The sequence below is a fragment of the Schistocerca cancellata genome, chromosome 2, assembly GCF_023864275.1.
Source record: "Schistocerca cancellata isolate TAMUIC-IGC-003103 chromosome 2, iqSchCanc2.1, whole genome shotgun sequence".
In the NCBI taxonomy this organism is placed as follows: domain Eukaryota; kingdom Metazoa; phylum Arthropoda; class Insecta; order Orthoptera; family Acrididae; genus Schistocerca; species Schistocerca cancellata.
The window spans coordinates 954,840,786-954,912,874 of record NC_064627.1 but is presented as its reverse complement, the minus strand read 5'-3'; the positions used below and the strand labels follow the sequence as shown (position 1 = coordinate 954,912,874).

Below are 72,089 nucleotides of genomic sequence, written 5' to 3'. Positions count from 1 at the left end.
CTTCGTTTGATCTGATTGTGATGATTGTTTTTTTCCAATAACTTTTTTAGTTATTACTGTTGGGGCCTTCAGCCGACAAGTAATTTGAATTTCTTGTGGATAAGGGCTGCAGCTGTGAATGTAATTTGTCTTAAGACTTTTAAATTAGATATTTTCTCTTAATAGTGAAATTTTGATGATTGTTCTTTTTTTCTAAAAAATATTTTAGTATCTCGTGGTATAGTTTGACTGTTCTTGAGAATTGCTATCCAGGCCTTCAGCTGTCAAATTGTTTTGAGTTATTACTATTGGGGCCTCCAGCAAGCAAATAATTTCAATTTCTGGTCAATCGGGCCTTCAGCCATGAGTGCAACTTGCTTAAGAATTTTTTATTAGACATTGTGTCTTAACAGTCAAATTTGATAATTGTTCCTAATTGTCAACCTTCTTTGCAATTGGTTCGAAATAAAATGTCCATGATTTTAGAAAAAATACTGACCAGCCATAGGTAACTTAGTATGGCCTCGTCGACACCGAATCCTGCCTTTCCCTAAGTCCCATGTTTCAGTAACGGGCTGGGAAACACAAGACTTCCCCTGACACATCAGCCAAAATAGAGATGCACGCCCAAAGGTGTCACCTACCAACACCAGGCAGATGATTTCAAGTCGTGTATTAGCCTTGCTCACCATCGACTCTAGCAGTTTCAAAGTCCCATGTTTCCAAACAAACTATGATAAGAGTGTACTTGTGTCTATGAACTGTCTACTCATGTTGCTCCTGCATCCACCTTCGGCAGAGAACCCGTTCTCATACCCACCCATCTCTGAATCGCCCATTATAACCGCAGACGTGACTGAAAGTCGTGGTAGAGTCGAGCAACCATTGTATGCTCAAAAATGAAAATGGCTTTAAAATAGCTGGTACGTCACGAAAAAATAGTTACATGATGTTTATGGACCCTTTTTTTATTCATTTCACATGTCGGGCTCTGCTTATCTTCGGTAGATCTGGTCACAAACGTATCTTGTAAAATTACTGACGTGTATTCAGTAAACGGAGCACTATACTAAAGCATCATGTAGCTACAATACATTCAAGACGTGATACATGCCCTTTAATACAAAGTGAACATACAACTTTGACGTTAATTCACAACTTCGTCAGAGTTGTATGTTTACTCTCTATTGCAGGATATGTATTACGTCTTAAATGTCTTCTTGCTGTAAGGTGGTTTAGTATAGCGGCTCCATTAAAACACGTGTGTAATTTTGCAAGATTGTAAAAAAATATATTTGTAACCAGGCCATCTGAGGATGAGCAGAGCCGGAAATGCGTAATGAACAAAAAAATGTGGTGAAACATTCTGTGACTATGATTTCGCGTCCAACCAGCTATTTTAAACCCATTTTATCTCCATTATATCAGCAACAAATGACGTAGGAGCATCCGTGAAGACTCAAATATGGACTAAAGAGAAGAATAAGTAGTAATATGGGCAGTTAGAGGCCGTTACAAGAAATTAGACCAGAAATGCAAAATGACTGAAGGGGTCGATTTCCTAGTAACCTTGACGAAGCACGTATGCTACTATAATGTAAAATGCTGTAAAATGAATCAAGATATTTTTCTTGGGGCACGTAATAACAGGTAAAGAAAAGAGACTTGCAGATGAAAATGAACGGAACAGTAAAGTGATAATGCAGTTCACTTTGCGAAACCTACAGTAAACGATTACTGTACGCTAGTATATGTCAATGTTGTGTAGTTCAGTGATTCCCAACCTGCGGGGTAAGTAGCCCCTGAGAGATAAAATGAAATTTTCTGAGTGTTTAAAACTAAACGATTCGATTCTTTTTCAGTTACGAAACTAAATTATTTTCAAAGATCATTAGTATTACCACAGTTTTCTAAGACTCTAATACTGATTATATAACTGAATTAGTAGCGTTAATGCAATGGAGTTTACACGTTCGTCACACTACGCACGTTTGTTGTGCTTTGTCCTGTACATCTCTGATGATAAAAGTGAGACCTAACACGTAATGAAGTCTTTCAGACATGCATTAGTAGGGGTCTTCGTACCAAGCTGTGCTTCCTTCTAGAGTTACAAAATTTAATGGCTGCGAGAGGTGGTTTTTCTGTCTACAGTTCTACTCGTTAGAGACCTAAAGTTGTATTCTCTACTTTATCTACGCTAATAAAGAACTGTAAAGCAATCGTGTCTGTATGTTTGTTTGAACACACTAAACACGAAAACTACCAGATGGATTTTCATGCGGTTCTCACAGATAACTTGGACGTAGCTTGGGGAAACATACTGTCTTTATTTTATTAAAATCAGGCACGAAGATAAAGATATTATAACTTAAAATGTTATTTAAAATTGTCTACTCAGCTTAGTGGTTCAGATGTTTAAACTTAAATGATATTGCTTTGTTTCTTTCTGTAGGTTTTACTTATATTTTACATCTTTTTTTTACCTCAGTGACAGAAGCATTTTCGGAAGCTTATGTCAGTGACAGAATTAAGCCTTCCAGTCTTATCCTTATGAATACAAACTAACACTGAATTAACTTATTTGATGTATACAAATTTACGATTTCGCTTTATGTATAAAAACTGTGATTTGCTCTTTTCCATGGTTTTATTTATATTCTTCCCTAGAGAATATGGATTTATTACATTTGTTTTGCGATTTAGGTGCCTACTCATTGCATTTTGATTTCATTTTATTTATAAATAAAAATGCCTACAGAACAACTGAGTCTTTCTGTATAAACCGGAACAGCTAAATGAATGACGACTATGCCGTCTCAAGAACGAATAAAGATCGTGAGGCGAGACTTGCTGCGGCTCGAGTACATCAGGTCTCAACTCCATTCTTTGGAAACTCCTTCTGAAGGCGCAACGTGGATTAACTCTCATAAAGGGTGTCATGCATTGTCTCGCTCCTCATAAGCCTTCACTCACGGTGGTCTAAAGCTATTTCTCTCCACTGTAACATCATAACAATGGAAATGTTGACAGGAAGTACATCAAATTTAACTTGTTCCTAACAGTTTATCGTTTCGCTTTGAACGTATAAAATTCCCTCTGAGATTGTGCTGTGGCGTGATCATAAACGAAGCAAGCTGCCAGACTCTGCATATTGAGGGCGTAAACCTTAGCGTCAGACACTTTTTGCACAGCGAGCTCCACATGGTTCTCTCCTCTGTCGGTGAAACAAATAAGATCTTTGTTCATACCCCCCTTCAAACGTTGTATACAAAGATGCTTTCTAAGTCGACAATAAATTCCAAGCCCACGAAACCTCGGGCACAGCTGTATATAAATTTTCTGGTAACGCCGGATTTCTCAGATAGTCACAAATAAAACTTAGCGCCTCAGTATTAATAACACTAAGAACAATTCTCTAAAACCGATATTTTTGAGACGCTGGCTCTCATATAACTTGATTCTCACAGAGATGAAAACAGGATCCATAATTTGTTTACACAGCGAACTGACCATTTCATCTTTAGATGACTATTCACTCTTATATTACATTTTTATTGTTTACTTTAATTGTTGGAAACAAACAGCCACCAACTAATGTAAACAACAAAAATCTTACTAGAAACACAAACCCGTCCGAAAGTGAGCCTGTCGGTTCGACACTAGTTATGACGTTATTGTGTAAACAAATATCATAGTTAACAGTGGCTCTCTACTATTTTCTCCATTGTAAGAATCAAACCGTTCTTACAGGCACTTAGAGTAAGTCAATTTCGTGGTATGGCACTTAGAACCTAATGAAAAAATATATTTTTTTATTTGTGTCACTACTATATATGAAGATGCGGTGAAGAGCATTCGCGATGATTTTGATACAGATCACTGACGCACAAAAGGAGACACATTGTATTTTCGTTCTCTTGACAAATGTCGGCTTGGCTTCTACAACGTTTTCTACTTTCCCTCCTTGTTTTATCTCTTAACGTCCATGTTGGCAAGGCAGTTTACGTCCTCATTCCACTTGAAAATTTTCATGTACATACTCTGCACTAGTTCACCATTTTGTAACACCTCTAAACTTATATGACGAGGGAGATGACACACGGAAGCAGAAACGTGACTCAAGTTAATACGAATGCATTTCACATTTGCATCTGGAAAATCGTTGTAGGTGGTTGCTCTCTGTCTCTAACGACATCCTCATCAAAGTACATTACATATTTTGGAGCTGTCGGAAGAACACATGTAAGACGTCTACTCGCTTATCTTTGAGTGATTTCGTAGATGACGTGGTGATAAAGGAGTACAGAATTCTCTGTCTTACTCTCTGCATATTTAAAGATTTCTGACTGTTAACGGCATTAAGACCTCCACTTTAAACTACAGATCCACAACGTCCAGTCCATAACTTAAATAGACAAATACCTCCATGACGCCCCACATCCTTTTCAACTCTCTCTCCCTCGACCAGTAAAACAACCCTCTTGACCTCATTTCAACGCCTTAAGAAGTCATTAAATTAGGAAGTGCTGTCTTAAAATAAAACCTTCTAAAACCCAGGTAATGTTCTTCAATATGTATCATGTGAAAAGATTCCGAGTATTATTTGCCTATAATTTTTACGAAGAAACATTATTATTGTTTCTTCTTATATAACACTTCACAGAACCAGTATTAACAATAAAAAGATGAAATGTTCGGAAAGTTTGTTAAAAAGTTACAAATTAGAGGTGCAGATAATATCAAACTTGTTCACCAAGACGTGAAACAGTGAAGTAGAAGGTGTGTCATATACAGGAAATGTTAGGATATATAATACCATCATTCAAAAGAACAGACCCCACTATCAATTAGAAATAGCATATCTCCGCCTCAAGGAATTATCTGACATTACTATAAAATATATAGAAATAAATGTAAATACACGAGTGACAAAACTTTTACTTAATCTTAAAACCATTGAGAGTGGTGGAAAATGTGCCCTTTTACAACCAGTATAAGTATACAAATCTGAGAAACGAGCTCTGGAACAAAATAAGGACTATTTAGTTGCGTGCTGGCAGCGGAAACAGTAAATGAATGATCTCCGCTTTGAATCTTATAGTAGTGAGACACTTAAGCATGTCTAAACGTACGTCGTGAGTATATTTAAGCGTTAACGTATTAACATTTGCTACAATTGTGTAAATATGAGATGCATAAGTGTCTAGTAGGGGTCAGTGAAGTGAAGTGGAAGGAAGACAAGGATTTCTCGTAAGATGAGTATCGGGTAATATCAACAGCAGTAGAAAATGGTGTAACAGGTGTAGGATTCGTTATGAATAGGAAGGTAGGGCAGAGGGTGTGTTACTGTGAACAGTTCAGTGACCGGGTTGTTCTAATCAGAATCGACAGCAGACCAACACCGACAACGATGGTTCAAGTATACATGTCGACGTCGCAAGCTGAAGATGAACAGATAGAGAAAGTGTATGAGGATATTGTAAGGGTAATGCAGTATGTAAAGGGGGACGAAAATTTAATAGTCATGGGCGACTGGAATGCAGTTGTAGGGGAAGGAGTAGAAGAAAAGGTTACAGGAGAATATTGGCTTGGGACAAGGAATGAAAGAGGAGAAAGATTAATTGAGTTCTGTAACAAGTTTCAGCTAGTAATAGCGAACACCCTGTTCAAGAATCACAAGTGGAGGAGGTATACTTGGAAAAGGCCGGGAGATACGGGAAGATTTAAATTAGATTACTTCATGGTCAGCCAGAGATTCCGAAATCAGATACTGGATTGTAAGGCGTACCCAGGAGCAGATATAGACTCAGATGACAATACAGTAGTGATGAAGAGTAGGCTGAAGTTCAAGACATTAGTAAGGAAGAATCAATACGCAAAGAAGTGAGATACGTAAGTACTAAGGAATGACGAGATACGTTTGAAGTTCTCTATCGCTATAGATACAGCAATAAGGAATAGCGCAGTAGGCAGTACAGTTGAAGAGGAATGGACATCTCTAAAAAGGGCCATCACAGAAGTTGGGAAGGAAAACATAGGTACAAAGAAGGTAGCTGCGAAGAAACCATGGGTAACAGAAGAAATACTTCAGTTGATTGGTGAAAGGAGCAAGTACAAACATGTTCCGGGAAAATCAGGAATACAGAAATACAAGTCGCTGAGGAATGAAATAAATAGGAAGTGCAGACGAAATGGCTGCTGGAAAAGTGTGAAGACATCGAAAAAGATACGATTTTCGGAAGGACAGACTCAGCATACAGGAAAGTCAAAACAACCTTTGGTGACATTAAAAGCAACGGTGGTAACATTAAGAGCGCAACGGAGATTCCACTGTTAAATGCAGAGGAGACAGCAGATATGTGGAAATAATACATTGAAAGCCTCTATGAGGGTGAAGATTTATCTGATGTGATAGAAGAAGAAACAGGAGTCGATTTAGAAGAGATAGGGGATCCAGTTTTAGAATGGGAATTTAAAAGAGCTTTCGAGGACTTACGGTCAAATAAGGCAGAAGGGATAGATAACATTCCATCAGAATTTCTAAAATCATTGGGGGAAGTTGCCACAAGACGACTATTCACGTTGGTGTGTAGAATATATGAGTCTGTCGATATACCATCTGACTTTCGGAAATGCATCATCCACACAATTTCGAAGACGGCAAGAGCTGACAAATGCGAGAATTATCGCACAATCAGCTTAACAGCTCATGCATCGAAGCAGCTTACAAGAATAATATACAGAAGAATGGAAAAGAAAATTGAGAATGCGCTAGGTGACGATCAGTTTGGCTTTAGGAAAGGTAAAGGGACGGGAGAGGCAATTCTGACGTTACGGCTAATAATGGAAGCAAGGCTAAAGAAAAATCAAGACACTTTTATAGGATTTGTCGACCTGGAAAAAGCGTTCGACAATATAAAATGTTGCAAGCTGTTCGAGATTCTGAAAAAAGTTGGGGTAAGCTATAGGGAGAGATGGGTCATATACAATAAGTACAACAACAAAGAGGGAATAATAAGAGTGGACGATCAAGAACGAAGTGCTCGTATTAAGAAGGGCGTAAGACAAGGCTGTAGCCTTTCGCCCCTACTCTTTAATCTGTACATCGAGGAAGCAATGATGGAAATTAAAGGAAGGTTCAGGAGTGGAATTAAAATACAAGGTGAAAGGATGTCAATGATACGATTCGCTGATGACATTGCTATCCTGAGTGAAAGTGAAGAAGAATTAAATGATCTGCTGAACGGAATGAACAGTCTAATGAGTACACAGTATGGTTTGAGACTAAATCGGAGAAAGACGAAGGTAATGAGAAGTAGTAGAAATGGGAACAGCGAAAACTTAACATCAGGATTGATGGTCACGAAGTCAATGAAGTTAAGGAATTCTGCTACCTAGGCAGTAAAATAACCAATGACGGACGGAGCAAGGAGGACATCAAAAGTAGACTCGCTATGGCAAAAAAGGCATTTCGGGCCAAGAGAAGTCTACTAATATCAAATACCGACCTTAATTTGAGGAAGAAATTTCTGAGGATATACGTCTGGAGTACAGCATTGTATGGTAGTGAATCATGGACTGTGGGAAAACCGGAACAGAAGAGAATCGAAGCATTTGAGATGTGGTGCTATAGTCGAATGTTGAAAATTAGGTCGACTGATAAGGTAAGGAATGAGGAGGTTCTACGCAGAATCGGAGAGGAAAGGAATATTGGAAAACACTGATAAGGAGAAGGGACAGGATAATAGGACATCTGCTAAGACATGAGGGAATGACTTCCATGGTACTAGAGGGAGTTGTAGAGGGCAAAAACTGTAGAGGAAGACAGAGATTGGAATACGTCAAGCAAATAATTGAGGACGTAGGTTGCAAGTGCTACTCCGAGATGAAGAGGTTAGCACAGGAAAGGAATTCGTGGCGGGCCGCATCAAACCAGTCAGTAGACTGATGACCAAAATAAAAAAAATTGTCTAGTGAGACGTCATAATTACTGGTCTATTAAGGTGATTTGTGGTGATAAGAAAGTGAACCTTTTACGAAAACGTTGCAAATGCTGAGTGCCCTTTTATTAAGTAATGTCTTAATTCAACGGTTCCGGAGCTGAAACTAACAACAAAGTGTATTCACAATGAGATAATATTATGTATCTATGAGTGCTTATATGACAATAAGAACTTCAATATTATATCACTGCTTTCTGGCAGAGAGAGGATAGAAATTGCTTCCCAGATGAATAAGAAATGTTATAATGTGAGAAAAAAGATATAGAACAATAAAAGGAGGCACTGCACTTACCTTTGAATGAAAAGTGAAACATCCAAATGAGGAGGAAACCTTGAGTTTCAGTGACTGTATCCATTCATTGGTAGGAAACTCGCCACTTAATTAATTAATTTATTTTTTCATTTTTTTAAAGGTGTGACCAGTGACTGTTAGTGAGCTCTTTCATTTCCTCAGATCGTATTTTACTGTGTTTCGTGATCCGAAATTTTTATTTTATTACTATCGTTGAGATCTTGGAATAACCGCTTTCTATATATCGATTCAGATACTTTCATAAACTTTATGGTAAGCCACTGCATCAGTAGACAGTCTTTAGCGAGACAGTTAGCCAACAACAGTACTATTCGTAGGCAGTTTCCAACCCTTGAAGTTTCCTTGTTCGAAGGAAATCAGCCATTACATTACTTGATTATTTACTTTGTCGTACATTACTCTGTAGTGTTAAAGCGTGTTCGGTTCAGGGGCTATGTCTGAGATGCATGCTGTTCTGATGAAGTCAATTTTATATTTTTAGTATCCATCTTATTTAACAGTCTTTATTACATGGAATATGTCTGTTAGGATCAGTACAGTTTATTTTCTTGAGTGACACACAGTTTACTGTTTGAGGCTAAATGCGTTTATTTATTGGCATCGATCTGATCACTGCTATCCTTCCCCATACTTGTAGGCAGTGCAATAGGTTCAGGGAGGTTGCGAATATTCTATTCCTTAGGATTTGTCAATGTATTATTTGTAATTTCATTTCATTCCACACAACCTTAAATTCTTCTGTGTTAGCTGTTCATGAAGTGCAAGGTTTCTTTCACACAGATGTTTCTCGATTCTGTTTGTCATGACAGTACCTTGACTAGTAGAAGCCGACCTCGGGGAAGATCAGTTTGGATTCCGTAGAAATACTGGAACACGTGAGGCAATACTGACCTTACGACTTATCTTAGAAGAAAGATTAAGGAAAGGCAAACCAACGTTTCTAGCATTTGTAGACTAAGAGAAAGCTTTTGACAAAGTTGACTGGAATACTCTCTTTCAAATTCTAAAGGTGGCAGGGGTAAAATACAGGGAGCGAAAGACTATTTACAATTTGTACAGAAACCAGATGGCAGTTATAAGAGTCGAGGGACTTGAAAGGGAAGCAGTGGTTGGGAAGGGAGTAAGACAGGGTTGTAGCCTCTCCCCGATGTTATTCAATCTGTATATTGAGCAAGCAGTAAAGGAAACAAAAGAAAAATTCGGAGTAGGTATTAAAATCCACGGAGAAGAAATAAAAACTTTGAGGTTTGCCGATGACATTGTCATTCCGTCAGAGACAGCAAAGGACTTGGAAGAGCAGTTGAATGGAATGGATGGTGTCTTGAAGGGAGGATATAAGATGAACATCAACAAAAGCAAAACGAGGATAATGGAATGTAGTGGAATTAAGTCAGGTGATGTTGAGGGTATTAGATTAGGAAATGAGACACTTAAAGTAGTAAAGGAGTTTTGCTATTTGGGGAGCAAAATAACCGATGATGGTCGAAGTAGAGAGGATATAAAATGTAGACTGGCAATGGCAAGGAAAGCGTTTCTGAAGAAGAGAAATTTGTTAGCATCGAGTATAGATTTAAGTGTCAGGAAGTCATTTCTCAAAGTATTTGTATGGAGTGTAGCCTTGTATGGAAGTGAAACATGGACGGTAAATAGTTTGGACAAGAAGAGAATGGAAGCTTTCGAAATGTGGTGCTGCAGAAGAATGCTGAAGATTAGATGGGTAGAACACGTAACTAATGAGGAAGTATTGAATAGGATTGGGGAGAAGAGAAGTTTGTGGCACAACTTGACCAAAAGAAGGGATCGGTTGGTAGGACATGTTCTGAGGCATCAAGGGATCACCAATTTAGTGTTGGAGGGCAGCGTGGAGGGTAAAAATCGGAGGGGGAGACCAAGAGATGAATACACTAAGCAGATTCAGAATGATGTATGTTGCAGTAGGTACTAGGAGATGAAGAAGCTTGCACAGGATAGAGTAGCATGGAGAGCTGCATCAAACCAGTCTCAGGACTGAAGACCACAACAACAACAACATACCTTGACTGTGTAGCGAGATAATTGGGTTAAGTTATCACCACGATGTGATAAGTAAGTATAGAAATCAAGTTTAGCGAACTGATTTTTCAGAAAAATACTCGTATTTTCCCATACATAATTTATTTAAATGTTTTACAGTACCGACCTGCCGTATTGTCCTGCAGAGATGTTCAAGTCTGCCATGCTTATTCAGTTTCAACAACCAATATTCAAATGCAGGGTAAGCACTGACTATTATTATTCTGTTATTAATATTTCTCTTTCCTGTCTCAGATGTTATGTCTGGTTAAAAATGGAAAGTGACGTGGAACTTGAACAAGCGTGACTTCCTTTTAACTGTACGGTATATGTTACATTCCATTTAGGAATTTTCGGGTAATTGAACATGTATCAATAATTAGAGATTTCTGTAGTTGTATATATACGTTTGGATGTAGCTGTATTGCGTTGATGTACTGGTAGATATTGTGTAATATGACACCTGTAGTTGATAGTATAATTGGTACAATGTCAACTTTATCCTGATGCGACATGTCCTTGACTTCCTCAGCCAGTTGGATGTATTTTTCAATTTTTCCTCCTGTTTTCTTCTGTATATTTGTTGTATTGGGTATGGATATTTCGATCAGTTGTGTCACTTTCTTCTTTTTATTGGTGAGTATGATGTCAGGTTTGTTATGTGGTGTTGTTTTATCTGTTATAATGGTTCTGTTCCAGTATTATTTGTATTCATCATTCTCCAGTACATTTTGTGGTGCATACTTGTATGTGGAAACGTGCTGTTTTATTAGTTTATGTTGTATGGCAAGTTGTTGATGTATTAATTTTGCTGCATTGTCATGTCTTCTGGTGTATTCTGTATTTTCTGGTATTGTACATCCGCTTGTGATGTGATCTACTGTTTCTATTTGTTGTTTGCAAAGTCTGCATTTATCTGTTGTGGTATTGGGATCTTTAACAATATGCTTGCTGTAATATCTGGTGTTTATTGTTTGGTCCTGTATTGCAATCATGAATCCTTCCGTCTCACTGTATATATTGCCTTTTCTTAACCATGTGTTGGATGCGTCTTGATCGATGTGTGGCTGTGTTAGATGATTCGGGTGCTTGCCATGTAGTGTTTCCTTCTTCCAATTTACTTTCTTCGTATCTGTTGATGTTATGTGATCTAAAGGGTTGTAGAAGCGGTTATGAAATTGCAGTAGTGTAGCCGATGTATTTATATGAGTGATTGCTTTGTGTATGTTGCTAGTTTCTGCTCGTTCTATAAAGAATTATCTTAAACCGTCTACTTGTTCATAATGTAGGTTTTTTATGTCGATAAATCCCCTTCCTCCTTCCTTTCTGCTTAATGTGAATCTTTCTGTTGCTGAATGTATGTGATGTATTCTATATTTGTGGCATTATGATCGTGTAAGTGTATTGAGTGCTTCTAGGTCTGTGTTACTCCATTTCGCTACTCCAAATGAGTAGGTCAATATTGGCATAGCGCAAGTATTTATAGCTTTTGTCTTGTTTCTTCCTTTCAATTCTGTTTTCAGTATTTTTGTTAGTCTTTGTCTATATTTTTCTTTTAGTTTTTCTTTAATATTTGTATTGTATATTCCTATGTTTTGTCAGTTTCCTAGATATTTATAGGCATCTGTTTTTTCCATCGCTTCTACGCAGTCGCTGTGGTTATCCAATATGTAATCTTCTTGTTTAGTGTGTTTTCCCTTGACTATGCTATTTTTCTTACATTTGTCTGTTCCAAAAGCCATATTTATATCATTGCTGAATACTTCTGTTATCTTTAGTAATTGGTTGAGTTGTTGGCTTGTTGCTGCCAGTAGTTTTAGATCATCCATGTATAGTAAATGTGTGATTTTGTGTTGGTATGTTCCAGTAATATTATATCCATAATTTGTATTATTTAGCATGTTGGATAGTGGGTTCAGAGCAAGGCAGAACCAGAAAGGACTTAATGAGTCTCCTTGGTATGTTCCACGCTTGATCTGTATTGGCTGTGATGTGATATTATTTGAATTTGTTTGGATATTAAGTGTGGTTTTCCAATTTTTCATTACTATGTTTAGGAACTGTAACAATTTAGGATCTACTTTGTATATTTCCAATATTTGTAGCAACCATGAGTGGGGTACACTATCAAAAGCTTTTTGGTAATCAATGTATGCATAGTGTAGTGACCTTTGTTTAGTTTTAGCTTGATATGTCACCTCTGCATCTATTATCAGCTGCTCTTTACATCCTTGTGCTCCTTTGCAAACAGCCTTTTTGTTCTTCATTTATAATTTTGTTCTGTGTTGTATGTGTCATTAATTTCTGAGTAATGACTGAAGTTAATATTTTTTAAATTGTTGGTATGCATGTTATGGGGTGATATTTTGCTGGATTTGCTGTGTCTGCTTGATCTTTAGGTTTTAGGTAAGTCATTCTTGTGTAAGTGTATCAGGGAATGTGTATGGGTCTGCAATGTAACTGTTAAAAATAATTTAGTTAGATGTGAATGTATTGAGGTGAACTTCTTTAGTCAGAAATTTGCTATTTTATCTTTTCCAGGGGCTTTCCAATTGTGCGTACAAAAAATTGCTTGGGTGACTTCATGTTGCAAAATTATCACTTGAGGCATTTGTGGTATCATCTTGTATGTGTCTGTTTCTGCTTGTATCCACCGTGCATGTCTGTTATGTTGTACCAGGTTTGACCATATGTTGCTCCAGGTGTGTTCCATGTCTGTTATGTTTGGTGGATTGTCTATTTTAATGTGTGTGTTATCTATTGTCTGGTAAAATTGCTTTTGGTTTGTGTTGAAGGTTTGGTTTTGTTTCCTTCTGTTTTCACCTTTTTTGTATCGTCTAAGTCGTTTGGCTAATGCTTGTAATTTCTGCTTCTTTCCACATAATTGCTCTATCGCTTCTTGTTGTGAGATTTTACCTAACCTTTTTCGTTTTTTGTCTGATATTTCATTTCTTATAAACTGTGTTAGCTGTCCGATGTTTTTTCTCAGTTTTTCTATTCTGATCTGTAGCCTGTGTTGCCATGCTGGTTTTGTGGGTTTCTTCTGTGTGTTGGTTGGTTCTGATCTCTGCCTAGTATGTATATTTAGTGTAGTGAGTGCTCTGATATAAACCAGTAGTTGTAGCTCTTCCATAGTTGTGTTATCATTTATTTTGTTGTGTATGATTGTGTTGATTTTTTTTATGGTTGTTTCGACATGTGGGTTATTTGGCGGTCTCTGCAAGAATGGTCTAATGTCTGTATTTGTGTCTTTGTATTCTATATATGTCAGCTGAAATTTTTCTTCTATATCTAACATGTGCGTCACTTCGTGTTCTATTTGTGCTTGTTCTGGTGGCTGTCTTAAGATTTCATTTTCCTCTGATTGTTTAATTTATGCGTGTTGTTCTTTGTTTGTTTGTTCTGGGATGTTTGAGTCCATTACTGTATTTTCTTCTACTTCTGTTTGCCCATTATTTTGTTCAAGTATTTGTTGTACTTGTTGTTTGATGTTTTCTAATTCTGACTGGGGTATCCTGTTATTTTTGATTATTACACGCATATGATCAGCTAATCGTTGTTCTGTTAAAAATTTTTTGGCTCTGAGCACAATGGGACTTAACGTCTATGGTCATCAGTCCCCTAGAACTTAGAACTACTTAAACCTAACTAACCTAAGGACTTCACACAACACACAGTCATCACGAGGCAGAGAAAATCCCTGACCCCGCCGGGAATCGAACCCGGGAACCCAGGCGTGGGAAGCGAGAACGCTACCGCACTACCACGAGCTGCGGACTAAAATTTTTAATTCTGGGTGTCTGGTTATAAATGATGTGTATACTTGCGATCTGTATCCAGTTGTGTGGGTTCCTACGTTAGTTGCTTGGTAATAACAGAACATGAGGTGTCGGTTAACTTCATCTGACCATCTCATCCTCTGTCTTTGTTTTCCTTCTAGGGTGGTTGCAGGAAGCATATCCTGTAAAACACCTCTATTTGGATTTAAATCATTTTCCAGTTGGCTGACAGTGGCGTTACCATTGTGGGCGGGCGTAGGGTTCAAGCGTCGTCCCCGACCATGACGGCGCTTTAGTTCTGTCCCGAACCAACTAATCACACTAAAAGGGGGGTTAGCCCTATTAGTTGTTTGATCTTTTCGTCGCCTTTTACGACTGGCAGAACATACCTGAGGCCTATTCTTGTCCCGGGCCTCCACGGGGTTTATTATTATTGTTATTATTATTATTATTAAGTACAATCTCTTTGCATGATACCTAGATTACAGGAATGCGCAAGGTATAGCTACGCGCGATGCTTCTTTGTTGGCCGCTGATAGGGGACATGTGGCAGCCCTGGTTCACTGAACTGCTATCATTACACAGCTGATAAAATTTCGGACTTGTGTTAAATGATCTTTCAGCTGATGAACTACTTTCCCCATTCTGAATTTATTTGTACCCAACCGGAAAACCTGCCCCATTGCACAGATGGACGCTAAAAACAAAAGGCTAATATATATTCACGCAAAATGTTGCTTACACAAAACTGTTCATTCATGCATTACATATGGTTTTAAGATATGCAGGCACTTTTTTCCATTTCACTGGACAGGTTTTATAAAAGTTTGTGCTGTGTTATTACCTTATAGAGGGTTTCCGAATGAGATAATGTTAGAAACGATTTTTGTGCACTGCATATTTCATTCTGCAAATCACTAAAATCCGATTTTAGTTTCAGAAAAATTGGGCGATTTATTCAAGAGAAAAAGGTACAAAATCATAGAAGGTCAATAATGCGTTGGTCCATCTCTGGCCCTTGGTGTTGAGTGATAGAATTGTTTGTTGCCTCCTGAGGGATGTCGAGCCAATTGAGTTCAAATGCCTCGTTAGATCATCAACATCCCGTGCTGACTGAAGGGCTCTGCCCATAACGCTGCAAACGTTTTAAATTGGAGTGAGATCGGAGGACCCGACCGACCAAAGTAGTGTTAGGCAATCACGAAGACAATTGGTAGAAACCCTAGCAGTGGCCGGCCGGTGCGGCCGAGCGGTTCTAGGCGCTCCAGTCTGGCACCGCGCGACCGCTACTGTCGCAGGTTCGAATCCTGCCTCGGGCATGGGTGTGTTTCATGTCCTTAGATTAGTTAGGTTTAAGTAGTTCTACGTTCTAGGGGACTGATGACCTCAGATGTTAAGTCCCATAGTGCTCAGAGCCATTTGAACCATTTTTGGAACCTAGCATTGTTTGGGAGGGAGGAGGTATTATCTTGCTGAACTTTAAGTCAAGGATGACTTGCCATGAAAGGCAACAATATGGGGCGTATAATATCATCACACACCGCTGTGCTGTAAGGGTTCCGCAGAAGACAACCCAAGGGACCCTAATAATGAAGTGAAATGGCACCTCAGAGCGTCCCTCCCGGTTGCCTGGGCGTATGGCGAGTGAGAGTCAGGCTGGTATCTCAACATGCCCGAGGGCGTCTCAATACACTTCTTCGCAGGTAATCTGGGTTCAATTCTAAATGGAATTTATCATGGAAGACAGTTCAATGACAGTAAGGTTCCATGCGACACTACGCGACACTACTGCAAACGGGCTTGTTGGAGACACAGGTCAACGGCAGTCGGCACATGGGGCACCGTGAGCTCTTGCCGCTTTGGTTCAAATGGCTCTGAGCACTATGGGACTTAACATCTGTGGTCATCAGTCCCCTAGAACTTAGAACTACTTAAACCTAACTAACCTAACGACATAACACACATCCATGCCAGAGGCAGGATTCGAACCTGCGACCGTAGCGGTCACGCGGTTCCAGACTGAAGCGCCTAGAACCGCACAGCCACACCAGCCGGCCTCTTGCCCCTTTCTGTGAGCCACCTATTGATGGTCTTAGAGCACCAGTTTCACGTCGGATAGGCGATAGTGATGAATCCAGGGCACTGAGTGCCTCTCTGTCGATTGTTCGGTGCTCACATTCTGTCGTCCCTCTGGGTCGACCGCTTCCTTTTTTGACGCTGTGTTCCGCATCCTTCTTGACACTGTGTTTGGCCGTGGTTCACCAACTCCTGATAACATCATCCAACCGTGTCATCGCTTCCATTCAGTTGTCGTGCACCTCGCCCGATTACTCCAACCGACTTGTTTGAGCCCATCTAAACGTACTCTGTTAACTGTTGACATCTGCGTATATTGTTCAAGGGCCTGTCTTCGAGGCACGATTACTGTCTAGTTGAGTACGAGGAATAAAATTCGAAAAGGCTTTATGCCTGAATCGATGTATCACATGTTTACTGTCCTCGCCACCTACTTGGTAATACTGCACGGCAGCGGCACAGATTCATTCATTGGGCCCAATTTTCTGTCGACATCTCAGTGAACATGAATTTGTGAAAAATTTTACTTAACTACTTCGCGGTGTTTCGTTTCGTTTTGTGTATCAGGGCTCGCTAAGCACAATCTTTCAAAGTTGCCTAAACTTTTTATAACATATAAATATCAATAGTTTTCAAGTGGGGACTTGAAAGCCACACCATTTTTTGTGTACCTATATAGAAACATGTATGCCTGTATATTTTTTTCTGAATACCAGGAGAAGATGTACAGGATCAGGATGTGTATTGCTAGTGCACTGTATGTAACAGGTGCAAAAGTAAAAGTCTCGAAATAATTCATCAAAACCGAATAATGTGAATAGAAGACTTTGGGTGAGTGGTACGACACATCCATAAATGTGCCTTTCTTTTTATTTAATTTACTTATTTATTTATTTATTTTTGAGTCATCATTGTTCTGACTGGTTTGATACTGCCCGCCACGATTTCCTCTCCTGTGACAACTACTTGATCTCGGAGTAGCACTTGCAACAAACGTCCTCAATAATTAGCTGGATGTATTCCCAAATCTGTCTTCCTCTGCAGTTTTAGCCGTCTACAGCTGCCTCTAGTACCATGGAAGACATTCTCTGATATCTTAACAGACGTCTTACTCTCCTGTCCCTACCTCACGTCAGTATATTCCACTTATTCCTTCCCTCTCCGATTCTTCACGGAACCATCATTCCTTACCTTACCTGTCTACCTAATTTTCAACATTCGTCTGTAGCGCCAGGTATCAAATGCTTCGTTTCTCCTCTGTTCCTGTTTTCCCACAGTCCATGTTTCACTACCGTACAATGATGTGCTCCAAACGTTAATTCTCAGATATTGCTTCGTCAAATTAAGGCGTATGTTTGATACTAGCAGACTCCTCTTGGCCAGGAAATCCCTTTTTCCCAGTACTAGTCTGCTTTAGACGTCCTCCTTGCTCCGTAAGTCGCTGCTTATTGAACTGCCTTGGTGGTAGAATATCTTAACTTCATATACTTCAATCCTGATGTTAAGTTTCACACTGTTCGCATTTCTGTTACATGTGATTACTTTTGTCTTTCTTCGATTTACTGTCAGTCCATAACCTACACTCATTAGGCTGTTCATTCCGTTCAATAGATCGTGTAATCCGTCTTCACTTTCACTCAGGATAGCAATGTCGTCAGCGAATCGTTTCATGGATATCCTTTCACCTTGAATTTTAGTTTCACTCCTGAACCTTTCTTTTATTTCCACCAGTGCTTCTCAGATGGATAGATTGATCGGTTTGGACGAAAGACTACATCGCTGTCTTACATCCTTTCTAATCCGAGCACTTCTTTCTTCGCCGGCTGGTGTGGCCGAGCGGTTCTAGGCGCTACAGTCTGGCACCGCGCGACCGCTACGGTCACAGGTTCGAATCCTGCCTCGGGCATGGATGTGTGTGATGTCCTTAGGTTAGTTAGGTTTAAGTAGTTCTAAGTTCTAGGGGACTGATGACCTCAGAAGTTAAGTCACATAATGATCAGAGCCATTTGAACGATTTTGAACTTCTTTCTTCGTTGTCTCCTGGCTGCTATACATTTTGTATATTACCCGTCTCTTCCCGTAGGTCGCCACCATTTTTCTCAGAATATCTTGCATCATATTACACTGTCAAACACTTTTTCCAGATGGACAACTTCTATAAACGTATCCTGATTTTTCATTTTTCTTGTTTCCATTGTCAGCTCTCTGGAGTCTTTACTTTTCCTAAAGCCTAACTGATTTTCATCTACCACGTCCTCCATTTTCTTTTCCATTCTTTTAAATATCATTCTTATAAGCAATTTGGATGCATGAGCTGTTAAGCTGACTGTGCTATCAGTCTTGAACTTAGCTCTTGCAGTCTTAGGAATTGTGTGGATGACATTTTATCGAAAGTCAGATGGCATGTCGCCAGTCTCATACATTATATACACCAACGTGAATAGCCGTTTTGTTTCCACTTCCCTTAATAATTTTAGAAATTCTGATGGAATGTAATCAATCCCTTCTGCCTTATTTGATTTGAAGTCCAAAGCTCTCTTAAATTCTGATCCTAATACTGCATACCCTATCAATCCTAAATCGAATCCTGTTTCTTCCTCTATCACAAACGACGAATGATCCCCCTCTTAGAGGCCTTCGGTGTACTCTTTACACCTATCCGCTCCGTTTTCTGGAATTAGCAACGAAATTCCCGTTACATTCTTGAGGTTAGGATCCTTGCTTTTAACTTCACTAAAGATTATTTTGACTTTCCTATACGTTGGGTAAGTCCTTCCGACAAACATACACATTTTTATGCAACCATTTCGTCTTAGTTCCTCTTCACTTCCTATCTATTTCATTCTCCAGCGACTTGTATTTATCTATTCCTGAACTTCCCTGACCATTTTTGAACTTCGTCTTTCATCGATCAACTGAGGTATTTTTTCTTTTACCCTTGGTTTCTTCGCTGTTACCTTCTTTGTACCTGTGTTTTTCTTTCCAATTTCTGTGATTCCCCGTTTTAGAGATGTCCATTCCTCTTCAACTTTACTGCCTACTGAATTATTCTTTATTGCTGTATCTGAAGCCTTAGGGAACTTCAAGCGTATCTCGTCATTACTTAGTGCGTCCGTACCCACTTCTTTGCCACGACTACAGACTGCACTCAGAACGGCGGAGCCTTCGCTGGTGAAATGGCGTGTTAGAGTAAACGTCGACAAGTGCGAGGCCGTTCTGTTCACTAGACGACCGAAGCAACTGCGCAAACATCAGCACTGCAACCCAATAACACTACACACACGCCCAATACGTTTCCGCGAGAGAGTCAAATACCTCGGTGTCTGGCTGGACAGGAAACTACTCTGGGGGGACCACATTCAACACGTGACCAACAAAGCTAACGCGAGGCTCAAACAACTCTACCCTATGCTTAACAGGCGTAGCACACTGAACAGGAGGGTGTCTAGGTCCATGTACATGACACTTATCAGACCCCTGATGACGTACGCAGCCCCTGTCTGGGGATACGCTGCGCCCACTCGCCTGCGCCGTCTGCAGCTCATACAGAACAAAGTACTCAAAATCATAAGCAACGCTCCGCGCTACACACGCATCGCGGACCTTCACCGGGAATACCGGCTAGATACTATCTTGCAGGTATTCCAAAAACTCTCCACGCGACTGTACAATAACACGAGACACTCGCGCAACCCGTTTATCCTTTCTCTGGGTAACTACGACCACAACCATAGATGGACGCATAACAGACCAAAGACATTACTGGTTAGGAACTAAACATCTATGGTCCATAGAACGCTAACATGACAGTACTGGCGAGCCCCTGCAACACAGTTACTACTGGAAACCCAGATGTGCGACCAGCCGGAAAACAGGCAACCGCAGGGAAGCCGTACTGTACACAGCACGCAAACCAGCCACACACACCCCCTACACCGTCCGTGAGCCGATCTATGACCGATCGCCCACTAATCTACAACGACCTTGAACTGTTGCAGGGACGCAGCAACCGCAGCAAGCGCCTAACAAGCTCCAGCAACGACAAAGGTAACGATGCACGATACCTCGAACTAACATAACCGCACCTTGCATGCTCTGTCGCAGCTAGCAAGCCGCTACTGCCCTTACTACCCGTCCTACTGTCGCAGAGGTTTTTTTCCCTTGGCTCTTGCCTTGGTACTTTTTTTCCTCTGCCCTTACAACCGCTACCCTTCAATCGTTTTCGACCACTTCTATCTCCTGATGGACCATGTTAATGAGTAATCTTACTAAGACGCATGGATAACATCACAGCCCGCATCCTGTGATACCTGATTCAAAAACTAACATGTTTACGGAGGTGACAGTAGAACTTTTGGTTTGGTCACCACGTTGGTGTGGGCGTGGAGGGGCCCCATCCTTGTACCCACTTCTTTGCTCAATGTTTCTTCCTGACTTATGTCTTAAACTTCAGCCTGCTCTTCATCTATAGTACATTGTTAGCTGAATTTGTGTCTGCTACCGGGTGTTCATTACAGTCCAGTATCTGATTTCGAAATCTCTGTCTGACCATGGCGTAACATAACTGAAATCTTCCCATATCAGACCGCGTTTCCCAAGTATATCACCTCTTCTTGCAATTCCTGAACACAGTACTCGCTATTACTAGCTCACTTAATCTTTCTCCTCTCTCATTTCTTGACCCAAGACCTTATTCTACTGTAACCTTTTCTTCTACTCCTTCCCCTACAACTGCATTCTAGTCCTCCATGACCATTAGATTTTGGTCTTCCTTTACGTACTGCATTACCCTTTCAATATAATCATATATCCGTTGGTTATAACTAAACTTTCCGTATTTAACACGTTATAACACATAAACAAATTTTCGTACGAGTAGCAAACTGGGTAGCATCAATGTCCAGGGTATGAACGCCACGGTCCAGTTCCAACTATGGCCACCGTGTGCCGTGATCAGCCATCGGGATTCATAGTCTCAAACACCCGACAGTGCACTTTCTGATGTGTCAACATGAGCTTTGACAAAACGAGCAGGACATTATTGGTGAAGTTCTCTTATCAGAACAACAGTAATGCTGCAGTTGCACTTCGAGAATATCGCCGGCTGGAAGTATTACGGAAGCGTCTTCCTTTTCTGCCTGCTGTTCAGAGCATTGAAGAAGTTGGAATCAACTGGAGAACTGGTCGTCGGTCTGGGTGGAGGCCGTCGACCGGTTGCACCACAGATGGTTGATAAATTGCTGTTGCTACGGCAGACAACGCTGTGCGCAATTCCTGATCATCAAGCATTGCACGTGCTGTGTCACGACAGTTGAACATCGCGTGGTCCACTGTACGGAAGGTGCTTCGAACCGTTCTCAAATAGTATCCGTACAAATCCATATCGTATAGCAATTTACACCACAGAAGGTACAACAATGTGGTGACTTCACTTTCCACTTTCTCGCCAGGATTGAGATTGATGAGGGCTGGCTCTGGACTTTCCTATGGACAGACGAAGCTCATTTTTCTCTGACGGATGAGTTGAACACATCCAATTGCGAAGTGTGGGGATCATCACCTCGAGTCACTGGGCATGAAATTCCTCTGTATGGTGAACGTATCACCATATGGTGTGGCTTTACGGCTACATTCATCTTTGCTCCCTTCTTTTTTAAACAGGTTTGCACTAAAGGACCAAAGACGTGCAATGGGACTGGCTAGGGCTACTGCGATGTCCTTCCGCAGCATGTCATACTCGCCCTACGTGGCTCCACCACACATGCTCTTGAAGTTCACCTGCTTTTCTGAAACACATTTGGAAACAATCGAGATATCATCCGGCACTATCACCTGATCTCACTCACTGGGATTTCGGGTTGTGGCGCTACTTAAAGGACAGGGTTTAGCATGGGAAAATTCACACATGTGCTGATTTAAGGCGCAGAATATCAAGAGAGGCAGCCAGCATACCTACGGACAGGCTTCGTTCTGCTGTGCAGAATGCCGTCCTGCGCTTTCAGACACTTCGGCCTCATATTGGGCTCCATTTGTAACAGTAATGGTACCGGTATGTAATGGTATGATGTATTGTATCAGCACATTACAAATGTTTTAATTGAATTGATTCTGCATTATTTGTCCTACTCGTGTCCTTGACATTAATGCTACCTAGTTTGGTACTTGCACGGTAACTAATATCCGTCTTATAACGTGTGAAATAGGAAAAGTTTAGTTATAACCACCCGTTACTTTCCCTGTCTCTTCATATTCAGCTTCCGAAGTCGGCATATATACCTCAACTATCGTTGTCGATGTTGGTTTGCTGTCGATAAGAACAGCCCCATGACGGACCTGTTCACAGTAACATACTTTCTGTTCTACCTTCCTATTCACAACGAATCCTACTCGCGTTATACCATTTTCTGCTGCTATTGATATTACCCAATACCATCTGACCAGAAACCTTTGTCTTCTATTCATTTCACTTCCCTGACCCCCACTATATCTAGATTGAGCATTTGCATTTCCTTTTTTCAGATTTCCTAGCTTGCCTACCCCTTTCAAGCTTCTGATAATCCACGCCCGACTCGTAGAACGTTATCCTTTCATTGATTGTTCAATCTCTTTCTCATGGTCACCTCCCCTTCGGCAGTTCCCTCCCGTAGATCCTAATGAGGGACTCTTCCGGAAACTTTTGGCTTTGGAGAGATCATCGTGGCACTAGTTCAGTTACAGCCCACATGTCCTATGGGTACACGTTACGTAGCTTTAATGCAGTGGTTTCCATTGCCTTCTACATTCTCCTGTCGTTGATCATTGCTGATTCCTCCGCCTTTAGCGGCAGTTTCCCACCCAAGGACAAGAGAGTGCCCTGAAATTCTCTCCGCTCCTTCCCGCTCTTTGAGAAGACCGTTGGCAGCATGAGGGTAACTTCTTATTGGTTATTAATCAAAATTTAGGTGGATGCAGCTTTAGAGCCCTGGACAGAGACGTTTTGATAATTAATCAACGACGCTACCACTAGACTACTTTTCCCACGAATCTTATATGTATTCACAATGGAATAAACAGAACAACAATTTACCTAATTTCAGAATGGCCTCTCTGATATTAATTAAGGTAAACTAAATAGAAAACTGAGTTTTTATGTGGTCATAGATTCTGATTTTGGTTAAAATACAAGAGTTATTCTTACAATTCTACATTGGAAACTACATATTACCTCCAAGCTGTTTTAGATACGAGCAATAAAATGTTAGCACTAGTGCAGAGGAACTGTTAGAGATATTATTGCTCAGTGATCTTAGGATATCTTCAGATGAACTGACATTTGGGCACTCAGCGCCGAGTCTCTGAAACATCTCGATGATCATGATTTCGGTAGCATATTCTTAAGTCCATCCACGCACTAGTCCCTATTTCCATTTGCGTTTATTGCTGCTTTGTCGTATAGTGGACTTTTCCAACATCCGTTTGTGATGTCCACGAAAAACGATATATATATATATATATATATATATATATATTACATTTTTAAACTCTTTTCTTCCTTTTTCTTTTGGCTTTGTCTGTATCGTCAGAAGGACGGCATGGTTATTAATCGATTTGGTTAAGGAGTGGTCCTATACCCTTCCTGTCACCATCCCGTTACGTCTTGGGACAGAATATGTGTTACTCGTGTGAAAATGGCCGACAATTTTCCAAATGTATACGATTCTGGGAACTGAGGCGGAACTTTGGTATCAGCCGATTATTCACTTAGTGGAATGTGGGCGACCGCCCCAAATCCCATATTCAGTTCGCCTAGCACTCCAACCCTATTCGTTAATCCGTCGGAGGGACTCGATCGGGGGCTTACCCATCTCTCCGTTTGGGTAGTGGCGCATTAATGTGCGTAGCTACCCGGGTGGGTTATATTACATTTTGAAACCGAAAACTGCATTTGCACTGTGGGTGGCTAAATGACAGGAAGACCTGCGGGTCTTGGGAAAAGGCTTTCACTATATTAATTATTGTGCCTTTCCACATTCTAATTAATGCTGTCGAAGAATGCCACAGTTATCTCTGACGGAAAGTAAATTTTTGTTATTGGTTTTACGTGAAGATTACTATGTCTTTAGAGCGATAGCTATCAGTAACAGTAGTAGTAAGGGTAGTGGTGGTTTTATTCAACTGTAGATGGCATGTCATGGCTTGACAGTCGGACTCCCAAAGAAATATCTTAATTTATACATCCAGGCATTTATATATTTACAAGAAGATGGGTCAGGTAGTCGCCGATGTCGCCGATGTCCATCCCAGCGTTCGCCTGAAGTAATATGGGAAGAATAGCTGGATGAGGACTGGAACCTTCACCCTCCCAAATACAAGGCTAGTTGGGTGCATACACACAACAAAGAAAGTTTTGCATCACCTCAGTTCCCAGAACTTCTGAAGATAGACGTTGACTGTGGATATTGTATAACAGACATAGTCACTTTGACTGTTCGGAGATGTCACTAAACCCACCCAAAGACGTAAACAACCATCCATGAGCAGCGGCTATTAGACGGAGGCTGCCCGACAGCCGATCAGTTCCAGTCTTTCCACCAGGAAGGAGGTACACGGCTCGTGTTGTCTGTAGTTCAACCATGCCTAGACGGTCAATACCTCGCTTCGATCGCATCCGCATTGTTACTTTGTGCCAGAAAGGGCTCTCAACAAGGGAAGTCTCCAGTTGTCTCGGAGTGAACCAAAGCGATGTTGTTCGGACATGGAGGAGATAAAGAGAGACAGGAACATGTAACATCATAGATCTAACACTCTACTGGTTTATTTTGCTTTTGTTTTATTTAATGTTACATCGTTGAGCTTCTGTAAATGTTGTTTGATTGAATCGATAACATAAAATTGTCTACTCCTTTTTTGTAAAAAAACTTTCATATCATGGTTTGATTCTATGCAATGTATTGTATCTATCATTTAAATTCTTTGTCCCATTTGGAGGGGACAAAACTAATTGTATATAATTGTAATTTCTATGTGAATAATGTTTTGTAGAAATGTCAATAAGTGCAAATGTTCTGTTTTATTTAATGTGTTTGGTTGCTGTTATGTAAACTGCAGATCCTCACTTAGGGTTCTTAGTTATCTTGCGTGTAACAGGTAGTGTGGTTCCCCTCGGCAACGGAAATTAGTAGCGCGTGCAAGTTGTGGTTGGCCTAGGTAGAAAAGGTGGAACAAGAGTCAGTCGGGGACGAGCTACCAAACTGTGCACTGCCCATGTAAAAGTTGTATATTGTGCTGGTTCCGGGAGAGGCTTTTCCTGCCACTCTCCAATGCCTCGGATGGGTAGATGAATACCTGGAACTATTCTGGAATTAGTATCTACCATCGCCACCAAGAAATGACAGAGACCAGCAATTCTACCTGCAATTCCCCCTACCAACATGCAATCGCCGCCGCATTGCGCAATCACTGTAATGGAGCACTATAGTAATGTACAGTGAAGGATCAGCTCACTGGATGTTTTGTTGTTCACAAATATAAGGTAACTTATAACTGAATTCATGTACCTACCTTGAATTTTTCCCTATCACAACACCTCTCAGGTTCTTCTCCATTTGAACCACGATTACCGAGTGTCCTAGTTTGTGGGAAAAATGAAAGCGTCAAAGCCAAATAGTTAATTAAATGATGTTGTTTGATCTTTGGTAAGAAGGGAGTATTCAGATTTACTGGGGATTTAGTGAAATTGTGGGAGGTGGTAAATGTAGTTCTGTGAAAGCCTTCCAGTGATGGAAACAGTTCAATCTAAAGTTTTGTGGAGTTTCAAAGACACCTATTTAATCATTTACTTGAAAGTAGAAGACCGTGGTAATAAAGACAATTTTCTGTTTCTTTTAAAGATTACAAGTTCTTAAAACTGAGGCTTATAAAGTTTTGCTTAGTTAATGATCATAGTGCTACCTTTAGTAAATTTTAAAAGGTGAGTCTGATTCTTGCAAATTTGTCAACATTGTGTCTCACTGTAGTAAAAGTGGAAAACTGCAATAGTGGAAAGTTATATACTCATGCTTGCTAAGTACTTGTTTCCTTTGGGTAATAAAAGTGCATATTAATAGTGTTATAGGATCCACAGGTTATCCTCTATGCTCATGATCAATAACAATTAAATAGAAAGACCACTATTTATGAAAACAATAATTTCTTTGTTCAAAAGACAGGGAGAAGTAACCTGTTAGTGAATTCCAATTAACTTTCATTCTAAATAAAATAGTATTTAGCTAAGAGAGACTTAACCTGTGATCAGTTCATAATTTTGCAGTGAACTACATTTACGATTTTATGTCAGCTAGGAAAATGTGTGAAAAGTAATAGTGTGTATTGTTATCTGTTATATCTATGTAAATATTTTGTTCTGCTCTAGCTGTTCGTTCTAACCTTAACGCTAACATATACAGGTGTCAAGAGTTCATTGCACTCGCGTGTGGCATAGTATAGGTTGTGTTTGTCCGTTAAAGTTACTCATACTTATTTTCTTGAACAAGAATGTCAATCATTCTCTTGCCTAACTAGGCTGTCGACCGTTTTCCTTATTCTTTGAACAGTGTAGATAGATAAATTATTGTTTGTTTCTGTTTAAAATTTTCCGCAATTCTGACTTTCACTTCCGATAAGCCACCTCCGTTAGGTACAACACGGTCAACGTAACAAAATTCCTCTCAGAGGGTAAAACGGTTCTGTTGCGTTATACCATAACTGCTTTAAGAAGATAGTCTTATTTCACAACCTGCCTCCAACTTTAAGGTTATTGTACAGCAGTAGCAGACGGAAGTGTTATAAACTGTCGATGACATGCTTCGCTCAGGCCGCCCAAGGGCTACTACTGCAGTGGATGACCGCTCCCTGCGGATTGTGGCTCGTAGGAACCCTGACAACAACGCCACTATATTGAATAATGCTTGGAGCTACGGGACGTTGTGTTACGACTCAAATTGTGCTCAATAGGCTTCATGATGCGCAACTTCACTCTCGACGTCCATGGCGAGGCCCATCTTTGCAACCACGACACCGTGCAGCGCGGTACAGATGGGCCCAACAGCATGCCGAATGGACTGCTATGGATTGGCATCACGTTCTCTTCGCCGATGAGTGTCGCATATGCCTTCAACCAGGGACATGTTTGGAGGCAATCCGGTCAGGCCGAACGCCTTAGACACACTGTCCAGCGAGTGCAGCAAGGTGGAGGCTCCCTGCTGTTTTGGGGTGGCTTTATGTGGGAGCGACGTACAACGCTGGTGGTCATGGAAGGAGCCTTAGCGGCTGTACGATACGTGAATGCCATCCTCCGGCCGATAGTGCAACGATATCGGCAGCATATTTGCAAAGGCATTCGTCTTCATGGACGACAATTCGCACCCACATCGCGCACATCTTGTGAATAACTTCCTTCAGGATAACGACATCGCTCGATTAGAGGGGCCAACATGTTCTCAAGACATGAACCCTGTCGAACATGCCTTCGATAGGTTGAAAAGGGCTGGTGATGGAAGACGTGACCCACCAACCACTCTGAGGGATCTATGCCGAATCGCCGTTGACGAGTGAGACAATCTGCCTTAATGAACTTGTGGATAGTATACCACGACGAATGCAGGCATGCATCAATGCAAGAGGCCGTGCTACTGGGTATTAGAGGCACCGGTGTGTACAGCAATCAGCACCACCACCTCTGAAGGTCTCGCTGTATGGTGGTACAAGATGCCATGTGTGGTTTTCATGAACAATAAAAAGGGCGGAAATGATGTTTATGTTGATCTCTATTCCGATTTTCTACACAGGTTACGGAACTCACGGGACCGAGGTGATGCAAAACTTTTCTTGATGTGTGTATAATGCTACCTCATTCGGTTTATCGACTGTGTTCAACACGGTTTTGCAAAGAAGTTATTTCAAACCGTAAAACGTTACTGCTACTCTGTTGATTCATTTCGCACTCTTAGTCACTGCACACACTACATACAATTCATTTCATTATGTAACTATCGCCTTATGTTAGGACCACAGCGACTATCTTTGGTTTCCGTATTGTGCAGATTTTGCTTGAAAGAATGAGTCAGCGTCCATAGCATCCGTCTATAGTGGGTGAGATGCTGGGCTCAGAAGAGAATAAGATGTTAGCACGTATTGTACATTGCATTGGTTTGTGGGAAAGATATTTTAGAGGTATTATTTCTTTGTTTTCGCTTTTTTCATAATCCTTACTCCGTGTTACCTAGATAATCCTATGCGACATAGAATGTGTGGATTATGAATTAATTGCTAACTGCCTTTTCAAATATTTTCGTTTCGGTTCTCTCTTTAATCTATATGTGCAATTTATGGTACATTTACTTCTTTGTATGTAATGCTGTTTTGATTCTTATGTTTGTTCTTCCTTGGTGAATATAAGTTCAGTCAGCATCTTGTTCCTCATTCATGGATGGGGCTGTTTGAGCAGTATTTGTAAATGATATTTCTGATGTGCACACTTTATTGTTAAATGTACTCACAAGTGTAGTGAAAATCGCCAGTGTTTTTAAAGAATCTTTAATATGAGCTTACTGCTATTTTTGGTTTTTACTATTGTGGCACTGTCCTGTAATTTGAAAACAGTTTTCATGTTTTATTCTTTTCTCTTCAGGAAAGAATGTGATAGCAAACAACATAAAGTATGTCTGAATAGTACATAAGTAAAAGACTAGATGTTACTTTCTGATGACAGGATTCTATAGGCCTAACATGCTGATGACATTCTACATGCAAGTATCTTTGTGTCTTCACACCACCTCAACTAAGAATCAATACTGTTTCCTACAAATTATGCGTTTGTTACGCAGTCTACGAAGGTACCATCTACATTTCATTTAATTGTGTCATTTTTCCTCGTTAATCTAAAATTCATGGCGCATGTTTTTCTTTACGTTCCCTGACATTTCATTGCATATTGACACTGTAAATATTCTATCAAAAGCATACATTTCGTTAGATAGTCAGCTATTAAGAAGTAATATTTACTGTTGGTGAATCAAAAGAGGTCTATCACTGTTACCAGAGCATTTTATTAAAATTCCAAAATACATTTATCTTTTATCTCTACAGTAAAAAATAACGAACAGAACGTATGAAATACATAGCTATAATCTGAACTGCTATTTAAACATTACTGAAATGTATTTTCATTCCGTAAATGGCCACACATTATCAAAGTTTAGTTTTCAAGATAAATGTTACAAAAATATATTCATAAATATTTGATGGACTCTGAATGTAGAGAGTAGATGTTATTTATTTGCCTGTAATCCATAAAAGCCTACCACTTCATGAATTATTGTGGCTCAGTCTTTCTCTCATTTTCTTAAACATAAAAGAGGCTATTGGACGGAGTTTTAAGCTTTAAAGAGCTAACACTGGTCGTCTGCAACAGAATCAGTTCATCGACGATATCGATATTTCATACACTAGCGTTCACACTAAATACCTTTTCGTGTTGTTGCTCATCATGTAAAATTTCGGAATCTCTACTAGTTATGCATCGAACAATACATATCTGAATCAGTAAAGTAAACAGTTTATCTGCAGAACCAGCAGGTATCACATTTACGTGATAAAGGTCTGACGATCTCTCACAACAACTTCTTAATAGTATGGCGTCGTTTGTAAGTGTATATATTTGTAAGCATGATGCAGAAAAATATGTTCATGTGTGGGTTATGTACAAAACTAGAAATTTGCAAGTCTCTTGTTACAACACCAATCAAAGTTTTGTATATATTTAGAATGTGAAACAACGAGTAACAACGATTGCCTCTCATAAACAGAAATGATGTGCCTGCTGTCCATCGCAGGCGAAAATTTGATAAATCCTGATAATGGTTCGGATTACATGCCTACATTCCACCTTGTTGATCACTGAACTTCTGCAAAGCAATTTCCCACGCGACACCCAACCTGTCGTCAAGCTGTCTCATAACCTCGTCCAAAACGGCAGTATCTGGCTCTAAGTTATCGTTGTCCGAAGCATTTGGGACACATTTATCATTGTCAGCAACTACGGGATGATCGAATGTTCGTTCTGATATGCAGTCTTTATTAATGCAAGCACTATTTGGCTGGGAAAAACAACTCGGCGAAACACTGGTGCTATCCGAAGAAGAACCAGTCGGATATCCCGTGAATTGTGACCAATGCCCAGTATTACTTTCAGATGTGGCACTGGGACCGAAATGCCCGTATTTTGTACCATCTTCCATCTCTGACCCTATACGAGCAAAACTGGTATCGACATTCGGAGTGTTGCTAGCAAAATGTAACTCATTATTACCACTTGCCTGGCTAACATTTTTATCTGAATAGGTGGGACAACTCCATCCAGTCGTACCCCCAAATTCTGAAAGCGGATGGTATGAATCTTCCATTATTACATCTTTATTCTGAGGCATCGAAGCTATTGATGATCTCGTATCATACCTCTCGATCAGTCCGCCACTTCTTAATGTTTCATTTAATGAATTCGTAGGTGGTTGTGACATATAATTATAAATAGTTTCTGGTGATTTGTGGAACAACCGTTCCTGAATTGCATAAGCACATCTGTTGATATCATGTTCACCATGATTTCTTTTTTCTCTTGTTTCTACGAGATCGTTCCATTGTCTTTTAAACGTGGAGCTCGCCATCGAATAAGAGCTGAAATCATTCACTGGTGGCCGAGGGATCGAAGATAGCTGTGATGTCGTAGCACTTGAGGTAACTCCAGGCACTACGGGGTTTCTAACTGTTTCAGGATAACGAGTTGTGTCTTCATACATTTTGTAGCCGTCAACAGCGGCCTGTGGTTGCCTTCCCCTGTAAGCGCAAGGTTCTTGTAACGGTGAAGCGTATTCGGTGCTTGACTTCTCGTTGTACTCCTCTTTCAGACTAAAGCACTTGTTACGGATGCTTTTAGTAGTTGTGTGTGTAGACGCAACTGGCTTACCGATGATGTTCCGCATCTGCAAATGTGCAGCGTTGTTGCGCTGAAAGTCTGAGGAGCTGCTTTTAGAAAGAGGATCTAGCATGGTATAACTCTCGCATTCATCACATTTCAATGGTTCTCTTATAGAAGGTAACGACACCGTACTTGGCACATTGTAGCAACAATCACCTTCACAAATTTCACAACTGTCGACTGGGACCGTTTCCCTGAGATTTTGTAATCCAACCGTCTGGCTCGGATTTGTCACCATACTATTGAACATCCTGCCTAATGTAGTACTGGAGCTACCCTTTATAATGGGCGCTCTCTCGCTTTTCCTCTCACTACCTAGAACATAATTCAAGCTAACAATGCAGTTCGGGATTGGGCTGAAGTCATTACAGCTGAGACTGAAATGGCTTTGAATCCATACCGACTCTCCATATTTGGTGAGCATGCGATAGTAGTGAGACAATGACTGGCCTTTCTGTAGAACTGTCTGATGGGAGCGACGGAAGTCTATGGCATCACATGGATGAACATGCTGATACAGGGTACAAGAACAAAATTCCCATGCTGAGTATCCCAGAAGGCGCAGCAGTTCGTTGTCTGCAAAGTTAGGTTGTAAGTTCAAACCAGTACGTATGACAAACGCAGCCAAATTCAGATGGTATTTCAGTACGAAGGACGGTTTCAATGGGCGTCCTACAAACCAAAGAGAAGGGCTGAGGCCAGATTTACTGCCAAGCTCAGATCCACGGATTGATTTATGAGTTCCTACAAAGCCAACACAGTGAATTACTATGTAACCATCATTTTTCGAAACATGACGTTGGTTCTGAAATTTATGTTTCATTCTAAGAAAAAGCTCTAAGCGAATGTTGGAAGTGGATGGGTTGGACTCGTTATCTATAAATCCTAGTGCAATCGCATTTTCAACCTCGGTACGGTCGGTAGGATGAACGAAATCCAATATTCTCTTTCCAGCCATTTCTTCTGCAGTGAAACCAAGATACTCCAATACATTTTGGGAAATGTACTGGACTTTTCCACTTCTGCCCAGGTGCAGGACAAAGCCATCTAATACAGCGAGATATGTGTCCAGTGGGATGTCTTTATCTGGGTCCCTGCAAACAAAGATGGAAGTTTAATATGTTACATTATTTTGGATACGAAATACTCGTAGAACAAAATATGTAAACATCAACAGCAGAAATATAATAACTAACACCGTCGCAGCTTAATAATTATCTTCCACGAATTTTCAATGTGTATACAAGCTCATACCATAGTCTGATGCGTGTCCATATGCAGAGTTGGTTATTAGAACTGCGACGCAAGAAAGGATAGTAATCTTAGAAATATTTGTTATTGTGCCTGAACAATATACCAGGAAAAGCACATGGTTAAATTTCAAGATCATAAGGGGGCTATACAGGATGCGATATCTAATAGAAAGGGTTACTGCGTCAGGCAGCAACTACGGCTGTGACCCAGCAGGGTATAGAATCGAGATCAGCGAAAATAATAGATATGGAGAGGCCATACTAGGCTGCTTCAGCTGTATACCTGAGTTCATCAATGGCTGTGGCTGGTGAGTAGCAGCATGCTAGTTTCAGATGTTTTTAATGGGTTACGTACAGGTACATATATGGAGAACGTGCTAGCCAGGGCAACAATCGAACACCTTGGTCGACCATGAACACGGCCAAAATGCAATTTCTGTCTTTTTTTTTTTTTTTTTTTTTTTTTGAGTAACGTGCTGGACGATAGGCCAAAGCCACTAGGCTGAACAGATCAGCAATGTAACAGCTTCTGTCCTAATTCTTGGGTACGTAAAACACAGATGTCCATACTTTGGGCCGACTGGTGACGCAATTACAACAGGTGTTGTGGTCATACGGCGATCAAGAATACGGCCTGGTAACGTTTGTTCTCCTCGAAGCCTCCAGCCACCGGTAAGTCCATAGAGATGGTGGGACTTGTCTGTAAAGATGACAGTACAATACTGCAGTGTATGTGTTGTTCGAAAGTACGATGCAATGTTCCTTCGGACATGCATGCATGTTCGAAGAAACAGGCACAGTGGCGACTATAGCTGTTATGAAATACATGAGATGTATTCGTAATTGCAAATGAGCACAAACATCAGGTGGATAAGGGACAACCAGGCCTGATAATTTGTACCGAATCGTGACTCACAGTCACTGCACTATCGTATTTATCCGCCGACACCAACCAATCAACTTCCAATTAAAATGCCTTCCTTGGACGGGAATACACATAATGGGTGTGCGAATGCAGGTTGTAGGCACATGGTTGACGACATTTGGAATTTTGGAACTGGCCTGAGACGTGTTCGGATAGTCTATCGATAAAGGGACTACTCGCAATAGGTGGGAAGTATTGGTTCAAGTACCGGTCCGGCACAAATTTTTACTGTCGTCGCTCAATTATACAGTTGCTTGCTGTCCACATTCACAACCGCGAAGAAATATCATGTAAGGATGATTGATTGGCATGCCTCTGGCTGCTGCCTTCATGAAAAGCTGTAACAATTGCCATCTAAATGACACACCGTAGTGCAGTATACATTGTTGCACATTCCTTATGGATGCTTATCTTGCTGCAAACAAGTCCTTTTTCTGGCTCATAGGACACGACGTGGCTATACTATCCAGCACGACAGAGAGAATTTTGTCTATCATCTCAAGCGCTAGTCGCTTGGTCTGCTGAGATGCTGCATCGTAAGAAATAAATTACCCTGTCCGTATGTCAGTCGTGGTATCCCAAACAGCACACGTAGTAATACAGTAAGGTGCCAGAGGTCATGGGATACCTCCTAATATCGTGTCGGACCTCCTTTTCCCGGTGTTGTGCAGCAGCTCGATGTGGTATGGACTCAACAAGTCGCTGGAAGTCCCCTGCGGAAATACTGAGCTGTGATACCTCTACAGCCATCTATAACTGAGAAAGTGTTGTCGGCACAGAATTTTGTGCACTAACTAACCTCTCGATTATGTCCCATAAAGGTTCGATGGGACTCATCGGATGACCTGAGTGGCCAAAGAGTTCGCTTGAATTGTCTAGAACATTATTCAAACCATTCGCGACAAACTATGGCCTGCTGGCATAGCACATTGTCATCCATAAAAATTTCATCATTGTTTGGGAACATGAAGTTCATGAGTGCCTGCAAAGTAGCCTTACATAACCACTTCCCGTCAGTGCTCGGTTCAGACGGACCTGAGGACTCAGTCCATTCCATGTAAACACAGTCCACTCCACTGTGGAGCCACCACTTGCTTGTAGTGTCTTGTTGACATCTTGGGTCCATGGCTTTGTGAAGTCTGCCCAGTCGAACCGTACCATCAGCTCTTACCGCCGCGCGGGATTAGCGGAGCGGTCTCAGGCGCTGCAGTCATGGACTGTGCTGCGGGTCCCGGCGGGGGTTCGAGTCCTCCCTCGGGCATGTGTGTGTGTGTGTGTTTGTCCTCAGGATAATTAGGTTAAGTAGTGTGTAAGCTTAGGGACTGGTGACCTTAGAAGTTAAGCCCCATAAGATTTCACATACATTTGAACATTTTTGATCGCCTCTTATCAAGTTAAATAGGAACCAGGCTGACCAAGCCATGGTTTTTCAGTCATCTAGAGTCCAACCGATATGGTCACTACCTCTGGAGAGGCGCTACAGGCGATGTCGTGCTGTTACGGCCGGCCGCGGTGGTCTAGCGGTTCTGGCGCTGCAGTCCGGAACCGCGGGACTGCTACGGTCGCAGGTTCGAATCCTGCCTCGGGCATTGGTGTGTGTGATGTCCTTAGGTTAGTTAGGTTTAAGTAGTTCTAAGTTCTAGGGGACTTATGACCTAAGATGTTGAGTCCCATAGTGCTCAGAGCCATTTTTTGCTGTTACGATTGTATGCTGCCACAGCCATTTAACGCCAGATTTAGCACCACTGGCATAACGGACACGTTCGTCGTACGTCCCACATCGATTTCTGCAGTTACTTCACACAGTGTTGATTGTCCGTTAGCAGTGACAAGTGTAGGCAAGCGCCACTGCTCTCGGTCGTTAAGTTATGGCCGTTGTCCACTGTGATGTCGAAGGTGAAAGGCAATGCCTGAAATTTGGTATTCTTGGCACACTTATGACACTGTGGATCTTAGAATATTCAGTTCCTTAACTATTTCCGAAAATGAATGTTCCACTCGCATTTAATTACCATACTACGTTCATAGTCTGTTAAATCCTTTCGTGCGATCATAATCACGTCGGAAACCTTTTGACAAGGCTCACCTGAGTACAGATGACACCTCCGCCATTACATTGCCCTATTATGCCTGTTGTACGCGATATTAACGTCATTTGTATATGTGCACCTTGCTACCCCATGACTTTCATCACCTCAGTGTATTCTGGAACAGTAAAGCACAGTCTACGGCAACAGTCCTGCCTCAGTTAAATTCTGGTACATACTGGTAGATATTTCACCTTATGATAGGATGTATAGCATTGTCCCACAAACAACCAAAATTCAAACTAAGTTTCTGAATTAGATACCCACTGGGTAGTTTTAGTTCTGTACGTAATGTATCATCTTTGTGCTGCTGCGCTGAAATATTGATCATTTGAATATCCAGGCTTGTAACGTTTGCCAGTCTGACGTATATCGCTTGCCACTTTCATGTTTATTCAATTTAATATCCAACAGTGTAGCTGAATGCGAAGACTCTGTACAGAGAAGTGCATAGAAGATGGTGAGTGGTTGGGCGAGGTGCAGAAACAAGGGGAGTAGTGTGACGTGACTCTTAGGTTAATAACGAGCATCAAAATGGATACCGGTATTAGGTTGTCGCAGTGAGATTGAATATTTTAATCTCCAAATCCTCAAAAAATAAACGAAAAACATATCTACTCAGAAAAGCAGATAAAAATTCACTTGACGCATTCCGGAGAAACAATCTTCATTCCTTCCAAATTACCAATGTACGTTTAGACCAGATGTGGCTGGAATTGAAAGAAATATTATCGGCAGCAATTGAGAGATTTATGCCAAACAGATTAACAAACGATGGAGCTGATCCTCCTTGGTACAGAAAACAGGCCAGAACACTATTGCAGAAAAAAAAAAAAAAAAAACATGTCACATTTAAACGGACCCAAAATCTCTAAGGTTGGCGATTTCTTACTGAAGCTCAAAATTTAGCAAGTACTTCAATGCCAGATGCTTATAATAGTCGCCACAACGAAACATTCTCTCTAAACCTGACAGAAAATTCAGAGAGATTCTTGTCGTATGTGAAGTATGCTAGCGGCAAGACTCAATCAAACTCTTCTCTACGCGATAGCAATGGAGATACTACCGAAGACAGTGCTGCCAAAGCAGAGTTACTAACCACAGCCTTCCGAAATTCCTTCGCCAAAGAAGACGAAGTAAATATTCCGGATTCGAAGCAAGAACAGCTGTTAACATGAGTAACATAGAAGTAGATATCCTCGGAGTAGCGAAGCAACTTAAATCGCTTAAGAAAAGCAGGTTTTCCGGTCCAGACAGTATACAAGTTATGTTCCTTTCAGAGCATGCTGTTACAATGGCTCCACACTTAACAATCATATACAACCGATCGATCAACAAAAGATCCCTATCCAAAGACTGGACACTTGCACAGTTCACATCAATATTCAAGAAAGGTAGTGGGTGTAATCCACTACATTACTGGCCGATATCATTAACGTCTATATGCAATAGCATTTTGGAACATATATTGTGTTCAAAAATTATGAACTACTTCGAAGAAAACGGTCTATAGACACACAGTCAAAACGGATTTAGACAACATCGTTCTTGTAAAACAAAACTAGCTCTTTACTTACTCGAACTGTTGAGTGCTATTGACAAGGTATTTGAAATTGATTCCGTATTTCTAGATTTTCAGAAGGCTTTTGACACTACCACACAACCGGCTTGCAGTGAAATTGCGTGCTTATGGAATATCGTCTCAGCTATGGGACTAGATTCGTGATTCCTTGTCAGAGAGGCCACAGTTCGTAGTAATTGACCGAAAGTCATTGAGCAAAACAGATGTGATTTCTGGCGTTCCCCAAGTAGTGTTATAGGCTCTTTGCTGTTCCTTACATATATAAACGATTTAGGAAACTATCTGAGCAGCAGTCTTAGGTTGTTAGCAGATGACGCTGTCGTTTATCGACTGGTAAAGTCATCACAAAATCAAAACTAATTGTAAAAAAATATATATCTGTATGGTGCGAAATTTGGTAACTGACTCTAAATAAGGATAAGTGTGAGGTCATCTACAAGAGTGCTACAAGAAATCCATTTAACTTCTGTTACACGATAAATTAGTCAAATCTAAAGGCAGTAAATTCAAATAAATCCCTAAGAATTACAATTACGAACAATCATGGGCATCAGGCCGGTAGCCATCTAACTGGACTTGACAATCCGACTAAATCGGCACCTAGATCGGCCGGCGCACTGGTTCTTGTCACTAATCCGCCGGGCGAATACGGTCCGGGTCCAGCCCGCCTTTCCGTATCTCGTGCTGACGTGCTTATATGCGGGTGGGTCATGTCGTTGACGTGTCCTTTCCAGTATCATTTGAGCAGCACGTGGACGCCACGTGGTGTATAGGTTGCAGACAGCAGGCATGAGAACTAAATGCTAGACCTCAGACGTTCCCCATGCCCTGCCAACGCTAGAAATGCCAGTTTCTGCTCAATGTTGTGTTTACTGATGGAACACATTTAACACTGCATTCGTTTCTAGAAATAAAAGAAAGAAGGTTGTATTATAACGCCCCATCGACGGCGAGGTTATTAGATCGCGAAGAAGTTGACTCTTTTTCCTTTCTATAGGTATTACTGTCCATGCATTTGCCGCAAACGATGGAAGGAAGCCACATAGTAACAGCACCATCTGGCTCTCGATGACTGCTGTTATACCGAAAATCCATTGTACACGAAAGGAAACTATTTATTAAAAATGCGTCTGGCTCTTTTTCTAAGTTCAGGATACATTCTTGAGACAGCGTCATCGCCTTATTATGGACGAGGAATGGCTTTTCGAGAACTTATGTGTTGGTTTTTAGGTCGCCTCCGTAGTCGATTCAGGTACTGCCCAGCTGACGGTGGAATTCGAGATAGAGGTAGTCGGTTTATATACAGGGTCATTCAGCTGTCCCTCCTACGCGGTTTTATGGAGCCTGGTCTTCAGCAAACCAAGAGCGAGAATATCATATTCTTTCGCTGCACTACGCTAAAACATTTAGCGTTACAAAAAAAAAAAAAAAAAAAAAAAAAAAAAAAAAAAAAAAAAAAAAAAAAATTGAAAAGGGCCTTTTTTTGCAGGAAACTCAGTATAGTTAAATTTTGCACTTGGATATATCCAAAAGTGACATTCAAAGGCTCATCCACCCCACACTGATCCCTTCACAGTCAGGATTTCTAATATCTTTTTCGTGGCACTCTCTTAAACCTCTGTACAAAAAATTTCCGGTACATGAAATATTATCGATATTCGGCGTTTTTGGTTTCGGTTGGCTGGGATATTATGCCATCAGCATAGATGGCCGTTTGTTTAACATTATTAATTGAAGCGTGCTTGTGAGATTAATGAAAGGAAAGCGACTTCCGTAAACGTCACTCTAGAACTAATTATGTTGACAATTCATCACAAACTTAACCCTTACAAGCACAGTAGTTTCATAGTCAGAAGGCCTGACGCGTACAATAATGTAATTGTTTATTTTATGCTGTTGAAATTTCGGAATATTTAGACAAAATTTACACAAAAACGTCAGTTTGACGATTGATTAGTACTGCACTAAACCGGTGGCGTAATAAAGCCAGTCAGTGAAGACCGAGCAAGGTCAAATGTGGAAATAGTTCTTGTAGTGACAAACTTCGGATTGCATAAAAAGACAGCGATAGGGGCAGTTGAATATTCGCTATAGAATATTCCATTGCATGTCTTTGGCCAACCAAAGGAGAAGAGAGTAACCGATAGTTTGAGATCATGAAATTGTGTGCCAGTAGTCTAGATTGAATCTCAACGTCTTTTCAGAAGTTATCAGAATCTTTCAACCATTCGAAATATCAGTGCTTACAGAACATACGCTCAGTGTAAAACCCACGGTTTTGAAAAGCTGATTTACTGATGATGCACTTTCTGTCAAATATTTATGAAAAGTAAATACAATCTATGTCGCACCTCTTATTGATGGTACTGTTACTACATATGTATCATAATAGTTTTAATGACGCATAACTTCAACTCACATGAAGTATTGCCGGCCGGGGTGGCCGAGCGGCTCTAGGCGCTACAGTCTGGAACCGCGTGACCGCTACGGTCGCAGATTCGAATCCTACCTCGGACATGGATGTGTGTGCTGGTCTTAGGTTAGTTAGGTTTAAGTAGTTCTAAGTTCTAGGGGACTGATGACCTTAGAAGTTGAGTCCCATAGTGCTCAGAGCCATTTGAGCCATTTGAACCATGAAGTATTACTTACAAAATACTTACTAGTTTGAGGAATGTGCGTTACGTATTTCCACATCTGAAGTCTGCTCTAAATCTTATTATTTGAATGAATTGTAAATTACAATGTTTGTTTTATCATGATAATCATTCATCGTTGATTATGTTAAATACATGCTAATAATAAATAATTTTAAAATCATGAGGTTGCTATTTGCTGATGATCACCTTATAACTGGAAAATCTGAAGTAAAAGTTGAAACTACCGTACGTACGTTGAGTCTAGCAACAGCTAAATAGAATATGAAAATACCGAGATATAAAACGAAAGTGATGACATTTCAAGGATTACCACTCACAAGAACCAAAGCTGTTACAGATGAAGAAATAACTGAGTTAATAAGAGTGTTTAAATATCTAGGATATACACTCCTGGAAATGGAAAAAAGAACACATTGACACCGGTGTGTCAGACCCACCATACTTCCTCCGGACACTGCGAGAGGGCTGTACAAGCAATGATCACACGCACGGCACAGCGGACACACCAGGAACCGCGGTGTTGGCCGTCGAATGGCGCTAGCTGCGCAGCATTTGTGCACCGCCGCCGTCAGTGTCAGCCAGTTTGCCGTGGCATACGGAGCTCCATCGCAGTCTTTAACACTGGTAGCATGCCGCGACAACGTGGACGTGAACCGTATGTGCAGTTGACGGACTTTGAGCGAGGGCGTATAGTGGGCATGCGGGAGGCCGGGTGGACGTACCGCCGAATTGCTCAACACGTGGGGCGTGAGGTCTCCACAGTACATCGATGTTGTCGCCAGTGGTTGGCGGAAGGTGCACGTGCCCGTCGACCTGGGACCGGACCGCAGCGACGCACGGATGCACGCCAAGACCGTAGGATCCTACGCAGTGCCGTAGGGGACCGCACCGCCACTTCCCAGCAAATTAGGGACACTGTTGCTCCTGGGGTATCGGCGAGGACCATTCGCAACCGTCTCCATGAAGCTGGGCTACGGTCCCGCACAGCGTTAGGCCGTCTTCCGCTCACGCCCCAACATCGTGCAGCCCGCCTCCAGTGGTGTCGCGACAGGCGTGAATGGAGGGACGAATGGAGACGTGTCGTCTTCAGCGATAAGAAGCGCTTCTGCCTTGGTGCCAATGATGGTCGTATGCGTGTTTGGCGCCGTGCAGGTGAGCGCCACAATCAGGACTGCATACGACCGAGGCACACAGGGCCAACACCCGGCATCATGGTGTGGGGAGCGATCTCCTACACTGGCCGTACACCACTGGTGATCGTCGAGGGGACACTGAATAGTGCACGGTACATCCAAACCGTCATCGAACCCATCGTTCTACCATTCCTAGACCGGCAAGGGAACTTGCTGTTCCAACAGGACAATGCACGTCCGCATGTATCCCGTGCCACCCAACGTGCTCTGGAAGGTGTAAGTCAACTACCCTGGCCAGCAAGATCTCCGGATCTGTCCCCCATTGAGCATGTTTGGGACTGGATGAAGCGTCGTCTCACGCGGTCTGCATGTCCAGCACGAACGCTGGTCCAACTGAGGCGCCAGGTGGAAATGGCATGGCAAGCCGTTCCACAGGACTACATCCAGCATCTCTACGATCGTCTCCATGGGAGAATAGCAGCCTGCATTGCTGCGAAAGGTGGATATACACTGTACTAGTGCCGACATTGTGCATGCTCTGTTGCCTGTGTCTATGTGCCTGTGGTTCTGTCAGTGTGATCATGTGATGTATCTGACCCCAGGAATGTGTCAATAAAGTTTCCCCTTCCTGGGACAATGAATTCACGGTGTTCTTATTTCAATTTCCAGGAGTGTAATTTTAAATTTCTCAAATCCAATGATATACAGCTAAAACTGGAAATGTAAGAAAATTTCTCTTTCACTATTCAATTTATTTTAAAACATAACTTGCGAAAATAAATAATTATTAAACATCACCAACTAATAGTCTTGCCTCAGCAGCTGTATGGTAGCGAATGTTTGCCCCTAAACGATATCAGTTACGTCACAATTATTAGCAATGACGTTCTTCCGTTCTGTAGCAAAATATTCGTTACTGTACCATAAAAGAAACAGTAATATCGGACAAGAACTAAATACAGAACCGTTACAACTGTTATTAAAAACACAGACTGAACTGAAAAGATGTTGTCCAATGTACACTCACGCTTTGATGAAACAGAACACCTTGAATGACTAGACACAGAACGTTCATATTCACAGTACACATACAGTAGTATGTTCTACAGAACTGATTAGCATTTGAATCACGTCGCTCCGCGGGTTCAAGGTCAACATGGACATCGCGGCGCAACACCACCTATAATGTGCCTACAAATCTCGTTGTCGCTATAAACCGAAGATAACTGATCAGTGTGACTTGAGCAGGCTTCAGATCAGTGAGTTTAGAAGAGGACGCTCTATTGGCTTGAGAGAATGTGAAGCGTCCATCCAGAAAATTGCAGTTCGTGTGGAACTAAGTATGTCAGCAGTGCAACTGGTGTGTGGAGAATGGTGCACGGAAGGCCGTAGAACACGACGCGATGGGTCAGTTCGCACCACCCAGACCACCTCATTCGATTGGTATTGCTGGACAGATCTGCGTCCTCCTCGGCTCTGGCGCAACATTGGGACTGTGTAGCACATCGTGTACTACCAGGGGTGACAGTACATCGCCGTGTATTACGGCATGGGTTAATTGCGCGTCGTCCGCTTCTCCGCCTACCTTTTACGAATGTGCAGAAACACGCTAGACTGCATAGGAGCATGGAGCGACATCATTGAGGATATGAATGGCATCAGATAGTGTTTTCGGACGAATCCAAGTTCTGTTTGTTTGAAAATAACGGCCGCATTTTGGTCCACCGCTGGCGGGGAGCGACATAACAGTAACAGCATTCGCACAAGACGTGCCAAGTCAAGGACTTATGCTGTGGGGTGCTACTTGCTAGAGCCACAAATCACCATGTGAGCGTGTTCAGGGCACTGTGACCAGTGTCACCTACGTGAATGAGACCTGCGACCCGTAGCCATACGCTTCCTGCACAACACCTCAGGTGCCATTTTTCACCAACACAATGCACGACCACATGTTGACATCTGAGACAGACGTGTAGGAAGCGTACAAATGTGATGAGGAGGAGGTCTAGAAACCGACAAGGCGCAACAGTATCTATTCCATACAAGAAATGTACAATAAATGTTTACTGTGTTTCTTCTGTAACACTTAGACACAACAGTGAAAGACAGAAGTATGACTGTTGAATAACTCGCTAAAAACGTGACCAGTTGAACTCGTCCAAAACCACTGTAATTTCGATAGGTAACACAGCTACTATTTTCCAAGGCACGAATTGCTGACGCTGGTGCGCCGCGGTCAGCGATTCTGTGCGCAATCACCATATGATTGTTACCCAGAAAGATATACTACACATAATCGTCACAAACGCTACTCTCTGCTGGAGACAGACCCTAGAATGAGCTATCGATAGAACACGAATTATTGGTTCTCACTTAATTTCTACGGTGTTTCCCCAGAGTTGGAACACTACTAACGTAACACTGAAGTAGAGTCCTTAGTTTCTCTTTATAAGGCCCAGGCACTAATTTCGGTGGATTACCACGTAGCACCGTAACAGCAGTTGGAAGTGGAGGCCAGAATGTTCTCACTCCTTAGGGCCAATATCGAAACATTGTCATGCCATCGCCGATCTGCTAGGCTGTGTAACGCTTATGGTATGTGCAATGGTGTTCCACAGCCCTGATAGTTTGACCCTTTATTGCGAAATCGTGACTGCAAGGGACACTATTGACATTGGCCTTGCGTCGAACCTGATCATCTTTTAAGGACCCTGAAAGGATCCTAATCTTCGACGGAAGTAACAGACGTAAAACCGTTGTTCTTCTATCTTCCCTCAGAGTACAGAAAAGGTATTGACCTCAAAGCCCAAACCCTGCCTCTGAACTTACAGCGGCTAGGTAGCGCAAAGAGTCTCCAATGTATCGCTCTCCGTACTCAATTTGATGAAAAAGAGACTCTACGTGAGCCCACACTGCTAACGGGTATCTACACTTCGATACGCCATGAGGCTGTGTACTAATGTTCTCAAGACCTCTTCTCGTTCCGCAGGATGAAAGCAGCTGTAAACATGAATGTATGATTAGGGTTCAGTAGGCTTTGAATAAACCATATGCCTAAAAGGACGATCATCCTTCTCTCTTTGAAACCACTAAGGACGCCCCCATTGTAAAGAAGATGTTTGGTCGCACTCGAAATATTGCTAAACCAGATGTAATTCTCACTTCCATGAAGCCACAAAATTTTTTTGTCCACGTACCTGGGAAAGGAATAAAGCTGTTTGACACCTGCTACTCTCTGTAGTGCAACATCGTAGTGAGAAGTGAGAACCAATTCCTCCTCTACTATCCACACATCTTGACGATGCCACATGTGTACCACCACGTCAACCGATTTACAACCGATTTATACTGTGAAGCGCTAGCAGTTTTGGCTTCATTTCGTTCCTTGAAAATTACAAAAGTTTACTTGTTGAAATACCGACAGTTCTGGACATGTTCACTCGGTAACACCGCTCATAATCATTCGGACATGATAAACTGCCAAAAGAAACTTAATGATCCTATAAAAGAACAAGTGTCAATAAATGTCTTTGGTCTCACCTGGGTTGTGAAACTCCATCAGGTGCTGTCATTTTCTTTATAAACTTAATCGACATGGCTACGATGTCCTCATCAGTCAGTTCAGCTCTCACTTCAGGTGGAATATCAAGCAGCTGTGCCATCTCGTCCAGAGTCTCTTTCACCTTGCAGGCGTAGCTCTTTCTGACGACTGTTCTTTCAGTAGCTTGACTCGACTGAGCCGTAGAACCTGATGGGTAAGCACTCGTACCTCCCATTGTGGCACCAGTTATCGTAGCATCACCGGTGTGGATCAGGTGCCCAGCAGCTGAGACGTCAGGGCGTTGTCCAAGTGGTGCCTGTGTTCGTTCGGTGGGACGCGAACTCCCTTCAGCGGCCCAACTGTGGCCGAACATTGCTGCAGTTCTCCGTTCACAATGTGATCGAAATTAGTGTACCTGATAACAAAGTGAACTAGGCATTCAATACTGAAATGTGTCACGCTCTACAGATCATAAACTAAAGATATTCTGCTTTATCTGGAAGTACGAAGCTCGATGGTCCGTCTGGTCAAAGGTTTCCATTAATTTGAGAGATATAGTCATATAATTTTAATTTTCTAAAATACGAAATTAGGCAGTTAACATTTTGTTTGCTCGCAGGGACTTGTCTGCAGTTCTGGGACACATTCTTTACTCTGTGCCATGGCACTGTAGAACGTTGTTACAGCAAACAAATCAAAATGGCATAGCTCACTGATGATCTAGAGAGTGGCTTCGCCATTTTGTTTTCGTAATCTACACTGTACATTTGAAGCATTCCTTTCACTGGCAAACTGATGAGTTTTTAATGGTGAATCTTCTCTCGCATGGAACACCACCAGCAAATAAGAAAATTCTACTTTGAAGGCAGTACTGTAGTTTTGTTGAATGGAACTGATGTAGGGATTTGAATGTGTACCAGGACTACAAACATGTATCTGTAAATAAATAAAAAATAATTAAGTGACTACATACCTTTCAGATCATAATTAAAACGGTATGACTATCCCTCACACAAAAAAGGAAAATTATCGTGTGTGTGTGTGTGTGTGTGTGTGTGTGTGTGTGTGTGTGTGTGTTTGTATGTTCCATTATAACTCCGTAAGGATTGACGCAATTTACAACGAATTTCGTACACAAATGATTTATTAATTCGTTAATTATGCATCTAAAACATTCCTAGCACACTTTTGGGCAGGAATGGGTCTCTAAGGGAAAAACAGGTAACGATTAGTATAACTCAGGGACTTCTTCAGTAATTTTGAACACTTTTGTTGTACAAATATAAAAATTTCTGTAGAGTTAAGGTTTCACTCAAATCTCTAAGAGCCAGAGTGATACTGGAAAATTGACAACTTCTGAAGCTACTGTCAAAAAGCGTCCACATACGACTTAATATCTGAATAAAACGGTAGATCTTAGATTTCTCTATCACTCCTGAGGGTGGCAGTAGTGGTGGGAGGATGTGATATATAAAAATGAACAATGAAGTATGCAATGTATGGAGTACAAGTAATTTCAGCTAAGCACAGTATACAGAAACAGGCGGTTGGAAGAAGAGAGGAGAGAGTTGGTGGCTCAAGAACACCTCGAGAACTTTAAACCTAAATTAGTGTCTGTATGACTTATCTGTCTACACTTACAGAAGTGGCTACTATGTATGTATGGTATCTTCTTCCAAACCCACTACACCGTTTCGAACCAGATTTGGTTCAAAAACAACAAACTTCATGAGTATAATCACTTTGGGGTTAATAACCTCCAAGATCCAATAGGAGAAGTGACATGGGCAAAAAATGTGCTTTTTCATCCCATGCTATGTAAGCTGCTCTGCACAATGGATGTGTTCTGTTTGAGAGGAACTAGCCTACTTTATCGACCTGCTTTGCATTTTAGCCTACGTGTCATTGGTTGTCAAGCCTCTGGCATGTATGGTGTAGTATCAGACTGCTTTATCGACCTGTTTTGAAGTGACTATACGTACAGGTGGGTATAGCTTGTTGAAGGTAAAGATGGAGAAAGCAGGAGATGGGCATATTTAGAAGGCAGGAGGGGATGGACAGGGAGAGAGGGGTTGGGTAAGAGGCGATGATTAGAGGGAGGCAAGCAGGGGGAAATTGATATGCATTGGGGGGCATGAAGATGTGAGAGAAAGTTGGGGCCGAAAGAGAAGGGAAGAGGAGATGGTCAGTGAGGGAGGGGGGAAAGAAGTGTAGATGTAGGTTGCAGGGGGAAGGTTCAGAGAGGGTAATGTACCATGGAAAAGAAACAGGGGGAGGAGGATCTAGAGAGAGAATAGCACATGGCTAGAGGAAGAAACTGCAAAAAGGTGGGAATTTAAGGGGATGGGACCTGGATAAACTGACTGAACCAGAGGTTGTACAGAGTTTCTAAGAGAGCATAAGGGAGCAATTGACAGGAATGGGGGAAAGAAATACAGTAGAAGAAGAATGGGTAGCTCTGAGGGATAAAGTAGTGAAGGCAGCAGAGGATCAAGTAGGTAAAAAGACGAGGGCTAGTAGAAATCCTTGGGTAACAGAAGAAATATTGAATTTAAATGATGAAAGGAGAAAATATAAAAATGCAGTAAATGAAGCAGGCAAAAGGGAATACAAAGGTCTTATAAATGAGATCGACAGGAAGTGCAAAATGGCTAAGCAGGGATGGCTAGAGGACAAATGTAAGGATGTAGAGGCTTATCTCACTAGGGGTAAGATAGATACTGCCTACAGGAAAATTAGAGAGACCTTAGGAGAAAAGAGAGCCACTTGTATGAATGTCAAGAGCTCAGATGGAAACCCAGTTCTAAGCAAAGTAGGGAAAGCAGAAAGGTGGAAGGAGTATGTAGAGGGTCTATACAAGGGCGATGTACTTGAGGACAATATTATGGATATGGAAGAGGATGTAGATGAAGATGAAATGGGAGATACTAAACTGCGTGAAGAGTTTGACAGAGCACTTAAAGACCTGAGTCGAAACAAGGCGCCGGGAGTAGACAACATTCCAGTGGAACTACTGACGGCCTTGGGAGAGCCAGTCCTGACAAAACTCTATCATCTGGTGAGCAAGATATATGAGACAGGCGAAATACCCTTCGACTTCAAGACGAATATAATAATTCCAATCCAAAGAAAGCAGGTGTTGACAGATGTGAAAATTACCGAACTATCAATTCAATAAGTCACAGCTGCAAAATACTAACGCGTATTCTTTACAGGCGAATGGAAAAAAAACAGGTAGAAGCCGACCACGGCGAAGATCAGTTTGGATTCCGCAGAGATGTTGGAACACGTAGGGCTATACTGACCCTACGACTTATCTTAGAAAATAGATTAAAGAAAGGCAAACCAACATTTCTAGCATTTGTAGACTTAGAGAAAGCTTTTGACAATGTTGACTGGAATACTCTCTTTCAAATTCTAAAGGTGGCAGGGCTAAAATACAGGGAGCGAAAGGCTATTTTCAATTTGTACAGAAACCAGATGGCAGTTATAAGAGTCGAGGGGCATGAAAGGGAAGCAGCCGTTGGGAAGGGAGTGAGACAGGGTTGTAGACTCTTCCTGATGTTATTCAATCTGTATATTGAGCAAGCAGTAAAGGAAAAATTCGGAATAGGTATTAAAGTGCATGGAGAAGAGATAAAAACGTTGAGGGTCGCCGATGACATTGTAATTCTGTCATAGACAGCGAGGGAAATGGAAGAGCAGTTGAACGGAATGGACACTGTCTTGAAAGGAGGATATAAGATGAATATCAACAAAAGCAAAACGAGGATAATGGAATGTATTCGAATTAAGTCAGGTGATGTTGAGGGAATTAGATTAGGAAATGAGACACTTAAAGTAGCCAAAGAGTTTTGCTATTTGGGGAGCAAAATAACCGATGATGGTCGAAGTAGAGAGGATATAAAATGTAGACTGGCAATGGCAAGGAAATAGTTTCTGAAGAAGAGAAATTTGTTAACATCGAGTATAGATTTAAGTGTCAGGAAGTCGTTTCTGAAAGTATTTGTATGGAGTGTAGCCATGTATGGAAGTGAAACATGGACGATAAATAGTTTGGACGAGAAGAGAATAGAAGCTTTCGAAATGTGGTGCTACAGAAGAATGCTGAAGATTAGATGGGTAGATCACATAACTAATGAGAAGGTATTGAATAGAATTGGGGAGAAGAGGAGTTTGTGGCACAACTTGACAAGTAGGGTCCGGTTGGTAGGACATGTTCTGAGGCATCAAGGGATCACAAATTTAGCACTGGAGGGCAGCGTGGAGGGTAAAAATCATAAAGGGAGACCAAGAGATGAATACACTAAGCAGATTCAGAAGGATGTAGGTTGCAGTAAGTACTGGGGGATAAAGAAGCTTGCACAGGATAGAATAGCACGGAGAGCTGCATCAAACCAGTCTCAGGACTGAAGATAACAACAACAGAGAAAGTTGGAAAAGTATATGGTCATAGAGAGGCATGGAGGAGATGGACAAAAGAGGGAAGGAGTTGATGATACGGGGTATTTATAGTTATATTGAAACAATAGTTATAATTAAATATTTAACACGTTGTAACATTGAATCTAACTACCATATGAGTACCAAAATTGATAGCATTAATGTCCAGAGCATGGGGTGCATGATTTTTGTGCATTACAGAAACGCAGAACCACTGCCCTGTTCCAATTATGACCACCAGGTACCATGATCAGTCATTGTGATTCATAGTCTCACACACCTGACAAATCACAGTGCACTTCTTGACATGTCAGCATGAGGTTGGACAAAAGGAGCAGGGCATTATTATTGAAGCTATATTATGAAAAGAACAGTAATGCTTCAGCTGCACTTCGAGGATATCGCTGGCTGAAAGGATTACGAAAGGGTCCTGTTTCTCCACCTGCTGTGCGGAGCATGATGAAGAAATTCGAATCAACTGGAGATCTGGGAGTCGCTCCAGAAGAGGCTGACGACTGGTTGCACCACAGGAAGTTGATGAAACCGCTGTTGCTACGGCAGACAACGCTGCGCGCAATTCCCGATTGTCAGGCGGTGCGTGTGTTTGTGTCAAGACAGTTGACCATCAGGTAGACCACTGTATGGAAGGCGCTTCGAACCATTCTCAGACGGTATCCATACAAGAACCATATCACACAGCAGCTTGCACCACAGGATGCACAATGACGTGTTAATATCGCTCTCCACTTTCTCACAAGGATTGGACGAGGGCTGGCCCTGGACCATCCTATGGACCAACGAAGCTAATTTTTCTCTGAGGTCAACACACAGAACTGCCTAGTGTGGAGATCTCCAGCTCCAGTCACTATGCATGAAGTTTCTCTGTATAGTGAACATGTCAGTGTATTATGTGGCTTCACGGCTACATTCATCATTATCCCATTCTTTTTTGAACAGGCTGGCGCTCATGGACGTACAATGAGACTGACCAGAGTTACTGCGATATGCTTCGACAGTATGTCACACCCTCCCTCACAGGAGAGAGACGCATTGAACTCAACATTTTTCATGCAAAATGGGTCCACCACACGTCGCTCATGAAGTTCGCTTACCTCTCTGAAACACATTTCCAAACGATTGAATTATCATAAAATGTAGGCTTTCACTGCCGGTGTTGTCTTCAGTTGAAACTTCCTGGCTGAGAGGCCAGGAGAAAGAGAGCAACGGTCAACTCAATTTCTTGAATGTGTTGGTAATTAAGCAGGTGGATGGGAAGCTGGGCCACAAGGTATATACAAAGAACACTCACACCGATCGATACTTCCCCAAGGAATCTAACCATCATTGTAGGCAAAAAAGAGGTGTCATGAAAACCTTGGTGGACAGAGCCAACAAAATCTGCGAGCCGGCTTACATACAAGATGAACTAAATCACGTACGGTCAGTCTTCATAAAAAACGGATATACCAGAAAGGAAATTGATCGAGCATTCCGTCAGAGAAGAACAGAAGCCAGAAGTCTAGGGCAACATTGGTCACCCACTCGAAAAGTTTTCCTACCGTTCATTAATAAAGTCATGGACCGTATAGGGAAAGTTCTGGCCAAGTATGGGATCGAAACAATCTTCAGACCCACCAAGAAGATTAAAGAATATTTAAGAACTGCAAAAGACGCTCGACATCCGCTAGTGACAACCTGGGTATACAAAATTCCATGCAGTTGTGGTCAAGTATATATTGGAACAACGAAAAGAAGTGTAAACACCCGCTTAGCCGAAACAAAAGAAACTGTCGCTTATGTCACATCGAAAAATCGGCCGTAGCTGAGCATGTTTTCCGAGACGGGAATCACGAAATTAAATTTAATGAGACAAGCGTTCTAGCACGAACATCCCATTATGTATAGAGAAGCAATAGAGATTCACAAACACCATAACAATTTTAATAGAAAAGAGGGAATTTTAAAGTTTGACAAAATATGGATGTCGAAATTGCGCCAGCAGAATGACTATCGATTACTCTTAATCGAGAATGGTGACGCCTTCCAAAGATAGGCATACCGGCGGCATCACGTGACGACTGGTGGTGCCCTCTATGCGCTCTATAAATGCGAGAGTGCCTGGGACGACCTCAGTGGCAGTAGCCGAACGACCTCAGAAGATGTCTCCCGCAGATGGAGAGGAAACGTCAGGTGGAAATTTTATACATCGACCACGGCCTCTAAGCCCGGAAGTTTCAACTGAAGTTTGAATCATCAACTGATGGTTTCCAAATGCTTGGCTGGCACAATCACGTGATCTCACTTCCTGTGATTTCTGGTTGTCGGGCTACCTGAAGGACAGGGTTTACCAGGGGAACATTCAGACATGTGGTGATCTGAAGCATAGCATATCAAGAGAGGTAGCCAGCGTACCTACCGACATGCTCCATTCTGCTGTGCAGAATGCCATCCTGCGCTTTCAGACACTTCTGGACACTGGCGGGCCTCATATTGAGACCCTTTAGTAGCTGTAATTGTAATGGTATGAAATTGTGTGATGTACCGTAGCAGCACATTAAAAGTGTTTCAGTTGAGCTGATTCAGCATTATTTCTCTTCCCCGTGTCCTTGATATTAGTACTACCAAGTTTAGTACTCATACGGTAATTAGCTTGCCTTTCCAACAGATTGGCATGTCCTAATTCGAAGGCCCCTTCCTGTCATTACGTCACAAGTCCATATTGATACTCCTACTTGTGTTTATCTTATTCGACCGACAGACACATTTACACTCAATCATGGCCAAGATCCACGTCCGCGGTGCATCGTCTCAGGACTGTCTGGCAGAAGTTTTTCGTAATCTACAGTTCTCCAAAGAAGTCAATAAACCCTTTTATATGGACGATTAATATTATGTCCGGTGAGCTCAGTTACTCCTACTTCATTGACACATAGTCCACATCCACGATCCACTCATTTTTATCATTTATATTCTTACCAGAAAGGAAAATGCTACTACCATAGCACAAGAAAGATGCATATATCCTGGACAGAGATGGGGATGTAATAGAAGGGAACTAGCTTTTCGACAACTTCAAAAACATTTACATCGAAACAGTTTGACGTATTCGGGCCTTTTTATTTGTTAATATTGGCACACATGTCATGTAATATAGTGCACCAAGTCAAGAGAGATGATACATGTTGTCACATTGTACAACATGACCCATGCCATCATGTCACCCAACGTGGCATCTGTCATGTAGTGCTATATGACACAACGTTTCATTAAAGTTTAGGATTCGTGCATCCTCACTCACAGATACTATTATAGATAAAGCCCCACTACCGGATATTTCCTATTGTTGTTTGCATCCCACTCTCTACAAGCAAATAAATTTGTGTCTATTTGTTCTTACACTCATCATCATTCATTTAACCGAATGGGTGGGTTTGGGGGAAGAAAGGGTCCTCTCGGGGGAAAAATCAACTCCCTTCATCCACAACTAAGAAAAAATGTTATTCCGTTCCATAGGAACAAATCCATCCCCAGAAGATTTGTTGTTGTTGTCGTTGTGGTCTTCAGTCTTGAGACTGGTTTGATGCAGCTCTCCATGCTAATCTATCCTGTGCAAGCTCCTTCATCTCCCAGTGCCTACTGCAACCTACATTCTTCTGAATCTGCTTAGTGTATTCATCTCTTTGTCTCCCTCTACGATTTTTACCTCCACGCTGCCCTCCAATGCTAAATTTGTGATCCCTTGATGCGTCAGGACATGTCCTACCAACCGATCCCTTCTTCTAGTCAAGTTGTGCCACAAACTTCTCTTCTCCCCAATCCTATTCAATACCTCCTCATTAGTTACATGATCTACCCATCTAATCTTCAGCATTCTTCTGTAGCACCACATTTCGAAAGCTTCTATTCGCTTCTTGTCCAAACTAGTTATTTTCCATGTTTCACTTGCATACATGGCCACGCTGCATACAAATACTTTCAGAAACGACTTCCTGACACTTAAATCTATACTCGATGTTAACAAATTTCTCTTCTTCAGAAACTATTTCCTTGCCATTGCCAGTCTACATTTTATATCCTCTCTACTTCGACCATCGTCAGTTATTTTGCTCCCCAAATAGCAAAACTCTTTTACTACTTTAAGTGTCTCATTTCCTAATCTAATCCTCTCAGCATCACCCGACTTAATTCGACTACATTCCATTATCCTCGTTTTGCTTTTGTTGATATTCATCTTATATCCTCCTTTCAGGACACTGTCCATTCCATTCAACTGCTCTTTCAAGTCCTTCGCTGTCTCTGACAGAATCACAATGTCATCGGCGAACCTCAAAGTTTTTATTTCTTCTCCCTGGATTTTAATACCTACTCCAAATTTTTCTTTTGTTTCCCTTATTGCTTGCTCAATATACAGATTGAATAACATCGGGGAGAGGCTACAACCCTGTCTCACTCCCTTCCCAACCACTGCTCCCCTTCCATGTCCCTCGACTCTTAAGATTTATCGTCCCCAAAAAAATATCTCTTTAGCTGCATAATATTATATATTGTGGATTTTGGGCACAAAAACTTAATTTGCAAAATGAAAGTGTGGCAGCACACAGCAAAAAATGTTCAAATGTGTGTAAATTCCTAAGGGACCAAACTGCTGGGTTCATCGCTCCCTAGACTTACATACTACTTAAACTAACTTAACGCTAAGGACAACACTCACATCCATGCCCGTGGGAGGAGTCGAACCTCCGTCGGTTAGGGCCACACGACTAGTGACATGGCACCTCTAACCGCGCGGCCACTCCGCGTGGCTACACCTAGCAGATGAAGTTGGGTTAACTCGTAAAAATTCTGAAAACATGTCAAGATGTTTCTATTTAAATGTCTTTGAAGCTTTCACGTAAGTTGAAAAGCAAGTTCCATTCTTTTAAATCCTTAACTCTGCCCATGATACACGCCTTTTTTTTAGATATTATAGGAGCATTTTTCATTCTGTTTATCAACTTCCGCTCTAACTCAATTTTGATATTTTTTATTGTCTGTCGAAACCTGGCAGCGGATAAAGCTTTCGCAAAACAACAGGGCGACCGTTAATTACATGTATTTGCCTACTTTCTAACAAAATTTGAACCGATTGACACAAGTATGAAACATAGAAATGGCCTACTTAAAAAAACATCAAAAACAGGTTTCTTGCATTTAAAACTCGACTGAATGTAGTTTTCCTTATCTATTTGATTCACTTCAAACTGCTGAATTCACTTGCGAAAAAATTTTACATGCTACATTTAGCTGGAATTTAAACCACCCTTTCTGGACAACGGATGAAGATAACTGGATTAAGAAAACTTCGTTTTACCTTCTTCCATTTATCTACCTCCGAGCGAACTTTAAACCGACAGGAATACGTTTAGAGCATAGAAGTGGCGCTCTTGAAAAATATACCAGAGAAATGCTTTTTTACACAATTTTGTACGTAAAATCGGAAGACTCGACATACAAATTGTGCCATTGGCTAAGAATTCATTTCAACCCAATTAAAATAATCTGCAAAATCGAATTATTCGAATCGCACTATTTGCTTCTACGTCAGCTCCGTCTCCTTGTTCAAACACTGCTTAAGACACTTCAACATAGCTGTAGTGAGATATATGTTCCAAGGGCTAAACAACTGTCCGCTAGTTCGGGCGAAGCCAAAAACTTTTTACGCCTTGCTCGAAACTCAAATCAGATAGGAACTGAGCACTAGACCCCTTCCCTCTCCTCCCCCACCCCTTTCGTTCTGCAACGGCATTGACAGAGGGCGGAGGAGGGGACACAGGTTCAAGCCACTCTATTGCCCTTTAGGTTCCCCAAAAAGTCTTCAGTATGGGCAAATATCAACAGCGTCAGAGTGATAAAGCACTGCATACAAGACACATAATGTACATCCACAAGACACGTGGCCTGTAATTTAAACGTGAAAAAAAAGTGGAATAACCACCGAGGGGTAACATTTTAAGAGTCGGAGTACGGAATGTCAAAATCTTTAAAAGCTAGAAAGTCTCAAAAGGGAAATGCAAAGGCTCCGTTTAGAAATTGTGTGGAGCAGTGAACAAAAATGGAAAGAACATAAGGATTCCTGATTAGACCATTATGAGCTAATATCAACAGGACCACGAAAAGTTATTACGAGAGTAGGATTCGTTATGAATAGGAAAGTAGTACAAAGAGTAAGATACTGTGAAGAGTTCAGTGTTAGGTTTGATCTCATCATATCCGACAGCAAACCCACAGTGACAAGTTAATTCAGATATTCATGCCGACTTCACATGTAGAAGATGAAGAGACAGAGGCAGCAATTGTGGAAACGTAACTGGTAACGTAGTGGGAAGCGAAAATCTAATCAATATGGGTGACTGGAAAGCGGTTTCAGGAGAAGGAATAGGAGATAGGGTTACGGGAGAGTGTAGGCTAGGCAGCGAGAACGACAAAGCAGAAACATTAATTGAGTTCTGCAATATATTTTAGTTGATTATAGCGACTCCCCTGTTCAAGCATGAGAAGAGGTGGAGGTGTGTTTGGAAAAGACCCTGAAACACGGGAACATTGCAGTCGTGTTACATCGTGGGCAAACAGGATAAATTAGTTATTGGACTGTAAGGCGTATCCAGGAGCATACACAACTGTCAGATCACAGTATAGTGAAGTTGAGAAGTAGAATCACACTTAAGAGAATCGCACGGACGTGTCATTGTGAAAGGAAGTGGGATACTGAAGTACACAGGAATGATGGAACACGGTAGAAACTTCCTGGCAGAATAAAACTGTGTGCCGGACAGAGACTCGAATTCAGCCAATAAGGTCCCGAGTTCGAGTCTTAAAGTTTAAGGAAGTTTCATATCAGCGCACAAAAGACTGCAGAGTGAAAATTTCATTCTGGAAACGCGTTTGAAGTTTGCCAAAGATGTAGATACTGCAATAAGGAATACCACAGTACGCAGTTCAGTTGAAGAGGAATCGACATTACTAGAAAGTGCAGTCGCAGACTTTGGAGAGTCAGGCATAGGCACAAAGATGATAACTCTGAAGAAATATTGGGTAAGGGAACAATTACTCCAACTAATCAGCGAAAGGAGGGAACACTAAAGTGTTCAGGGAGAGACAGGGACAGAGCAATATAAATCCTTTAGGAGTTAATTAAATGGAAGTGCAATGCAGCCAAGGTAAAGTGGCTTCAAAAAAGGTGTGAGGAAATCTGAAATGAAAAGGTCATCGTAAGGACTGGCTCGGCGTAAAGAAAAGTGAAAATCTTCGGTGAATTTGAAACCAGGAAATTGCACACAGGTCGAAAGAGTACACTGATGATGGAATTTATAAAGGGTAGCACTAGGCTGATGACTTAATGGAAGAAGGGACTGTAGTCGATAAGGAAGACACATGGGATGCAGTTTTAGAATCGGAATTCAAAAAGCTCTGAAAGACTTGTAATTAAATGAATCAGAAAGGGTAGATAACAGACCATCAGACTGACGGAGAGAAATCATACACACTGTTCCGAAGATACAACGATTATTAGGGAAGTAAGTTCCTAACGGTCGCGAATCGGAAACCACAGCTAAAATCAAAATGTTTTGTTTGGAACAGATAGTAACACGTACCAGTTACTTTTCTAAATAGTCACCATTCCGACTGAGACATTTCGCGAAGAATCTTACCAAGTATCCACTACTCTCGTTATAGAGACAGCCGGCTGTGCATTCTGTTAATTCTCTACTCTGATTTGCAGTGTGTTGTCTATGCCAAAATATTGTCTTCATAGCCAGCAGTTCTTGTGAGCACGGATGAAAACCAGAGGGAGCGAAGTCCGGGCTATATGGTTGGTGATCAAGCATCCCCATCGAAAACGCTGCAGAAAGATTGTCATTGCCCCTGCTGTGTGCGGCTGCACTTATCATGAAGAAGGAAATTCATGACAGTTACGGTGTGTGCGCTCATGGACGGGAATTCTAGAGACACTGTTCACTGTGGTTCCCATTTCTCGATCGAAGCAAGGGCAGACTAGTAACAGATCTGTCACACAATCACATTAACATCTAATGCGTCCAATCTGTTGAGAATAATGGAAAGGAAAACTGAGGATCTGTTGGGTGACGATATGATAGGCTTCAGGAAAGGTGAAGGCAGCAGCGAGACAGTACTGACTTTGGGCTTCAGAATGGAAGCAGACCGAAGATAAATCAAGATAAGCTCATAGGATATGGTGATTCAAAAAAAACGTTCGACAATGTTAAATGGGGGAAGATTCTGGTAAAATAGGAGTACGCTGCAGGCAAAGGAGGGTAATATACAATAAGTACAAGAATAAGTAGGGAACAATAAGACTGGAAGACCAAGAACGAAGTTCTTGGATTGAACATGGTGTAATAAGGGAAAGGCAGTCTTTCGCCCCTATGGTCCGATCTTAACATCGAAGAAGCAACGAGGGTTGAAGAGTAGGATTAAACTTACGGTGGACGTATATCAGTGATAATATTCGCTGTTGACATTGCTGTCTGCAGTGAAAGCTAAGAAGAAATACAATAAGTTGAATGCAATGAACAGTCTAATGATTACAGGGTGCAATTAATATTCGGAAATAAGGAGGCTGGCGCGGGAGAGAAATTCCTGGTGAGCCGCGTCTGTCAGAAGACCGAAGAAAATGAGGGAGAGAGGGGGAGAGAGATAGACAGACAGACAGAAAGAAAGTACGTGCCGTTGGAGATGATTGCCGGCCGCGGTGGCCGAACGGTTCTGGCACTTCAGCCCAGAACCGTGCTGCTGCTACGTTCGCAGGTTCGAATCCTGCCTCGGGCATGGATGTGTGTGGGTCCTTAGGTTAGTTAGGTTTAAATAGTTCTAAGTTCTAGGAGACTGATGACCTCAGATGTTAAGTCCCATAGAGCCATTTGACCCATTTTGAGATGATTGCAACATACTGAATGTGCTGCATGAGTGTCTTTAGAAGACAGATTCACTGCATTAAAGTCCTTCATTGTCACTGAACGCTACTATTTCACTCTCCATTTCGCACTGGGAATGTAAAAGACTAAAAAATTTGTGGCACAATGACATTAGTCTTCCGGATCTGGTCGGCGACTAAGTCATCACAGATGGAAGACAAGCTTGGATGGAAAGTTATGAAAAGAAACTGGCCTGATCTCCTTGAAGCAACCATTATGGAACAAAATTTCAGTGACAGGATGTGATACGGAACTCCTCGCTTCTCCAATGTTAGTTCGGTGCCTTGCCACTACGCAAATCAGCGCAGTATATTTGATACAAACAAGCGCTGGTTCAGCGCAATATTCCAGGGAAGTGGCGAGTTCCGCACACACACACACACACACACACACACACACACACACACAGACACACAAAACTGAAAGTAACTAAATTTCCCTTTACAATGTCACGTTGTCAGGTGGCTGTGCTGGACTAAAAATAGTAGTAAACCGAATGTGTTCTTTAACTATCACATCAAGAAGAACGGGATCTGGCATTCCTGCAGCCTTTAAATTAACTTTCCTTTGCTTATCAGTTGACTTTAAACTGTAACTGAGGTCACATAGTTACGTAACGCTGTTTCCTGTTATTATGAGTGAAATTTATTCTCAGCTACAGCCTGTCTGTCTCCATCGAAATACGTTTTTTGCCATTTTTGAGGGACAGTGGTGTGAGACCAGGGAAGGAGGTCCTTCTCAGAGGAGTAGGGGGCTCCTGGAAGGCGGCTGGTAGCCTTTCCCAGAAATGCTGCGAAGCAGGTACTTCCTACGCGCAAGGGTAAGCGATAAGGCTGTCTGCCCGGCGATAACTCAACAGACGATTACACGATAAAATCCTGCTGAAATTACCAGCCATCGTAAAGCCGCTATCTATCTCATTTGCACTTATGTGAACGCAGTTCAATCGAACCCATAGTTTCTGCGTTTAAATTACTGAAATCTTGCGCCGAGGAAAACGCGAATAAATCTGTAAGATTTTGAAAGGTTTGTTACATATGTTACGAAGTGCTGATGTGTCAGTTATCTTGCATAAGCAAGTCTGTTGGCGTAGAACTACATGACAGCAGAAGTTTTGTGCTTTGTTTACTGTACTACAGGTGCCTCGTTATCTGTTTCTTGTTGCATAACGTGTGAATAAATTCTATCTGGAGTTAGACAAAAAAAAAGTGGAAATGAATGTTGGGCATTACATGTAATAAGGAGCATGCTAATTGTAATCGTAAACGCTTACCCCTTTCATACCTATGTCATTTTCAAAACGTCTGTTTATCTGTAACATTTGGTAGTATATGACTTCTTTTTAGAATATATTTGTACTCAGTCGCTATTTAATCCGGATTTTACTCCCTTTTTTCCCAGTAACACCAGCAGTTTCTCCTAAGGATCATTCCAACTGACACAGGGATTCACGTTTACTGCCTTGTCCAAGTCTGCCAGCACATATTTTACTTTTGACGAGTTGGACATATTTATATATAATTAACAATGACAGGTCGTTTTGCATCTTATTTTACTGCACTACGACTTTATTTTAAGATTCTTGTCGTACGTGTTCCATAGTCATTTGTTATCACTTGCAAAGATCGTCAATTGCCTAAATGGTGGGTCGAGAAATCTTGGTGCAATTAGTGCTGCCAATCAATAAAAGTATTAATGTCAACTACGGATTCCCTGTGACCTAAAGAAAAATTTTGACAAATAAAAAGGAACGGTGTTGTGGAAAAGAAGTTTTATTGATGCACAGGCTGATTCGATTATTACAGCCTCAGTAACTCATTTGCTTATTTTCACCGTTTAGTGATATTTTCAGAATAGCGTATTTCCAGAAAATAATTCACTTCTCTATGTTGCAAACGGCCGCGAAACTGATCGTGAGATACAAGAAATATTATATTTGCTTTGAACCTCACGATTTCTGGCAGCTACTTCACAGTCAGACTTGACTGTTTCAAGCAGTTCCGATTTAATATATCACTTATACCGCACTTACTAACGGTTCTGTTGGATCTGAATTTTCTTTAAATTAACACACTGATATGTTTTGTTTAAAATTTCAACATCCTCCTCTATTGCACAGTTTATTAATATGCTATATTATTTTGCTTAAAAATTATTAATGTCCTTAAGTTCGCTAGATATCACACTGGCAAAGCGAATGATACTTTGCCGAGAGAGGTGGCATCTCATAGTAGCCATAGATGCTCATTTCACTGCGCGAGGCGAGCACTGATTGCACAATAACGTGCCGGAAGTGAGCGATACTGATTCTTACGTCATCTGAAACTATGTATGGCTTAATTACACTTTTAGGACCGCTCTGTCACCGAAATTTATTTAATTTGCATCAGTTCTTCAAGCCCGGAATATTTTATTGAAAATATAGTCTAAATTGTAACAAAATGATGCACATGTGCCACATGAAAAGACAAAGATATGCAAATTTGTAACACACTACATCATGTCAGTGTTAACACTATTAAGGTCGGTACATATCTCACTGGAAAAACGAATTACGCGTTCTCGAACTGCGTGGCTCCTCATAGCCGCCGCTGAGGCTCATTTCACGGTATGAGTCGAGCGCTGATTGCACAACAACGTGCCGGAAGTGAGGGCTACCCCACTCTTACGTGATCTGAAACTAAGTATGGTTTACGTACACTTGTTGGTCCGGTCTCCCATCAACCAAATTTATTGTATTTGGAATAGTTTTTCAAGTTCCTAAAATTTTATTTAAAATACAGTGTATATTGTGACAAAAAATAAAGAACGACATCGAAAAATTAGGACTTGCAAGTATTTTACAACTTTAAAGTAATTGGAAGAAATATTAGTAAACCTTTAAATCACTGTGAGCGATTTCTCCGCATCACACAGTGTTGATAGTAAGTGTGCAGTTATCTTCACATTCACAGAAGAAAAGAAGTAGTCAACATTCACTTTATCTAAAATTATGTGGATCCTGTAAGTGTTTACTTACCGTGTGACGGTGTAAAATGTAAGCTGTGTAGGCCTGTGGCTGTGCGCTGCTAGGGTTCTTGGTACGGCCGTCGCTGCGTCTCGCCGATGCGCCGACGTTGGCGAGCCAAAGCGGAGACTGGTCGCAGGTCGGACCGTCTGAGGGGCGGGGTTTGTCGCCGCTGACGTGTGCAGTGCGGAAGCAACGCCCCTCTTCGTCGTCAGCGTGGACAGCCATCTTAAAAGAAGAACTGCCGAGGGCTACATTTTTCACGAGGCCTATTTCTTGATAAGTATCTGCTTACACACGATCTGAGTAATTTTTCTTACTACAATACTGTAATCTCTACGGTTAATATGTAAACTGAAAATCAAGAAACAAGGTTCAGACATTGGACCGATATTCAGAGGATGGATTCAAATCCCTGTTCGAGTATCCTCAGTGATTTTTGACGATTTTACCTAAATCGCTTAAGCCCTTTGTTCTCTAGGTCCACAAATTTCGACCACAGCTCATTATTTCTTTTCTCCACAAACACGCAGATTTTTCCACTTACAGTAGAATGCTGTCTGGCTCTGAGCACTATGGGACTTAACATCTATGGTCATCAGTCCCCTAGAACTTAAAACTACCTAAACCTAACTAACCTAAGGACAGCACACAACACCCAGTTATCACGAGGCAGAGAAAGTCCCTGACCCCGCCGGGAATCGAACCCGGGAACCCGGGCGTGGGAAGCGAGAACGCTACCGCTCGACCACGAGCTGCGGACCAGAACAATGCTGTATCTTCTAGTGTTTTTTTTACACTACAACACAGCACCTTGCAAAGAACGGTTCTTATATTCGTTTAAAGTCGGTAGTTGCTAAAAATGACTGCTTCAACAAACTGGAAACATTTATAAAAATTGTTGCACCTAAATATTAGCCTGAGATTCTGTGTTTCTTATCTAAAGTAAGCTAACTACTCTGGAAGGTGAGAATTAGTTCCGATTTGCATGGATGTACTTTATTGCTATGAAACAACACACTTTCTGAGCGTTCTCTTACGTAGACCACAGGTCATAATGTAGAAGACAGAGAAAGACAAAAAGAAGTTCGATTTTCCACAACCAATGATACCCAAATTCCACAATAAAAACATGCGAGATCAATACGACAGATTTTTATCGTATTACAGATGTTACGTTCACACAGGGAAATAGCTGTTATCAATTTTTCATCATTTCATAGACACTGTGATTGTCAGTTGTTGGCTGATGTACCACAGATGGCGTTTACTCAGCCAAATATCTAAACAAAAAAAGGCTGTCAATGGTTGACAATAAAATGAGTTTTGGCAAATTTATAATTAATTACAAATATTTCATGTTGGTTGCTAGGAGAAGAGGATATTTTTGTACAGTGAATTTCTTTGACACTGAAGATGTAGATGAAGGCTCGCCACGTAAGCTACCAGTGAGGCTGACCACGAGTGCCGTGGCCATTTGTATCGCCGTGTGGGCATAGTGCGCGCGCAGCTTGCTGTCTCTCACTAGCGAACAGGACCGAACACTGCCGACAGTACACGATCGACAGCTTAACGCTCGAATTGGCAGTCAGGTTAGGCTATTACAAGTACAGTATTCTTTTCACAGTCGTAATTATTGTAGTAAGACAATTCAATTATCACCTACGCACAGTATTTGCCGAATTGTTGCCTCCCTTGCATTATACAAATGTTCCATCGAATGATAAAGAAAACATTTAGCTTACACAAATTCTGTTGTGAAGAAAAACAAATAAATTTTAGCTAGTGTCCATGTTTTTATTTGCTAGCTCGTCATATAAGGCTTTGCATGTCACCTATTTCGTTGTGAAATAGTCCTTATGTTTTCCCATTTTTGTCAGTGAGGAAAATTCTGCATTCGATTTTTTTTCCCGGTGCAACCAGCTCGCACTCAGTTTTCCACTTTCCTCTGTGCTCCAATGTACTGTTCTCGCTTCTTTCGAAAAAAGTATGTGCAGGCACGCGTTCAGATGGCATCAGCTGACGACGGAAAAGCTACCGAGCGTGTACAATTAAACTGAGTCACAACACAACGACAAAGAAATAAAAAAAGAAACTTTCCACTTCGTAATGCCGTAATGAGCACAGCAGAGCCGAACAGTAGCACATTGCCAAGATTCACAACGGGATCAAAATTCTGTCATTCTGTTCAGCAGAGAAGCAGGGGGGGGGGGGGGTAGAACGATTCAGAGATCAAGAAAATGAGAAGAAAATGTAACACTCATCAGCTTAGCTTCCTGGTTGTATTGCATTGTACTGTATGGAACTGTGGACCTAGAAACGACCGAGAGGCCTCGTCCCAGCCGTAGCCCGCAGTGGTTCACAACCCCACAACATGCTACAGCAGTCCACTCACCACACCGCCGCCCCACACCGATCCCAGAGTTATTGTGCGGTTCGGCACTCCCCCACTGACCAGTGGATTCCCCCCCCCCTCCCCTCCCGGGAATGTCTCACACTAGACAAGTTTAACCCCAATGTTTTCGTGGTAGAGTAATTATGGTGTACGCCTACGTGGAGAAAGTGTTAGTACAGCAATCGCCGACATAATGTAACTCAGGCGAAATAAGGGTAACCAGCCCGCATTCACCTGGGCAGATGGAAAACCGCCTTGAAAATCATCCACAGACCGGCCGGCGCCACCGGACCTCGACACTAATCCGCCGGTCGGATTCGCGCCGGGGACCTGCACGCCTTCCTGCCCGGAAAGCAGTGCGTTGCATCACACGGCTAACCGGGTGGGCATTCCCTGGTTACAAATACAACACCGAAAGCAGTCAGCAAAGAGAACGTAGTAGCTTATTGAACATCTATTAACTTTGTTAACTTACTACATATAATTTTACTGAGATGTGTTAGGTTCGGAGGACGTACGTCGCATCGGTAACATACGAACGCTATAAGCAGAGGGGTGGACAGGGAAATACTGACCGACAGAGCCCGCGAGCAAGCAGTGTTGGCCCATTTGCCCTACCTGGTGCTGAGGATGTAGTTTTGGCTCTGAGCATTATGGGACTTAACTTCTGAGGTCATCAGTCCCCTAGAACTTAGAACTACTTTAACCTAACTAACCTAAGGACATCACACACATCCATGCCCGAGTCAGGATTCGAATCTGCGGCCGAAGCGGTCGCGCGGTTCCAGACTGAAGCGCCTAGAACCGCTCGGCCAGTTGAGGATGTAGAAAATCTGAATAAACAGCTAAGCATAGCTGACACTGTTAAGAACCTACCTAAATTTTTTGACACAAAGAATGTATCAAATGCATGAAACCTAGCTGTAGTTCCAAGATAAGTCATGTGCGTCAAATGTGAGATTTATCTGTGTATTGTGGAAAATAATTGTTCTTAGTAAAGAATTTTTTGTTGGCAGTAGCAAATAATTACTTGCCAGATATTATTGTGTGATTCTTATTTCATTGATTTTATTAAGCTATTTCAGACCATCAACGATATGTTGGAAACGATGTATTTCGAAAATGACAAAATTAAGAAATCTATTTGCTGTGTACATTAGGAATATGCAGTTGACAGTTTCGAATAAAATAAATATTTTACTGAAACAGGAAGGGAATATACATAGCAAAGGCTAATGTACTCATGACAAGTGAGACTGGAGGTTCACAGCCGTGGACTTCTTTTTACAAAAAATGTTCAAATGAGTGTTAAATCTTATGGGACTTAACTGCTAAGGTCATCAGTCCCTAAGCTTACAATCTACTTAACCTACATTATCCTAAGGACAAACACACACACACCCATGCCCGAGGGAGGACTCGAACCTCCAGCGGGACCAGCCGCACAGTCCGTGACTGCAGCGCCCCAGACCGCTCGGCTAATCCCGCGCGGCTTCTTTTTACACCTTAGTGAATTTTCAAAAAAGTATTTCTTCCACATTAGTGTCTTGCTTGTGAGGGTGGCTCAGGAGTGTGCTATAGTTCCGCTACTGCTCACAGAAATTACAGTGACTTGCAGCACGTGTCACAGATTTACAGTTTTTTCTTTATGTGCTACGCGGTATTTCTATAAAACAATATTTAATTTACTATAATACTCTCAAAGTACTTGAGATACAGAATTTGTTTTTGTGCACCAGTTTTTCTTTCTAATTTTCGTTTTACACGCCATTAATCGCCATTTAGTGCTACTTGGCTCGATCTTTATGCTGCTTCAATACCTTCCCATAGTGTTTGTATTTGCTGCCGTTACGTCTTTCTGTACAAAGAAAATGGTCGTACCACATAAGACAGTTTTCCCGAATATTCTCTTGGATCAAGAGAGTAGTGACATACGTTGAAACGATCCATTACAGAGACAGAAACCGTCAACTTACGCAAGTATTGTGTCACGAATGTTAGTCCACGGACTCCGCCCTTTACGGAAAGCCAACACGCGGTGCCACAGAGCGTTACAGAAGGGATGATGTTAAATTAAGCTTTCAGCTTTATATTAGCTTTCATTCGACAGAAAAGTTACACAAGCTGTAGTTGGGCACTTTGTCCAGACTGCATTACAGCTTTCACTAGCCGCATCTATAAGTCGGCAGTCGTGGATGTTAGTTGCTTTACAACTCTTTTTGTCACGACGCTTGAACACACCTAAAAATACATCACGGCGGAAAGACACTTACGTTTCTTTGGATGACCTGCGGGTTCAAGTACAATCATATTAATATGGCATTCGTTCTGCGTTAGTGTGGTGGATAGAGTGCCCTCCTGTTCTTAACAATAAATTATTGTGCCATAAAATAGCTCTCTCAGAAGTCTATAAGCTATTCAGCCATATAAACAACTACTTCATAGCCAGTAAAATCAGCCAGTCCAAGCGGCCAATATCAGATTTCCTCTACCGGCAGTCTAAAAAATGGAGATATGCTGAGTTTTAATCTGTAAGTATTATCATTTTCTGTAAATACATGAGTTTCTGAACTACACAAAAGAACTAAATGATACCTAATTCAGCTATAGCAGTCGATGAAAATAAATTGAAGGGGACTTCAGAAAAATTAAATTATACAGAAATTTCGGCTTACCATAAAGCAAAGCAAATAGAACGCATACTGCCATTAGAGCTTGTGTTTGGTTGAAATTAACGTTAGTTAAACTCAAGATAATGAAGAGCATCTACCACTTACGAGTAACAGTTCAAGAAAATTTTGTATGTTTTTTTGTAGTTTTGTTACATAGGGTGTGGGGGGGAAGGGGGAGATGGTGGCTGGTGTTTAAGACGATAGTGCAGGCGTCTGGGACTAGAGTTGTAACAATAAACATTCACATACAATCAACAATGCACATAAAATCAAGAAACATATCTCCCGTCCATTAGTCACCGGTCGTCAGACTGGTTTGATGCTGTCCGCCACGAATTCTGTTCTTCTTCAAAACTTCTTATATCAGAGGAACAATTGTAACCTACGTTCTCAGTTATTTGCTCGATACATAACAATTTCTGCTTTTCTTTACAGTTTTTACAATCTATGACTCCCTCTAGTACAATGGAAGTTATTTCCTGATGTCTTAATAGATGTCCTTCTCGTCGGTGTCATCCTTATATTCCTGTTCTAGTTGAGTCTGTGGAGAACCTCCTCATTCCTTATTTTATCAGTCCACATAATTATCAACATACTATGGCACCAGATCTCAAATGCTTCGATTCTCTTCTGTATTGGTCTCCCAACAGTCCATGTTTCACAACCATGTTATGGTGCTCTCCAAAGGTACATTCCCTGAAGCTTCTTTCCCTAATTATGACCTATGTTTGATACTAGTAGGTTTCTCTTGGCCATTAACGCCCTTTCTACCAGTTCTAGCCTGCTTTTTTTGTGTCTTCCTTGCTGCGTCTGTCATGGGCTATTTTGCTGCCTAGTAGCAGAATTCCTGAACTTTAGCTACATCGCGACCACCAATTCTGATGTTAAGTTTCTCGCTTTTCTCATTACTTATTACTTTTTGCTCTTTCTTTGATTTGTTCACAATTCATATATTGTACACTTTTGACTGTTATTTTAACAGACTCTTTAATTCTTCGTCATTTTCACCGAGGACAGCAATGTCATCAGCATATCTTATCGATAATATATTTGCACCTTGAATTTTAATTTCACTCTTTAGCCTTTTTTTTATTTCCGTCACTGCTTCTTCGATGTATAGACTCAACAGTAGAGACGAAAGGCTACATCCCTATCTTACACCCGTTTTAGTCAGAACATTTCACTCTTCCTTTTCGAGTCTTATTGTTCCCTCGGTTCTTGAACGTGTTGTATATTACCCGTCCTGCTCTATAGCTTAACGCTATTTTACTCAGAATTTCGAAAATGTTGCAGCATTTGACACTGTCGAACGCTTTTTCCAGGTCGAAAAATCTTAATTACGTGTCTTGATTTTTCTTTAGTCTTACTTCCACTATCAACCGCAACGTCAGAACTAGGAATCTGGTGCCTTTGTCTTTTACAAAACCTAACAAATCGTCATCTATGACACCCCTAATTTATGTTCCTTCCTCCTGTGTATAATTTTTGTCAGCAACTTGGATGTATGAGATGTTAAGCTGATTGTGCGAGAATTCTCGCACTTGTCTGCTCTTGCTGTCTTCGAAATTGTGTGAATGACTTTTTCCGGAAGTCTGATGATATAGTGCATTGGTACATACATTCTACACCCGAACGTGATTAGTCGTTACGTTGACGCTTCCCCCAGTGATGACAGATATTCCCAAGGAATATTATTTCCCCTTGTGCTTTACATGATCTTAATCTCTTTCGAAATCAGATTCTAGTACTAAACCCCTACTTCTTCCATGTCGGCTCCTGGTCCTTCTTCTGTCACTTCATCAGAGAAGTTACAATTGCACTCATAATATTATCGCCACTGTTTTTAAATTCGGTAAATTGTATATGCCTAGCCAGTCTTTCCGACAATTATTTTTCTTTCGATGTCTGCAAATCTTTCATGCAGCTATTTTGCCTCAGCTTACCTGCACTTCCTATTTATTTCGTTTCTTAGTGACTTTTATTTCTATATTTCCTAATTTCCCTGCAGATTTTTGCCCCTCCTTCTTCCGTCGATCAACTAAAGTATTTCTTCTGTTATCCATGGCTTCTTTGCAGTTACTTTCCTTGAATCCACGTTTTTCATCCAGAGTTCTGTGTTTGCCCTGATTAGATTAATTCATTCCCCTTCAACTGAACTGCCTCAGAGAATTTCAAGCATATCTCTTTATTCCTAAGTACTTTTGTATCCCACTTCATTGCACTTTGGCTCTTCCAGACTGGCTCTTCAATTTCATCCTATTTTTCATCATCTGTAAACTGAGTCTATATCTGCTCTTTGGTATGCATGCAATGCAGCATCTGATTCCGGTTTCTTCGACTGACCATGGTGTGATCTAACTGGAATATTCCTGTATCTTCATTCATTTTCCAAGTATACCTGATCCGCTTGTGTTTCTTGAAGAGAGTAGTCACTATTACTAAGTGATTTTCATTGCAGAAAATTAGTCTTTCTCCTCTCTCGTTCCTGTTACCAAAAAATGTTCAAATATGTGTGGATTCCTAAGGGACCAAAGTCTTAAGGTCACCGGTCATTAGACTTAAACACTACTTCAACTAACTTATGATATGAACAACGCACACATCCATGCTCGAGGGAGGACTCGAACCTCCAGCGGGAGGGGACGTGCAATCCATCACATGGTGCCCTAAGCCGCGCGGCTCCTATTACCAAGCCCAGCGTCGAATATCAGCGTATTTCATCGAGAATATGCACAAAGAAAATACATTTAAACAATCAATGAGAAAGACCACTAGAAAACAATAGAATAAAAACTGGACGTTAGACTGTGTACAGGTGTGTATAAATACATTTGAACTGTATCTGGGTTGTGTCATCACACCAGTCAATTGCCTATCATAATGACTGTAATGTACAGAAAGCTCTCAACACAAAATTCTTGCCACGTGCAGTGTCTTGAGTGTAGTGTGGCTTGTGCAGGTAAGAGGTGGGTGGAGTTGTGTCGAGGGTGTGGAGAGAGAGTGGTAAGAAACTGCGAAATCTCATGTATCACATACTGCAGAGCATTCTGGAGCGATGCACAAACTCTCGCCAGATGGTCATTGGACGTCTCTTTTATGACGAAACATTGCGCGACAGTTGGTCCACCATTGCGTTGATTACTTTAGTCTGCGCCACACGACTATGTGTGCATTCTCCGTGTGGTGTGCTATTAACCATGCGCAAAAATAGGGTATCGGGCATATCTTGGTCGCCTCCACTGCGTGGGCATTCATTGTTTCCATTCAGACTTTGTTCATGAGACAGACGCAAACAGATGCGTGGGTTGCGCACGCGCCGTGCCCCGAGGCCAATGTGTCAATGAGGTACATTGGCTTGTACCGGCGACTTACATCCGGGTTTGTGTCGACCCTTTTTGTCTGTCTCCCCAGGGGAGAACATTAGTTCTGTATGCTGACCTACGTGAGCCCCACATGCTGGATCATGGTGTCTGGTGGTACCCGTTTCTGTGAAAGGGTCTTGCACCTGTGTCTGCCAACCCTTCTTACTGACTGTGGGATGAGGGATTTCGTCACCTTGGCCGCTCAGGGCATTTCTCCGACCTCTTGCAGCACGTCATTGGGCCGCTCAAGAATTCTCTCCCTCCACCTCATCCCTATGCTGATTGCTGGGGTACTTCAAGGTGAAAGAAAATAACAAGCCGGAGTGATACTACACACGTTTTGTTTCATGTTACTGAGCAGTCAGCTGTCCCAACTGTGGTAACGCGATGGTGGGGAACTCCCTCGTGAGGTGTCGTGTCTCCCGTTTGGTTTACACGAGTGTGGATGTATCTATGGTCTGTATGCTGCCAATCAGAATGATTTGATTTATTTGAGATTTATAAGAAATTTTTAGTCACGAAGACCTATTACAGGTCCAGTGCACAAGAAATTCTCGAAACGTACAGGTTAGTAAAGAAAGTGTAAGCTGATCGAGTCACACTTCTGATATCAGTATGGTTTACTTGCATAGCGAACACATATCTGTCGCGATAAATGAAGCACGCGCCCAAGGGCAATGTGACATCGTGACTATCGCAAAACGATGGGGTGGCAATTCGTAGCCACGGTGAGGATTCACTCTATGGTCCCCTTATCACTTTAAGTATACGCCTATGGATCTTGGTGCTCCCAAAACATTTGAGGCCTCATGCTCCCATTTAAAACAAGCCCCGAAGATCCTGCGCTTGTTGAGAGTGTGAACACTCTGGCCACCTTAGCATCTTCAGCACATAACAAATATTCATGGATGGGCCTAGGCACTAACGTGCAGCCATCTTCATCGAAACAAAGCAAAAGAAGGGCATCACGCCACCTAAGCGTGCATCAATTTCTTGTCCATTTATGCTCTAACATTAAACGCATCCTCATCAGACTAAAGACAGTTCGACTTGCAAACACGACAAGCCACAGGAAACGGAACGGTGCCGATTCCTGCGGAGTAGACTGGTAATAAATAGTAAAGATATTTACCCACAACAGAAAACGATAGCTTTGATAATCTAATTTGATAATGTACGAATATATCCATGGCCGGTGTCGGACGCACAACAGTCATTGACAAAAAACAAACGAAATAAGACCTCGGGAAACACACAAAAGCAACAAAAACTGAGATAATCTAGAGTTGATGTTGACGCTTTTCTACACACAGTAACAAACATAGAAAATTTAATAAAAATGAGAAGATCAATCCCAGTACTAACAACAAAACGAACAAATGGCAAAGTTCCTATTCTAGTAGTGGTTTGACTTATTCACAGGGTGGAGTCCAATTGAATCCCTGGTAGAGAACTCTCCAACTTTTTTATGAAGTCCACAGGTTGCCTGTTGCGCAGAACGATCACTGGTGCCAGTTGCGTGACACCGTGTGGTGCCTCGTTCAACAAATTCTGGAAATCTTTCAAGTCGATAACTCAGGTGGTTTGTTCCCTTCTGCAATATATCCTGCAGAAGTTCCCCAACTCTTTTATTTCTCTCTCTCCGCCGAGTTGGAGCTCGGTTGGTTGGACAATATGAAAACCGGCGATATTTTATGTCTTCTCGTTATCTTTCCACAACGACGCCTGGAATTGCGGACCGTTATCGGAGTGCTGAAGTCTTCTTGAGTTGCATTAAAGTGACGAATTTTGACATCAGTTCAAGGAATACTAACAGGGAGCAATATCCCCCCTTGGTCCTGGTTAATGGACCCATAATGTCTGTGGCAGTGCTTTTCATCAATTTGTAGGATACATTTGGGTGAAGCGGCACCTGCATACTAGTGGTAGTGTGTTTAGCTTTCTGACAGTCCTTGCGTACTGAGAAAACACGGCAGATTTTTCGTTCTATGGTGCTGAAATGGCCTCTTGTTCTTAATTTCAGAAAGCACTTCCTCGCCCCAAAGTGACCACAACTGAAGTAGGTGTGCCAAATAATAATGTCGATAAGGTGTTCCGACGCGCAGACGCCAGAGGGAATCATCCACACTGCCCCCATGTCATTAAGTCTCTTTACGAAAAAGCTAAAATTGTCCGATCGCAGCCGGCCGCGGTGGTCTAGCGGTTCAGGCGCTCAGTCCGGAACCGCGCGACTGCTACGGTCGCAGGTTCGAATCCTGCCTCGGGCATGGATGTGTGTGACGTCTATAGGTTAGTTAGGTTTAAGTAGTTCTAAGTTCTAGGGGACTGATGACCACAGATGTTAAGTCCCATAGTGTTCAGAGCCATTTGAACCATTTGTCCGATCGCAGCCTCTCTGTTGTCCTCCCATTTCTGCTTTATATTGACTTTTTCTGGTTCCCTATCCAGGTGATATCTTATGACTCTCATGGTAATTGTTACGTCCTTTTCTAGCGCAACCTCTCTCATATTGTGGAAACACAAATGGTTCCCTTCGTCCTCATCGTTGCTTTCAATGAAACCAGTCGCCGACCGAGGTAAGATCTGAAAATCTAACTCCTGAAGCATGGAGGCCCATCTGGTGAGCCACTTACTTGTCAGTTTCACCACGAGCACAAATTCCAGAGGTCTGTCGTCTGTATAGATCCTTTTCCTCTGCTCACACAAAAATAATTTTAAATTTCTGGAGTCCCACATCACGCCGAGTGCTCCCAGCTCGGTTACGGAGTAGTTTCCCTCGCTTTTGCTGACGACACGTGTCCCAAACGCGATTGTTTCTCAAAGAGGGTTTCCTGCATCCCGATGTTTTTGGAAAATGTTTATGTCA

The 72,089-nt window shown here is 41.6% G+C and overlaps 1 protein-coding gene across 1 annotated transcript; it reads right to left on the bottom strand.

Annotated features, from left to right (window-relative positions):
• Positions 1 to 31,866: 31,866 nt before the first annotated feature.
• LOC126160062 (uncharacterized) lies at positions 31,867 to 44,607 on the bottom strand. Its single transcript, XM_049916872.1, has 3 exons — positions 44,372 to 44,607; positions 32,186 to 32,288; positions 31,867 to 31,938 (listed from the first exon to the last, which is right to left on the bottom strand). Exons 1-3 carry the CDS (start codon positions 44,605 to 44,607, stop codon positions 31,867 to 31,869), a joined length of 411 nt encoding a protein of 136 aa, XP_049772829.1.
• Between the last annotated feature and the right edge of the window lie 27,482 nt (positions 44,608 to 72,089).

Excerpts from the sequence above, each read along its gene's own strand:
- LOC126160062 (XM_049916872.1), bottom strand. The coding sequence starts at position 44,607 with ATGGGAGGTACGAGTGCTTACCCATCAGGTTCTACGGCTCAGTCGAGT. Across the intron at positions 32,289-44,371 it reads GATGGAGTTTCACAACCCAG|GGACCCAGATAAAGACATCC; the intron begins GTGAGACCAAAG and ends CTTTGTTTGCAG. Across the intron at positions 31,939-32,185 it reads TCCAGTACATTTCCCAAAAT|GAACTCATAAATCAATCCGT; the intron begins GTATTGGAGTAT and ends TTGGCTTTGTAG.